General features: G+C 42.4%; 1 protein-coding gene across 1 annotated transcript; it reads right to left on the bottom strand.

Moving 5' to 3' along the window:
- Nucleotides 1–27,068: 27,068 nt before the first annotated feature.
- Nucleotides 27,069–62,377, bottom strand: LOC121500847. The gene is made up of 3 exons (XM_041772962.1): nt 62,210–62,377; nt 28,499–28,864; nt 27,069–27,155 (listed from the first exon to the last, which is right to left on the bottom strand). The coding sequence occupies exons 1-3, from the start codon at nt 62,375–62,377 to the stop codon at nt 27,069–27,071; spliced, it is 621 nt and encodes a 206-aa protein (XP_041628896.1).
- Nucleotides 62,378–72,089: the final 9,712 nt, after the last annotated feature.

The raw sequence follows: 72,089 nt of genomic DNA, 5'->3' as shown, positions 1-72,089 counted from the left end.
CTTAGCACCTAGAAGAGGTTAATATGTAATTCTCTCTCAAGAGCATGCTGATCTACACCAGCCCTCCCACCCCTGTGAAGATGCTAACTGGAGAATGTTCTAGACTCAAAGAGGGCAACCAGTGACTTTGCTTGAGAGCCTGTGAGGTGTCCTAGTGGCTCCCTGCCTACCCTGCCTCCCTGACAGATGATTCATTCAACATATTACATTGTATTCCAGTGAATAAAGATGGCATTTAATTGAATCCAAACTGTGTTTCCTTTGGCTAATAGTCTTTCAAGTTGGTAAAAATGACAGATTTCCTTAGTTTCAGTGTAGTTATAATTCCTATGATTCATTTTTATGTGTTTGGTAGTTTTTTTTTCTTTTCTTTTCTTAAAAGTTATAGATATAATTACCATTCCGAGAAGTCTTCCAAAAATATTTCAATAGAGTAAATGTTTTATGTATATTTTTTATAATTTTTAATGATTGAAAGCATTAATTAATAACCTGAACTGCCTCTAAATACAGAATGGAAGTGTAGCGCGCTATGAAGTTTCCCTAGGGCTAGGATTCAGAACATCTGGGTTCCAGCACTGGTTTGACACAAGCTGTGTGATTGAGAAATCACATCTGCTCCTTGGGCTTCTCTTTCAATTTTCTCATCTGTTAAATGAAGGTAGATATTTCAGACATCGTGAATCCTACCAAAATTATTCATATCTTCATTCAGCAAGGACTCATAGCCAGATAGGGAACTATGCACAAAAATAAAATATTAAAAGGGAAGAAAATTAAGGAGGAAAAGAAGGAGGTAGAGGAAGAGGAAGAACAGGAGGAAGAGGAGGAGGAAAAGAGTGCCCTCAGTATGTCCTGGGTCAATCAGGAGAGACGACATTAACCCATTCAATAACTGTTATACTACAACAATGCATAGTGTTTAAGAGAGGAGTGAGATCTTCACACCTCCTGGAAGTTAGAGAATAATTAGGATTTCTATTATAGAGGTGACTCTAACTTGAGTTCAAAGGCTGACCAGGAGTTTGTCACAGGGATGAGTGAACAGCCAGGAGGAAGGACCAGCATGAGCCAGTTGGCTGGAGACTGGGTAAGGAGAGGCTAGGAGGGGCAGTGGGTCTGGGGTACGGGTGAGGAGTCTCTGAGACCTGCTAAGGATGAAGGGCTGTGGGACACTGCTGGAGACCATCTGGAGCCCAGGAAAGGAATGTTAGAACTTATTTGGGAGGTGTACAGCAGACCTGGTGGCATGAGCCATGAGGGGAAGATTATTGGTTTGTAGAAGAGTAATGGGACTGGGTGGACTGTCCTGAGGATGAGGAGATGTGGGAAAAGGACGTGCACACTTGGATGGAGGGGCTGGAGAGGCAAAATCCGCAGGACAGAGCTAGATTTTCATAGGTGCAGGAACATTTGGTGAGAGTTTAAAACATCTCAGGAGACAAAAATCCAGAGGGTGCCAAAGAGAGGGTAGGGAATATGGAAATAGTGTTATATCAAGTGGAAAGAAGTTGGGATAGTTGCTTGGGGATGGCAGTACCAAGAGGACAGGTGGCCCACAGGGCTCCCAGCAGAAGGAGAGGATAATGGGGATGATAAGGAATGTAGGGTCAGTTGGCCTTAGCTATCACTGTCACAATAGGCTGGGCTGTTTTCCAACATGAAGACAGAGAGAAGCCAGTGACTGGCAAGAATTCCTGCTTAATAAGTCATCATAAGTATGATATTTACACTTAAAGGCACAATAGATATTTTAATTAGGTTGATGGCACGTCCAAGCAGTCATTCTAAATTAATGGCAGCCTGCTTGTGGCTGCCTTTCATCAGCCTGAGTGATCACCCTGTCCTCTTCCTGGTCATGTCATGGACACTCCTACTAGCTCCCCACTAGCAATTGGTGGCAATCACATCTACAAAGCTCTACCAATGAATAGCCCTTGAGTTAAAAATTGTCCACTGAAAATGGAGCAGACTCCTATAGATAACACAGTGGCCTTCAGAAGCCAATTGTCATGTAAGTATTTCTAATTATGCAAACAGGAACAATATTTCCAAGCAGTGTCAATTGAGTAGTTCCACTGTGTTTCACGTGGAGTCCTGCCCAGGCAGGGGGAGCATTAAAGTCGAGGCACAGACTCATTTAGGGAACACTCACAGCAAGACAGGCAGGAGGATGACATTCTATCATAGAGTAAGTACACACCGTGGATACTGTTGAAAATAAGCTATTATACTATGTACACAGTCTCCAATGAGCTGTCACACTCCATCTAGAAAGTAAACACATCTTACTTTCCCCTCCTATGGTTTTTCTACTCTGTTTTGTTACCATGCTTACTTCATGTTGGCTCCCCCAAGTATTCTGGAGGCATTTGGAACAAACTGCTTCCACTTAGGAGGAACTGCCTGATCAGTGCAAATCTCTTCCCTTCTTGGCAACTCCTAGGATGCCTCCCGCTCTGGGTTCCCAGGAGGGCAGGGGGTAGGAGGGTAGGTTGACGGCCAAGACTGCACTAGGATAAGTGAATTCCTGGCATCCCAGGTCGGAATGATAGTGGCTTTTCAAAACAATGTTTAGAAAGAGTGATTTGGTTTTCTGGAATAATTAGTAATGCAGTCCTGCTAATTAATGGGCTAAACATATTTTTTTCCCTCTCAAATAGCCTATCTTATTTACATAATGTCTGCTTATTACAGTGCTCGAATTTTTAAGTAGCTGACTTATAAGGGAGCTCTCAAGCCAGACTCTGGTGGAGACACCTAGGATAGGAAAGAAGCATGCAGTGAAGATGCCAAACACATCACACCAAAGACATTCCTTGTTTTGCCATTTTGCAATCAAACCAAACTCTACCCCTGTTGCTGGCAGTCACCAATCTATTCTCTACACCTATGGTTTTGCCTTTTCCGGAATGTCGTGTAAATGGAATTTTGTAGTATGTAACCTCATTAGTCAGGCTTTCTACATTTAGCATAATGTACTTGAGAGTCATTTTATTTTATTTAGTATATTATTTGTTTTTGTTTTTTTGTTTCTCTGCCATGTTTTGTTCTATTCTCTTTTTCCCGGTCTTTGGACTCTTGGAAAATTTTTTCAGCATTCTATTTTTGTTTAGCTCTTGCTTTTTTTGTCTATAGATCTTTGCATTTTTATTGTTTTTTTTTTCTGAGAAAGAGAGAGAGAGATAAAGAGAGAAAGAGGAAGGGGAGGGTCAGAGAGAGGGAGAGAGAACCCTAAGCAAACTTTGTCCAAACTCACCATGGATTCGGAGGTGGGGCTCGATCTCATGACCCTGAGATCATGACCCGAGCTAAAACCAAGAGTCGGGTGCTTAACCAACTGAGCCACCCAGGTGCCCCAATCTTTGCATTTTTAAAGTATTGTTCTAGATCCTTTGTTCTAGATCCATGTTCTAGAGCATGTACAATATACATGCTTTTTAAAAATGTAGTCAATTTATCAACTTTTACCATTAAAAATATAACATAGAAGCTATACAACTATGTAGTTCATATTATCCTGTATATATATTGGAAATGCCACCAGACATTGTACTGTTTTATTTTGTTTTCTTTTTTTTTTTTTTTTTTTTTTAATTTTTATTTATTTATGATAGTCATACAGAGAGAGAGAGAGAGAGAGAGAGGCAGAGACACAGGCAGAGGGAGAAGCAGGCTCCATGCACCGGGAGCCCGATGTGGGATTCGATCCCGGGTCTCCAGGATCGCGCCCTGGGCCAAAGGCAGGCGCCAAACCGCTGCGCCACCCAGGGATCCCTATTTTGTTTTCAATAGTCATAAATATTTTAAGAATGTAAGGGAAGAAAAGTTATTTATTTATTTAATTTATCTAGTTGGGTTATTTTGATTATTTATTTATTTATTTATTTATACTATTTTATAGTTTTTGTAATCTCTGCCCCCAATGTGGCCTCAAACTCACAACCCTAAGATCAAGAGTTGCATGTTCTATTGATTGAGCTAGCCAGGCACCCAGGAAGCTATTTTATCTTATTTTATTTTTTAAAAATTAGTTTAAGGGTAGAATTTATTGATTTATCAGTTGCATACAACACCCAATGCTCATTACATGACATGCCCTCCTTAATGCCCATCACCCAGTTCTCCCATTCCCCCCACCAACCTCCCCTCCAGCAACCCTTGGTTTGTTTCCTAGAGTTAAGAGCCTCTTATGGCTTGTCTCCCTCTCTGTTTTTACCTTATTGTATTTTCCCTTCCCTTCCCCTATGTTCATCGGTTTTGTATCTTAAATTCCACATATGAGTGAAATCACATGGTATCTTTCTCTGACTGACTTATTTTGCTTAGCATAATACCCTCTAGTTTCAAACATGTCATTGCAAATGGAAAGATATCATTCTTTTTGATGGCTGAGTAATATTCCATTATATATATAATATTCATAACTTTTTTTTTAAATTTTTATTTATTTATGATAGTCACAGAGAGAGAGAGAGAGAGAGAGGCAGAGACACAGGCAGAGGGAGAAGCAGGCTCCATGCACCGGGAGCCCGACGTGGGACTCGATCCCCGGTCTCCAGGACCGTGCCCTGGGCCAAAGGCAGCGCCAAACCGCTGCGCCACCCAGGGATCCCTACTTTTAGTTTTTAATCATTGAGAATATGTTTCATATTAATTCCTGAATATATTGCACTTGATATAGAATTCTGGATTGGTGAATATCTTCTTTTAGCACTCTAAAGATGTGCTCCAATGTCTTCTAGCCTCCATGGTTATTTGAGGAAAAATCCAGAGTAATTCAAATTGTTGTCCTTTTGTAATACTTTGTTTTCCTTTGGCTGCATTCAAGACATTTTCCTCATCTCTGGTTTTCAGAATTTGATTAGATGAGTCTGGGTATGGTTTCCTTCATATTACATTTTGCTGCACTTCTTAAATCTTTAAATTTATGTCTTCTACAAATTTGGAAAATTTGCTATTATTTCTTTAAAACATTTTTTTCTTCAATCTTTTTCTCTTCTCCCCTAGGACAGTGACACAAATGTTAGACATTTAATAATGTTCTCCAGATCCCTCATGCTTTGTTCATTTTTTTTCAATATTATTCTCTTCTCTTCAGACTGTATATTTTCTATTTATGTTCAGTGTCACTGACTTTTTCTTTGTCATCTGCATTTTGCCATTGAGCCCACCCATGATATATTAATTGGAGATGTTATATTTTTCAGTTTTAAAAATTCCATTTAGTTCTTATTTGGTCTCTATTTATTGGCTGAGATTTTCTATTTTCCTGTTTGTGTAGAGTGTTCCTTTCTACCTCATCAAGTACAGTTACAATAGCTGGCTTTAAATACTTTGGTAATTCCAACAGGGAATTGGACACACTTTTTCTCTATCTTTCTATGTCACTTAATTTTGGATGAATCCTGGACATTTGAATATTACATTATAAGGCTCTAGTTTCTGTTAAAATCTCCTGGATATATTCAAGAAGAAATATAAAATCTGAGGATATGCACAACAAATAAGACACTGAATCAGTAATTTAAAATTTCCCCCAAAGGAAAGCATAGGACCAGAAGGCTTCACAGGTGACTTCTACTAAGCATTTGAGGGAGAATTAATACTAATTTTTCTTAAACCCTTCCAAAAAATCGAAGAGAATACTTCCTAACTCATTCTATGAGGACAGCATAGCCCTGATATCAAAGCTATACAAAGACTTGACAACAAAAGTAAACTATAGACCAATATCCTTTGTGAATGTAGATGCAAAAAATTCTCAATAAGGTACTAGCAAACCAAATTCAACAGCTTATTAAGAGAGTTAATACATCATGACCAAATGGTATTTACCTAAGAAAGCAATGCTGGCTTAGCATGTGGAAATAGTTAATATAATATACCATATTAATAGAATAAATTTAAAAACTTATATGGAGGGGATCCCTGGGTGGCGCAGTGGTTTGGCACCTGCCTTTGGCCCAGGGCGCGATCCTGGAGACCCGGGATCGAATCCCACGTCGGGCTCTGGGTGCATGGAGCCTGCTTCTCCCTCTGCCTGTGTCTCTGCCTCTCTCTCTCTCTCTCTCTCTGTGACTATCATAAATAAATAAAAATTTAAAAAAATAAAAACTTATATGGATATCTTAGCTGATAGAGAAAAAGCATCTAGCAAAATCCAATACTCTTTCATGATAAAAACATTAAAAAAATCAAGAATAGGATGAAATCTCCTGACATAATACAAGACATTTATGAAAAACTCAACAGCTAACATCATACTCAATGAAAAAGAATAAATTGTATTTCCCAAGATCAAGGTAGGGATGTCTCCTTTCACCACTGCTATTCAACAGTGTATTATTGGAAGTTCTAGCTAGAAAAATTAGGTAAGGAAAATGAAGAAGGAAAGAAAGAAACAAACAAATAAAAAGCATATAAATCAGAAAGGAAGAAGCAAAATAATCTCTATTGGCTGATGCCATTATCTCATATATAGAAATTGCTAAAGAATGTATATACAACTACTTGAGCATATAAAGTCTGCAGAGTTAGTTGTAGGGCACAAGGTCAACACACAGAAATCACCAGCAATAAACAATGCAAAAAAAATTAAAAGCACAATTTCATTTATCATAGCATCTAAGATAATAAAATACTTAGGAATAAATATAACCAAGGAAGTGTAGAAATTGTACACTGAAAAGTATGCAACATTGCTGAAAGAAATTAAAGAAGACCTAAAAAAGTGAAAAAACATTCCATGTTCATGAAATGGAAGATTTAATATTTTCAAGATGGCAAAACTACCCCAAGCAATTTACAGATTCAGTCAGTCTCTACCAAAATTCCAACAGGCTTTTGCAGAAATAGAAAAGACCAACCCTCAAATTCATATGAAATTGCAAGGATCTCTAAATAGCCAAAACAATATTAAAAAAGAAAAACAGTTGGAAAACTTATGCTTCCCAACTTGAAAACTTACTACAAAGCTATAGTAACCAAAATAGTGTGGTATTGATGTAACAACAGATATATAGATCAATGGAATAGAAATATGTCCAGAGATTAACTTAAGTGTCTATAGTCGATTGATTTTGACCAGGGAACCAGGACCATTCAATAGGGGAATTAATAGTCTTTCTGATAAATGGTGCTAGGACAACTGGATATCCACATGAAAAAGAATGAAATTGGACTGCCTCATACCATTTATGAAAATTAATTTCAAGTGTATCAGGTATTAAAATATAAAAACTGAAACTATTAAACTCTTAAAAAGAAACAGAAATCTTTATGAGTTTGGATTTGGCAATGGTTTTCTAGATAAGACAACAAAAGCATAAGCAAAAAATAAAAAAATAGATAAGTTGGACTTTATCAAAATTAACAATGTTGTGCATTAAAGAACATTATCAAGAAGGGAAAAGAGAAAATATTTGCAATATTTTATCTAATAAAGGCCTAGTATCCAGAATATATCAAGAACTCTAACAACTTCATAACAAAATTTCAAAAGGCCCATTAAAAAATAGGTCAAAGACATGAATAACTATTTCTCCAAAGGAGATATACAGTTGGCCAAGAAGCACTTGCAAAAATACTCACCATCATTAGTTATTAGGGAAATGCAAATTCAAACCACAGTGAGATAATACCTCGCACCCCTAGGATGGTTACAATAAAAAAGACAATAACAAGCATTGTCAAGAATGTAGTGAAACCGGAATCTTCACACATTACTGGTGGGGATGTGAAATATTACAGCTACTTTGGAAAAGAGTTTGGTGATTCCTCAAAAAGTGAAATATAAAATTCACTCCTAGGTGTACCTAAAAGATTGAAAGCAGATATTCAAACATAAACTTCAGATGCCACTTTCTTCTGGTTGTAGCCTGACCTAGCTGTACTTCTCTTTCTGGACCTTTTTTTGTGTCTTCTAAACCTCCTTTGTTGAGAGTTTTTATCATGACTAGATGTGTTTTGTCAAATGCTTTTTCTGCATCTATTGAGATGATCATATGGTTTTTATCTTTTTTCTTCTTAATTTGATGTATCATATTGATTGGTTTGTAATATTGAGCCATCCTTGCCTCCCTGACATAAATTCTACTTGATCGTGGTGAATGGTTTTTTTAATGTCTGTTGAATTCAGTGTACTATATTTTGTTGAGGATATTTGCAACTATGTTCATCAGAGATGTTGGTCTATAGTTTTCTTTTTTTTTGTAGTGTCTTTACTGGTTTTGGTATCAGGGTGACACTGGTGACCCTGACATAGAATGAATTTGGAAGCTCTCTGTCCTTTTCCATTTTTTGGAATAGTTTGAAAAGACTAGATATTAACTCTTTTTTTAAATTAAAAATTTTAATTTAAGTCTTTAATTTTGATTCCAGTATATTTACAGTGCTATATTAATTTACAGTGTACAAAAGATTCAAGAATTCTAACATTATTCAGTGCTTATCATGATAAGTGTCTTCTTAATTCCCTTAATTACTTGTTTTATTCATCCACCCAGCCACTTCCTCTTTGGTAACCATCACTTTGTTCTCTACAGTTAACAGTTTCTTGAATTTGTTTCTCTGTCTCTCTCTTTTTTCTCCTTTGCTCATTGGTTTTGTTTCTTAAATTTCCCCTGTAATGAAATCATATGGTATTTGTCTTTCTCTGACTTATTTCTTAGCATAATATCCTCTAGTCCCATCCACATAGTTGCAAATGGCAAGACTTCATTTTTTTTATAGCTGAATAAAATTCCATTGTATAAATATACCACTTCTTCTTTATCTGTTCATCTCTTGATGGGTACAATGGCTGCTTCCACAATTTGGTTATAGTAAATAATGCTGCTATAAACATAGGGGTGTATGTACTCCCTTGAATTAGTGTTTTTGTATTCTTTGGGTAAATACCCAATAGTGTGATTGCTGGATTGTAGGGGTGTTCTGTTTTTGATTTTTTGAGAAACCTTCATATCGTTTTCTACAATGACTGCACCAGTTTGCATTCCCACCAACAGTGCACAAGGTTCCTTTTTCTCCACATCCTCGTCAACACCTATTATTTCTTGTGTTGTTGATTTTAGCCAATCTGTCAGGGGTGCAGTGATACCTCATTGTGGTTTTGATTCTCATGTCCCTGGTGATGAATGATGAATGGTAATGAGCATCTTTTCATGTGCCTGTTTGCCATCTGCATGTCTTCTTTGGAGAAATGTCTGTTCATGTCTTCTGCTCATTTTTTAAATTGGGTTAGTTGTTTTTTGGGTGTTGAGTTATATAAGTTTTTAAAATATATTTTGGATATTAACTCTATTGGATATGTCATTTGTAAATATCTTCTCTCATTCAGTAGGTTGCCTTTTAGTTTTGTTGATTTTTTCCTTCACTGTGCAGAGGCTTTTTATTTTGATGTAGTTCTAATAGTTTAATTTTGTTTTTATTTCCCTTGCCTCAGGAGACATATCTAAAGAATAGTTGCTACTGCTGATGTCAGAGAAATTACTGCTTGTATTCTCTTCCAGGATTTTTCTGGTTTTAGGTCTTACATTTAGATCTTTAATTTATTTTGAGTAATTGTGTGTAATGTAAGAAAGTGGTCCAGTTTCATTCTTTTGCATGTTACTGTCCAGCTTTCCCAACACCATTTATTGAAGAGACTGTCTTTTTTTCCCATTACATATTCTTTCCTCTTTTGTCTCAGATGAATTGACCATATAATCATGCTTATTTCTGGGTCTCTACTCTGTTCCATTGATCTGTGTGTCTATTTCTGTGCCAGCACCACACTTTTTTAATCACTACAGTTTTGTAGTGTAACTTAAAGTCTAGAATTGTGATACCTCCATCTTTGTCCTTTTTCAAGATTGCTTTGCCTCTTTGGGGTCTCTTGTGGTTTATACAAATTTTGGGATTGTTTGTTCTATTTCTGCGAAAAATGCTTTTGGTATTTTAATAGGGGTTGCATTGAATATGTAGATTGCTTTGAGCAGTATGGGCATTTTGACAAAATTTTTCTTCCTATCCATGAACATGGACTATCTTTCCATTTCTTTGTGTCATCTTCAATGTCTTTCATCAGTGTTTTAGAGTTTTCAGAGTACACATCTTTCACCTCTGGTTAAGTTTATTACTAGATGTTTTGTTATTTTTGGTGCAATTGTAAATGGCATTGTTTTTTAAATTTCTCTTTCTTCTGCTTCATTATTAGTGTATAGAAATGCAAATATTTCTGTATATCAATTTTGTATCCTGTGACTTTATCAATTTCATTTATCAGTTCTAGCATTTTTTTGGTGGAGTCCTTAGGGTTTTCTGTATATAGTATCATGTCATCTGCCAATAGTGAAAGATTTATTTCTTCGTTACCACTTTAGATGCCTTCATTTCTTTTGTTGTCTGATTACTGTGGCTGGGACTTCCAGTACTGTGTTGAATAAAAGTGGTGACAGTGGATATCCTTGTATTGTTCCTGATCTTAGGGGAAAAGTTCTTGGTTTTCCCCCATTGAGTATGGTATCAGCTTTGGGTTTTCATATGTGGTTTTTATTATGTTAATGTATATTCTCTCTAAGCTTACTTTGTTGAGGGTTTTTATCATGAATGAATGTTGTACTTTGTCAAATGCTTTTTCTGCATCTATTGAAAGGATCATATGGTTTTTATCCTTTCTCTTGTTGATGTGATGTATCATGTTGATTGATAGGTATTAATTCTTCTTTAAATGTTTGGTAGAATTCACCTGTGAAGCCATCTCTTCCCAGATGTATATCTGTTATGAGTTTTTTGAGTATTGATTTGATTTGATTGCTAGTAATTGGTTTGTTCAAATTTTCTATTTCTTCCTGATTCTGTTTTGGAAGATTATATGTTTCTAAGAATGTATCTATTTCTTCTAGGTTGTCCAATCTGTTGGCATATAATTTTTCATAATATTCTTTTATAATCCTTTGTATTTCTGTGGTGTTGATGTTATTTCTCCTGCATTTCTGATTTTATTTATTTGAGCCCCCTCTCTTTTCTCTTAATGAGTCTGACTAAAAATTTTTCAATTTTATTTATCTATTCCAAGAACCAACTCCAGGTTTCATTGATCTTCTATTATTTAGTCTCTATTTCTCTATTTGTATTTATTTCTGTTCTAATCTTTATTGTTTCCTTTCTTCTACTGGCCTTGGGCTTTGTTTATTCTTTTTCTAGTCCCTTTAGGTGTAAGATTAGTTGCTTATTTGAGAGTATTCTTGTTTTTGGTTTCTTTTTAAAAAGATTTATTTATTTGTTCATGAGACACACACACACACACACACACGCAGAGAGAGAGAGAGAGAGAGAGAGAGAGAGAGAGAGAGAGACATAGCTAGGCTCCCCACAGGAAGAGGAAGAAGCAGGTTCCCCAGAAAGCCTGATGCAGGACTTGATCCAGGATCCCAGGATCAAGCCCTGAGCCAAAAGGGTAGACACTCAACCACTAAGCCACCCAAGCATCCCAGTTTTCTTGTTTCTTAAGGAAGTCTTATACTATTATGGTCAGAAAAGATCCATGTTATGATTTCAGTTTTCACCACTATCTAATTTTAACAGGCCTTCATGAGGATGATTGAAAGGAAGGACATTTGCAAACTGTTGATTATTCAGAATGAATGATATACACTTACTTTTCCTTTTCCTTCTAGCTACTTCTTAGGGCTAAATCATCCACCAATCCATCTATCCATCCACCTATCCACTTGTCATTTACTGAGTACTTACTGTGAACCACTCTTGTTGGTAAACACTCACATATAAGTAAAGGAAGACGTTGTCTGTATTTCTGAGGACTTCAAGATCTATGAGCAGAAAATAATTCTGTCTGATACACAGGAATCAATGGGCAAGTGTGTGAGTGTGTAGGTGCTTCTACCTCTTTTTTCAGTCACTCAGGATCATGTTATGATTTAGTCCATACTAAATTCTTCTATTTATTTGGGTTAAGAAAAAGAGAAAGAAAAACTGAGCCTTTCTCTACCATATAAAAACTCTTAAATCTTAAAATCAGAGTGGAGGCCAGTGTGTTTTTTTTTCATTGCATTGAGAATGATCAGAAGGAAAGAAAACAGCGAGTCCGTAAAATCTTTTCTTGTTTTGTACCAAGTTTGGATTTTGTTTTTCCTTCACATTTTCTTTGTTCTTTCCCCAGTTTCTTTGTTGTTCTCAGGAAGGAGAAATCTCCTTCCATTTTCAGCCCAGCAGAGTGGAATTTATACCCAAACATCCTCATCAGATTGACAAAGCATCCTGCAGGGACATCATGGAGCTCATTTAATCTCTGGGAGAGGTGAGAGAGCAATGAGAGCTGGACAGGGGAAACCTGCAGTGATTTTTGTTGATGTATGGTTGCTTTGTTAAAAGAGAGAAACTTGCATTTCTGTTTCTTTTTCTTTTATGAGTTTAAAAGCTAATTCTAGACCCAAATTGGAAGAAGTTTTAGAAGCAGAATTCTATAGCAGTTTGAGAGCAAAATGATGACAAATGGCATTAAAAGTGTGCCTATCTTCTGACTGGAAAGGGAACTCTGGTTTATTGTTGCAGATTTTCTTTCTATATTCTGCATAACTCTAACAGTGACAGTGATTGGACCGGAAAAAAAAAAACAAAAAAACAAAACTAGCCTTCTGGGGCCCCAGAGGACCTGTGACAGTCTAAAGGGTATGAGCTGTACTCCAATTTTGCCTCCTAAGTATCAGCAGAGGAAGCAGAGTGAGGGGTTGGTGGGATAATAATTGCAATAGATTTTTTAAAGACTTATTTATTTATTTTTAAGGAGAGAGAGGGAGAGAGATGGGGGAGGGGGAAAGGGAGAAGGAGAGAACCTCAAGCAGACTCCCTGCTGAGCACAGCCCAATGGAAGACTTGATCTGACAACCTTGATTGAGATCATGACCTGAGTAGGAATCAAGAGTCAGATGTTTAACTGATTGGGCCATCCCAGTATCCCACAAATGATGTAGACCAGGCACTGTTATGAGAGATTTGTAAATGTGAACTTATTTATTCCTCACAATACTGTGTGAGATGAACATTATTATGCACATTTTGTATATAAGAAAACCAAGATTCAGAGAGGGTGAGAAACCTGCCCAATATCACACAGCTAGGAAGGCAATGTAGTTTGAGACATCCCAAATCACAAAATTATAAAGAAGAGGACAGGGATGTCTGGGTGGCTCAGTTGGTTAAGCATCTGCCTTTGGCTCAGATCATGATCCCAGGGTCCTGAGATTGAGCCCCACGTCAGGTTCCCTGATCAGCAGAGAATTTTGCTTCTTCTCCCTCTACCCCTCCCCAGCTCATGCACATTTACTCTCTCTCTCTCTCATATAAATAAATAAAATCTTTAAAAAAGGGGACATTTACAGGAAAAAAGGAAAGATGATAATTACTTACATGTTTGAAACTCTGCAATCATTAAGTTACTTCATATCTCATTTGGTACATTCATTCAACATATATTTATGGAGAAACTACAGATACTACAGTGCCAGATACTGTGTATTTTAAATATATAATGTATTAATAGAAAATCTGAGGTATAGTAAGGCCAACAGTTCAGGGGATGATTGCCTCTGAAGACCATGGTGGGACCATATGAGAAAGCATGAGGGTTAATCAGGAGGGGAGGGGTGGGGGAGCTGTGGGTAAGGGCCTTCATTATGTTTTCTGCAAGAAGGAGCTGGTGAGGCAAGGTAATTAGTTTTCAGATTGGCTGGTTTGAATAATTTCAGTGGGCTCTGGGACATAGGGACTGTGCCTACTTGTCTGGTACCTGACCCTGAGATGATTAGGGCAGGGAGAGAGTGGTGTAAAGCATGAAGAAGATGTTGGGATGTGGGCTTTGTATTGGCTGGTTTGTATTTGAAAAGTACACTCATGGGTGAATTGTTTACAATCTCTAGGAATGGAAATTGGCTGTTCCTGGGAAAGAGTCTCTTCAGGATCAGTAAGGCGCTAGATATCAAAGCATCAAAAGTACAGAAAATAAAAGATGTGGTCAATATACTGTGCTAAACGTTAGGGATGTAGCAGTGAACAAGGCAAGTAACAACAAATGTGTGTGTGTGCGCGTATACAAGTAGTAGACATTAAAGAAATAGACGATTTAATTATTAATTGCAATCCTGGTAGATTCTGTGGCAGAGAAGTTCAAGGTGCTAGAAAAACATTCAACAGGGAACTGGCCTACCTTGGGGGTTGCCAAGATGTTGACTCAGTCTTCTCACCGTGGACCTCCACACAGGCGATTGCTAAATCACCCTTGTGTGTCCTTACCTAGGTGGCTAGGCAAGTGATGAGAGAGAAAGAGAATATTGCGGGTGGCAGCTATTCTGTTCATTACCTACCTTTGGAAATCACATTGTACCACTTCTGCTCAATTCCTTTCCTTAGAGGCAGATCACTAAGTGCGGTGCACCTTCAGGAGAGGAGAATTAGACTGAAATAAGAAGTGTCAAATAATTTTTCAACATATTTTTAAAATACTAGTCTCCTACTGTCTAATTATTTTACTTCTACAGATGCCTTAAACCTCATAATAGTTTTTTTAAAAATTTAAGACATCAATTTTCCTTAAAGAAAATAAAGGAAGAAAAAGATCATCTTTTATATTTTCCTACACATTTAGCATTTCCAGTGCTCTCCATTTCTTCCTGTACACAGGAGTTTCCTTCTGATATTATTTCCCTGCAGCCTGAAAAGTTTCTTTAGAATTTTTTGTTATACAGGTCTGCTTGTGGTAAATTTTCTGAGCTTTTGCTTATGCTTATCCTGCAGTCTCAATTTTGAATGACATTTTCTTTGGGTGTAGAAATATTTATATACACACAGGTTTTTACCTTCAGCACTTTAAAGCTGTTTTCCCCCACTGTTTTCTGGCATGCATTGTTTTATGTGAGAAATTTTTTGTTTTCTGGCTGTTTTGAATATTTTATCTGTATCTGTGGTTTTCAGCAGTTTGGCTATGATGTGTCAAGTTGTTGTGCTTTTGTATTTTGTACTTTGTGTTCAATGGTTGCATTGAATGCTCCTTCTTATTATGCAGGCTGATGTTTGTAACCAAATTTGAGAAGTGTTTATTTAAAAAAATTTTTTCTATTGATGTAGGGTAATACATTGATTACCACCCTTGCATTCTGGGGCAAATTCCATTTAGTCACTGTGTATGATCTTTTAATATGCTGTTGAATTCAGCTTGCTAAATTTTGAAGGATTTTTGCATGTGTTTCTTCTTAATGGATATTGGTCTGTAGTTTACTTTTTTTTGTGATGTCTGTATGGCTTTGGCATTAGGGTGATGCTGGTCTCATAGAGTGAATTAGAAGGTTTTTCCTACTGGTCTATTTTTTTTTAAAGAGTTTGAAGATTGGTGCTTATTCTTTAAATGTTTGGTAAAACCCACTTGCATAGCCATCTGGTCCTGAGCTTTCCTTTGTGAAGATTTTGATTATTGATTCATTCTCTTGGCTTGTTATAGATCTGGTCTGATTTTCTATATTCTCTAAGCCACTTTTAGTAATTTGTGTTTTTCTAGGAAGTTGTCCATTTCATTTAGGTTATCTAATTTGTTGGAAAATTGCTCATAGTATTCTCTTATAAGACTTTTTATTTTCTGTAAAGTCAGTAGTAGCATCAATGAATTAAAAATTCAAATATTGTCATGTTCAATTCTAGAATTCTCACGCTGTTCTTTTTATAGTTTCCATTTTTAGGGTGAGATACCTCATCTGTTCACTCACTGTATTCATTTTTCCCTTTAAGTCCTAGGCTATATTTATAATTCCTTATAGGTAGATTTCAGCATCTAGACAATCAGAGTTTGTTTATATTGTTTTTTTTCTCTTGTTTATGGCTTACATTTCCTCCTTCTTTGTATATCTATTAGTTTTTTAATTATATGATGGACATTATAGATAATAAATTTTCAGAAGTTTGGATCATTTTCTCTTCCTTTCATGTATATTGGATTTTGTTTTTCTAGATAGGAAATAACTGATGGGTCTTTTTGATTCTGTAAGCTTGGCTCCATTCTTTATTATTGCTTCTTCATTTCAGTTTTTTCTTTCTCTTTAGCCCTGGAGCAAGGTTTTACTCAGTGAGTTATCTTTGTTATGAAAACATTGGCTTTTTGGGTTTCAACTGAGTGCTCAAGTCCTTGGTGAAAACTCTCTGACTTGGCCAGAATTTCACCATTTTTCAATTCTTTGCAATTTCTAATCTACTCTTTCATTACTAAGCCTCATATTGGTCTTTCTTTTCTAGGTCTATGTGGAAACAATCTGCATGCTCATCAGTGTATGAATAGATATACACATGTGGATATTATTCATCCATAAAAAGGAATAAAGTACTGATACATACTACAATGTAGATTAATCTCTAAACCATTATGTTAACTGAAAGAATCCAGGCACCAAAGCTCGCATATGATTCTGTTTATTTTTATTTTTTAATTTTTTAAAGATTTTATTTATTTATTCATGAGAGACACACAGAGAGAGGCAGAGACACAGGCAGAGGGAGAAGCAGGCTTCATGCAGGGAGCCCGACATGGGACTCGATCTCGGGTCTCCAGGATCATGACCTGAACTGAAGGCAGCGCTAAACTGCTGAGCCACCCAGATGCCCATGATTCTGTTTATATAAAAATCTAGAACAGGTAAATCCACAGAAACAGAAAGCAGATTGGTGATTGCCAATGGCTAGGGAGAAGGTGTAATGGGCAGTAACTCCTTAGTGAGTATGAGGTTTTATTTGTGGCTGATGATTCAATTAAAAAAAATAGCTCTATAATCCATGCCCTCATATTTCACTGATAATAATTCACTAGTGGCCCTGGTGTATGTGTGTATGCATAGATTATGTAGACCACTGGAAAAGAAATGTCATTTCCAACTAAAATTTTAGTTTATTTGAATATTTATTTGTATAGTGACATTTAAGCAAATGACTTCTCTATTAGTCTGGCAGCAACCTAATAGATGTGGAATGTGAGGTCCAATATTTAACTCAGGAACTCTGTATATTTGAGAGAAACCACCTGGAGTCTCAAATACATGAGACCTTGCTAGGGTTTATCGGAGTCATCGTGAGGAGACTTTGGGCTATGGGTTGAGGTTTAGGACATTTGACTCTTAAAGACAGAGGTGAGGGGCACCTGGGTGGTATAGTGGCTGAGTGCCTGCCTTTGGCTTGGGGTCCTGGGATTGAGTCCCACATCAGGCTTCTGCCTATGTCTGTGCCTCTCTCTGTGTGTCTCTCATGAATAAATAAAAATCTTTAACAACAACAAAAAAAAGATGGAGGTGAAAGCTGCTCCTGACCTATGTGGGGCATGTCAGGACAGCCATAACTCTCTTCTTGAGGAGGGAAATTCTCTCCCTATATGTCCTTTGTTCTGATGGGTGCATTGTAACAGCAGGACCCTCCAGGAAGTGGGACTATGACATTGAGTGACAGGCAGGGGCAGTAACGTGGCTGGACTGTCTTGGTGGAGAGAGGCTCCAGTCAACTGAGGGACCAGGAAATCATACCTGAGATGAAGATTGGAGGAAAGGAGAAAGGAAAGGGATTTTAGGAGGAAGAGAGAAGAACAAATAAGGGGTCAGGCCTGGAGAATTTGTCCTCATTTCCTAAAAGAGGGAATAATAATCTGAAGAAGCAAATGGCCCTTCTAGAAATCAGAAAAGGAAGCTTTTGACCCTGGTAGGAGGAGAGCTGTTGGTTAAAGAGTCAGTTACAATGGGGCAGGATAAACAAGTCAGGGTGTGTGCAGGGACTACACAGTGGCGCTGTGGATTATAACAGAGACCACAGTTCCAGACGCACATACCAGCTACATTTCCTGTGCCACTGAGAATTTCAGTCATTTAGACATGATTTTTGGTTACCATCCCAAACTGAGTAGCTAAATCTCATGATTTGGTGGATTGACCAGGAGGATTTTTTGCTTTATGTACTCAAGGCACTGGAATAATTGGAAAGTCCAAAATGGCTTCAGTCACGTGGTAGCAGTTGGTGCTGGCCACCAGCTGGGAGCTCAGCTGGGACCACCAGCTGGAGGGTGGGGCCCATATGGCTGCGTGGGCTTCCTCAGAGTACAGTGGCTGGTTTCCAAGAAGGAGTCTTTCAAAAGGCAGAAAGGGAAGCTATATATCTCTTAAATCCCAATCTTTGATGTTATATAGTATACTTCCATGCTTAGTCTAATTGGTTAAAACAGACAACTGGGCCAGTCCAGATTCAAGAGAAAGGAACATAAACTTCACCTTTTGGTAGAAGAGTGGTGAGGTCATAGAGCAAAAGAGCATTTGGAAGGGGTGTCATGCTTGTGGCCACCTTCTGGAATGTATTCTATGGCAGGGTCTTTCTGGGTGAGAGACAGGACCTGGGAGAATGGGGAGCTCTCCATGATCGTAGACAAAACTCTGCTTATCAAGAAACTAAACTATTTACTTCTCATAACACTTTACCAATATGCCACTGCTATTATGCCCATTCTTTTGGAGAACGGGGAGGAGTGAGTCATGAAGACATCATGTAATTTTTTTTAAGGTCACTTAGTAAGTGGAGTCAGGATTCCTACCCTGTCAGTATGGGTCTGGAATCTGCATCTCCACTGCAATTGGTACCATCTTGACCTTAGGTTCTTCTTCACGGGTGTTTGATGCGTGGAAGGGTAATGCCAGGACTTCAGCCACAGAAGTCTTGGCTTTCTGGCATAAGCAATAAGAGCTGACAAGATCTAAGCCTCCTTTGGCATTGCATTTCATAAGGTTCTTCAGCAAAAAAAGCAAAATTTAGCATTGATTCATTTGGCAAACATCTAGTGAACCTCTACTATGTGCAAATCTTTGGACGGTTAGAGACAAAATGAACATAGAGCCCCAAACAGAAAAATGACAAGAATTGTGTGAACTTTGACATTAGAACTATGAAAATCAACAACAAGAAGAAGCAGATGGATCTCTTCTTACACAGTTATTTCCCACCTTGTCCTTGTTCTCGGGTTACTAGCACAGACATTGTATCTGTTGTGTGCGTGGCACCTTAGTCTCCTCCAAGTACTATTGTGGAAATGAAGGGAGAGAAGCACAAGCCTCTACTGTCATTTCTTAAAGAACAAGAGAGTATTCACTTGCTTTTCTTTAGACTTCAAATTTTGTTTTATAAAACACAGACATGCATATGTATGCACTCACCACCTCTCCAACAGTAGCTAAGCCTATTACCCCACTCCATTTGGAAAAGAAAGAAAGAAAGAAAGAAAGAAAGAAAGAAAGAAAGAAAGAAAGAAACCAGGTTTACTGGAGAATGCAGATTACAGAGCAGGGCTGAAGTAGTTGCTTTCACCACTAAAGCAAAAATCAATGGCTCACCTGTACCGTTCCCACAATGGAAGCCTTTAGTTTTCCAGAAGCGTGTGAAGCCAAGCGCCTGTAAGCTTGAAATGCCCTCTGTGTCACCAGCAGCTGCTCCTTCAAGGCTGGAAAATATCTCTGAATACAATTACCTGTGCTCTGCTGAGCAGGGAAAGGTCACAGATGGAGGGATTGTGGAATTCATCATCAACATGCTTTTCGTGATAAGGAGAAAGCAGTCCACATCACAGGGAGCAGGGGAAGCCTGCAGATTTCAGCACGTTGGGAGTGAGAAACCACAAAGACATAGTAGTTAGAGCATAACAAGCCTAATGAGAGGAGATAGTCTTTAAAATTGGCACGTGTCACCTTCTCTGCCCTCATTAATACTAGATCTTATTGCTAACACCAGAACGGCACAGACCTCTGTGGCCGAAGTGCTGGCATCATCTGTCCACGCATCCAGCCTCAGCCAGCTGGACAGGCAAAGTGGAGGAAGGGACCGGGTGACCAGCGTGCACGGTACAGAGAAGCCCAAGTGGGGGCCCAGGGAGCAGCCGCAGTGTGTCCCCAGCGACTTCGTCTCTGCAAAGATCACACGCAGAGCTGCCCAACACGTGGCCGGGTAAGTGGCAATCCCATCCAGATTGCCAGAGGCAGAGAGGCTGGGGAGTATACACTGGAAAGCTCCAGAGAATTCCACTCGTGGCAGGGGCTCTCATGGAACCCACTCGTCCTTATTGGGCTACAGATGTGGTTGTTCCATTTCCCACTGCAGGTTAGAAGCTGCAGGTAAAGATGTGTGGGGAGGTGCCACCAACGCAGGCAGAGCAAGTGACATTGGGCCCTTCCGTGTCTTGGTGAAGGCTGCTGTTTGGTCAGGCCACGTGCTGCTGAACCAGCGTGGCCTTGACCGATGCTACCGGGAGAGGCACGGCGGGCACAGTAGAACCTAGTTTTCTTTGCTGCTTAGAGGGGTCCCTCTCACAGCAGTCAGGAGTAAGGCCTTGGACTGGATTACTTGAGAAGCCAGTTCATTCTTCCTTGGGCAGGTTTTTTTTTTTTTTTTTAATTAAAAACATTTTTAAAAATTATGTTTAGAGTTGGTAGTTTTAATGATTCAGGATCATGTTCATAATTTGTTCTCCATTTTATGTACTGTGGTCAACTTTTCCTTTAGTAAAAAAGCCAACTTTCCACACTTTTGCTATCATGGCCTTGTATCTGCTCTTGCATTTTCCACTAAGAGAGGTGGAGGGACAGATGCTTAGTTTTGCTTTTAAGCATGCATTTTTGAAATAGTTTTTGTGGTTTGGGATTATAACCACGGCCTAACTCTATGTGCCATGAGGACAGAGCAAGAAAAGGATGCTTTTAAATGTGTTTGCAAAAACAAACCCAAAGGATCCACTCTATGAGAAGGAAAAATTATCAGTATTTAAAGTCATTTCTTTCTTGGAAGAGAAATAAGTTGGCTTTTTCCCCCCTGATTAAAAAATATCGTGAAATCACTTTCCAAATTCAGAAAATATTTGGAAAGTATAAGAGAATACAAGTCACTGATTGTGTCATCCCTCAAGTAATTCATTAAATTTTAATGTATATGCTCCTCACAATACTTCAGATGTGTGCCAGACACTTGCTTAGCACTTTCAAATATGTGACCTCAATTTTGGGGACAGGAGTGTTCATCTGAGATCTGCATTTAGTTTTTTTTTTTAAATTTTATTTATTTATGATAGTCACACAGGGAAAGAGAGAGAGAGGCAGAGACACAGGCAGAAGGAGAAGCAGGCTCCATGCACCGGGAGCCCGACGTGGGATTTGATCCCAGGTCTCCAGGATCACGCCCTGGGCCAAAGGCAGGTGCCAAACCGCTGAGCCACCCAGGGATCCCTGTATTTAGTTTTTAAGACACTATTATAAAATTATACGGGGCATCATAGGGGCACCTGGGTGGCTTAGTCGGTTAAGTGTCCCACTCCTGATTTTTGTTCAGATCATGATCTCAGCGTCCTGAGATGGAGCCCCTTTTCAAGCACACACCAGGCTGCACACTCAGTAGGAAGTTTGCTTGAGCTTCTCTTTTCCTCTGCCCAACCCCACTGCCATGCTCACTTGCTCAGTCTCTCAGATTAATTAATTAATTAATAGATAAGTTTTTTCTAAAAATTAAAAAAATCATGTAGAGCATCATAAACAACTAGAAAGGTGTTTTTTTAAGGCTTCACACTTAAAAAGGAGAGATAAGGACTGAAAATCAAGCAACTTTTCCCGATCATTCACATCAAATCATAGTTTTTTCCCATAGATCTTATGTATATATATAGTTATATATAGTCAAATATATATATTCAGTTTTATTATAGTCAAAAAGATGTATATATGTACAGATATCTATCTATCTATCTATCTATCTATCTATCTATCTATCTATCTATCATCTATCATCTGTGCTTTGACTCGACCAAATCATAATGTTCCTCTTCATTTTACTACAACTAACTTTAGCAACTACCTCTTTGGGACAGTACAAAGGACCACAAGGTTTTGTGGAATGGAAACTTCTAGTTAAATCTCCCTTTTAACTTCTTACAACAGCAGAGCAAAAAAAAGAGTGTCACTGGGATGGAGACAGTCCATCCTTCCAGGACACACAGACACAGCACCACCCTGTGCTTTGTCCTGGGCCGGCTCACGTCCACCTGGCAGGCAGTATGGCAGGGCTGCCGATCAATGAGACTGATGTTGGCCTTGGAGGTGGGATGGGAACAGGGTCTGGGACACCCCAGAGGCTGCTCATCAGCTTGTTAGTCACGGCGTGGGTGGGCCTGAGCGAGGGAGGCCACTGAGAGCCTTGGCACCTCAGCTAGGGCCTGACTCAAGCTTTTGACAGCCTGCTTGGTTCTATCAGAGGATATCAGGCAAAGGTCACCCCCAACCAGAATGACCTCTGGGTTTTAAAAAAGAATAAGCGAGGGCTCATTTGAACAGATGTGCTAAGAAGCAAGCTCCTAGAAGGAGCACTTGTAGAGTTCTCATCCCGTAGGTTAGTCAGTCTCTCGGTCTCTCTTGCTCTCTTTCCTGAGTGCTAATTTCTCTCTGGTCTGTTGCTTATTTGACCCTTACCTCATGCTACCTGTGTTTTATCCCCCTAAGTGACAGCCTTCTTAACTAGACTGTACCCTTGAGCACGACAGTTACCTATTGCTGCAAAACAAACACCATAGTCCTAGTCACTGAGGGTCGGGAATCAGAGCAGCTTAGCTGGGTGCATTCTCCTGAGGTTGCATTCAAGCCATTAGCCAAGATTGCAGGCATCTGAAGGCTTGATTGGGGCCGGAGAGTCTGCTTCTAAGCTCCCTCCCCCGGCTGCGGCAGGTGACTCATACTTCCTCAGAACCTCCCTGTTCGTCCCTGTGTGGGATGCTCCACAGGACAACATGGCAGCCGGCTCCCATGACTGAGTGATCCAAGAGAGCAGGACGGAAGCCAGTGTCTTTAATAACCTAGATTCTGAGTGACCCCATCACTTCTGTCCTATACTATTAGTCACACACACTAGCCCCAGTGCAGTGTGGGAGGGATCCACACAAGGATGCGAAGGCCAGGAGACCACACTATTGAGGCTCATCTCAGAGGCTGGCTACCATGATCCTTCTCTGAAGAATGGCTGATTCTTAGACATCTTTTCATGGCTAATATGTAGTACAGTCTTGTTAGGTGGGAAGTGCCTAGTCAGGTGTGTTGACGATAAAGAGATGCTGGGCCCTCAGTGTAGGCTAGATTAAAAAAAATACTAGTAAAAAACTATGCACGCTCGCAACTATTTGCCAATAAACATAATAAATACTGCAGAATATTTTTCTGATTTTCAATTGTTTTTATTTACATTAATGAGGTAAGGCGTGGACACAATTAAATGTCTGGGGGAATATCTGAAATGGGCTCTAGTGGGTTATTTCTTCGCTAACTACCATGGTAGGTAGCAATTCTATTCAAAATCTTCAGAAGGACAGACATCATTAGAGAAAGGTAAACCCCATGCACAGCCACATTATTCCAGATGAATTCATAGTAGGTCCTTGCCTTTTTTATTCGCAGAAAACTGAAGCTGGACTCCCTGACAACAATGATGAATCTAAATTCAACAACCATTAACCAAGGATTTGTTGATTTATATGGACTTGAGGGAAGATATTATCTCTTCGACTAAGTTTGTTCTCGATAAGTTCTTAATCCTCAAGACCAGAAAAAAATAGAGTATTTTTAGACTGAGCTCGGTATAAGAAAATTCCCCATCATTTTTTCCCATTGCTTTCCAATTTACAGAAAAATAAAACCAAAATAAAAATAATGGCATTTATTCTACTCTGCCCTGTACTGTATTTTGAGGTGGATTCTTTGTTTTTTTTCTTCTATATTTCATGGTATAAATGGAGGTAAAGTAATTTGCCCAAGGTCCTAAATGTAGCATGTGATGTCCAGCTCTCTTAACTACTACCTTATCCATCAGAGTCTACAGAGATATAAATCTTCCTTCAAGACCAAATGGCACTGAATTCTAGAGTTTAATAAAACTTCATGTGAGAAATGACTGGAAGTTATATTTTTAAGGATCTCACCTCTTTTGGTAAGTTAGGGCTCAGTATTTAATGTTTTGGAGAAGGCAACCATACCCTGGCATTTTTTTCTACTGGATACCTGGAGGTAATCCACAGAACATCCTTCAAAAGTGAATGTGAGCAACATAAATTCTTATTTAATAGAAGCCTGCTCTTCTCTTGATAAGCTTGATGTCGGGTTGAAATATCACCATGAAACTCTAGAGCTGATACAGCCCATTGTCATCAGAATTTGGCTTACAAGTGAGATTTGGAGTCTCTCTCTATATATGGAAAGTAAATTTTGCGAAGAAAGAAAAGGGACAATGGAAAAGGAAGGTGCCTTCATCAGCCTTTTCTAAGCTCAGCAGTGCAATGGAGTGGGGGCATCTGAGCCTATCACTTCCACCATTTTGAATATTGCCACTTAATCAACTCTTGACCGATTGACTATTTATTCTTTCATTCGTCAACAAATGTTGATGGATCATGGTATTCTCAAATTATGTCATGCCTCCAGAGCCTCTCACTCCCAGCTGCCCACACCAACAACTCCCAGCAGAGAGTATGTATGTGGTAAGGGTTGACGTGCGGGTATGCTTTTTGGGAAATGGCAGTTTTTGTCTCTAAGTGGAAGGACCCAATAGAAATACTTAGAAAATGCTCTCGTGAAAGGCGTTCCTTTGTGTAGTTCCTTTATGAGTTCCTTCTGTAGTCTTTTCTGAGGCTGATGAGCACCTGGAGGTGTCCCTGCTGTCTCCGGTCCAGGCCCCCAGAGCCTCATAGTTTACAGCAACAGGATGTGGGAAAGAAATGGCCACACAGGCTAACAAAGGCGTGTCTGATCTCTTCAGTGGGAAAACATGTTCTTGGGACTCCCTGAAGCTGTTTGCATGGTCATTCTGATTTCCAGCATGTTGGCTCCTTGAGGTGAGCAGTGAAAAGTGAAACCCCTCTGGGTATTACTGATCTTCATTATATTGTGGCTATCCTTGGAAGTTTCTCGATTCTTTTTTTTTTTCTTTAAGATTTTATTTATTCATGAGAGACACACAGAGAGAGGCAGAGACACAGGCAGAGGGAGAAGCAGGCTCTGCACGGAGCTTGATGCAAGACTCGATCCCAGGACCCCAGAATCACGACCTGAGCCAAAGGCAGATGCTCAACCATTAAGCCACCCAGGTGCCCCAAGTTTCTATAAAATAAACATCAGCTTGTCTCAAGTGAGCACTCACTATGTGAGAGGCAGGCCAGGTGGCCACCGAGTATAAGGGCTCAGGAAGCCCACAACCAGAGTCACCACGAACTTAGTAGTTGTGCTGACTCATGCTACTGTGACCCGGGCCTCAGTTTCTTCATCTGTAACATGGGGGGAGAGAGAGGACCTGCCTCATCAACTTGTTATAAGAATTAAATGGGAAGATACATCACTAAGAAGAGTTCCTGGCTCATGGCAAGTGTTCGAGAGCTGTGGGCGTTATTTATCCATGTGGTTGAGTGCCTTTTGTGCAATCCCCACTTGGTGAGTGAGGTGTCGTTATGATTCCATTTCACAGATGACAAAATTGAATTTGAAAGGAATTCGGTTACTGGTCTGAGGTAACTATGAATGGCAGTATTTGGAAGAGGAGAGAGTTGAACCCAAGGGTGTCTGACCCCAGAAGCAACGTTCATCGCGGAGACAGCACCCTGCCCCACGTGCTGTACTGTAGCAGGGGGCAGATGTGTGGAACAAAGGATGCAGCACTTGCTCTGTCCCCCCTTCATTCATTCACTCACTCATTCATTCATTCATTCATTCATTCAACACATACTAAGCACATGCAACATGCCAGGTGTTGTACTGGACACGGACAGGGGAGTAATAATGAGCAATACAGACTTGTTCCTGCCCGCAGAGAGCCCACAGAGGGTCAGCAGAGCTAGACATCAATCGCACTCAAATCTGTGAGTGCATAGATCCACTGATGAGTGAGGTGGAAGGGCAGGGTGCTGTACCAGCGTGGGATACTTCCTGAGGAGTGGCTTTTGAGCTGAAATCGCAAGGAGGAGGGATGCCAGGCAAGAGACACTGGCAGAGAAGAGAGTCTTTGGGCCCAGGAGTCCTGTGGGTTGTCTGTGGCCCAGAGAGAAGGCCAGGGAGGCTGTAGCTCAGTGAGAGGAGGATGGGGATGAGGCTGGAGGGGAAGGCACGGGCCGGACAAGGTAGGGCCATAGGCCTTGTAAGGATTCTAGTCTTTAAATGTGTTAAGTAGAGGATGGACATAGGGATAACTTTGGGGTTTCTATGGGTCCATTCTGGCTGAAGCATGGAGTATGGTTTGGAGGAGTACCACAGGATAAGCTGAGAGGCCAGCTGAGGTCTTCGGCTTTCTGCTCATCAAAACCTTTGTCCCCCACAGCATCTCCCCCCAGGGAAACAATGCTTAACGTCTGGAACTCATCTTTCAGGCCCTAAGAATGCCTTGGGGGCTTCAGATCATACGCGTCTTCTCAGTGCTGGTCAGCATCTGGTCCCTTCTGTGTCCCCACCGTGGGCTGTTCCATCACTGCCGCTGCCCTCATACGTCCTCCCCCTCTGACCGTCGTCTTCTCCTCTCTCAGCCTCCCCGTCTCTACCCTCAGCTGCTGCTCTTTTCGTAATAAAACAGTTTTACAATGCCATCTTCCCGGCAATTCTTCTCCATTAAGATCAGAATTAAGGATCTCAATTTGATTTTTCAGGGGCTCATGTTTCATTCTAACATTTCCGGAATTAAAAGCATTTTAATAAAGGCTATTTAATATAGCAGCGAAGTCCAAAATAGAAAAATGATTTAGTTTCATAGCACGAGGCTTTTATTTTTTCATAAAGTGAAAAAAGAAAAGTGTTACCAGTGAGAATCTCCTCGCCTTGACCATGTTCTCACTGTAACCTGTAATTTCATTAAAATCGTCTCATGCATTACATGGCGACATACTTTGTAAGAGGGAAACGACAAAGACCTGGTGGTCACAAGCCAAATTCAAAGTTGCTGTTAGCACTTGGTTCGCACGTCTTCGTCCCCTGATCCTGAGTGGGGTTGGCGACCCCGTCAGGGTAGGGTCTTCATTCTCCACTCAGGGCCTGTGTCACCACTTCTTCCTTGTCCTGTCCTGAAGTGTGGACCATGAAGCAGGTTGGCCTTACTTGCTTCTAGAGAGTGATAGAAAAGGGGCTGTCCTCTTGCTTAAGATAAGCATCTATGAAAAATAGGATTTCTCTCTACATTATATTGAGAAATGAAAATGCTGTGTGTTTTATTATTTGATCTGAATATCACATCCCAAGGCAAATGTGGGTTTCATCACCCCCGCAGCTATGTCTGCTAAAAGCAACACTTCTGATTATCGTTCCAATTTGAGGAATTCTGACAAAGGAGCTCCAGAATGATTCTCCGAAACATTCCCCTCCTCCCTCCCAACCCCCCAAATGGCACTGCCCGTTCCCACCTCTATATTGACCCTGGTACAGGCAAGGACTTGATCCTTTCTACTGTAGGCAAATAATCAAGGAAGGATGTGGTCACACGTTTTTGCATTGAGACAACGTGGTGGGTGTCCTGCCTGCCATGGCCCGGGTCCCCCAAGGCTTTGGACATGCGTCCTCTGCCTGAGCCACAGGTTGTCCATTTCTGTGTGCAGCTGTACCCGTGACCTGTCTAGATGTCACTGCTCTTTGCTATCTTGGCCGATGGCTCTCACCTTGACCCCTCTCTGGTCTCCTGCATTTGCTGTTTGTCCACGAGCTCTCTGTGTTTGAACTTCCCCCGGGGACTTTGGCTTACCTTGGCTCAGTCCCTCCGACTGAGCATGGGCTGTTTTACATTAATTCTGCTAAAGGAAACATCTTGTTCTTGCTGGGACTAGAACTCTCTCCTCATTGACCCCCCACCACCCACCCGCAGCCCCAGCCCCCGTGTACATTGTGGGCCAGCTGGTCAGTGCTCTCTGCCAAAGGTGCAGGAGTCAGAGACATTTTTGAATGTTGGGATACTTCTGGGCTAATTCTCCCTCCCCCCGACAGCCTAGCGCCTAAGATGACCCAGAGCTTGGCATCATGCATCTGTGGTTCTCAAGCCGGAGGCTGCCTCAGAATCCCCTGGAGGGTTGTGAAGACAGACTCCCAGGCCCCAGCCTAGAGTTTCTGATTAGTAGGTCTGGGATGAGGCCAAGAATACGTGTTTCTAGCCAGTTCCAAGAGGTACTGAAGTTCCCATTCAGGTATTTGAGAGATGAGGAGGCAGCCAGTCGGTGGAGGGGAGAAGGCTGGCCACATCCTCTGTGACCTGCGGCGGGAGGGGTCACCCAGCACGAGGACAGGACGTGGCCCACCGAGTACCCCTTCGGCCAAGCCCCATGGGATGGTGGAGGGAGCAGCGTCTTGGGAGAGGACACTGCTCTGCGGGCCCTAAGGACAGGGCCTTGACTATAGCTAGAAGACCACAGAAAGAGCGAATGCTCTGGAGTCAACCCGTTGGTCAGCATCCTGCCTCATACCTGAAGGTTTGCGTAGCCTCTCTGGACACAGAGAGGGGGTGAAACAGCTGCCACATAAGGCTGTTGTGGGACATCGATGACGTAGCCCATGGTGGGCAAGGGCTCCTCAGGAGGTCGGTGGGGCAGCTCCCTCCGATGCCCACTCGGGAATGAGCGGTGACGGGGGCGTCCTGTGGAGGCCTCCTGGACGTGCTCTCCCTCAGCACTTCCCGCGCCCACGGTTTCCACTGGGAGACCCCTGACAGGCCCCGGGAAGAAGCAGCCAGATGACAGGAAGGTCCTCGCAGGGCGGGGACAAGAAGAGAAAGGAGGCGGGAAGGGCCCCGTGGGGGGCCGCGGGCCTCCTCTGTGTTCAGCGTTGTGCGACTTGAGGAAAGCAGAGTTCCCGGGTTGGCTCCAAGCCACCTCGTGTCCGAGGGGAGGCGACCAGAGAGGTCAAGGAGCTGGTCAGGGACACGCTGCGGGTTTGATGGCTGGTTTGGGAGAGGCTCAGCCACAGTCCAGCCTCTGAACACTGGGCTTGTCGCGCTGTATCCGAGCTTCCTCCACAAACTCCGCCTGAATAGTTAAACCGGGAGGGAAAGTTCTGGAGGCTTTTGAGCTCTAAATAGCATTTTTGGTTTGGTCGTTACTGTTGTTTCAGACCAACCGAAGCCCGCGTTGGTTTCCCCTTTCAGGAGACAAACCACTGCTCACCACGGAAGGAAGGCGGGGAGCGTCCCCACGACGGGCCCTGGCGAGGACCCCGTCACCCGCTGGTCGTGCTGCGTCGGAGGAAGGACTTAGGACTGACCAGGGACCCCTGCCCAAGGCGGCGGCCACTTTCAAGAAATTTGGATCTCAAAGTTTTGTGAGAGTTCATTTTTATAGACCAGGCAAGGCATGATACGTGGCAGCTCCGTCCCCGGGGCAGTTCCAGAGGCCGGTGGAGGAGTTTCCAGTCCTGGAGAGCTCGGAGCTAGGGAAGAGATTCCGGCTCTGGAAAATTGGGGTTGGCCCCCACTGAGCAGACTAGGCTCACAGTTACTACGAGGAGATCTGTCTTCTTGATTTCCCCTGTAGCCTAATCACCACCCCCCTACACACACACACACACACACACACACACACAATCATTTCCTCTCTCATTCTTTACAACCAAAGTGGCGTCCAAAGGTTATGCTTTCTGAATAAGTAACTTAGTGAAGTCGGATAATTGAAGTGTGGTCTCATGCTACTATTTGGGTATTTCCGTTTAAAAATCTAGCAGTAGGGACACCTGGGTGGCTCAGCGGTTGAGCATCTGCCTTTGGCTCAGGGCCCGATCTCGGAGTCTCAGGATCGAGTCCCACATCGGGCTCCCTGCATGGAGCCTACTTCTCCCTCGGCCTGTGTCTCTGCCTCTCTCTCTCTTTCTCTCTCTGTGTGTGTCTCACATGAACTAATAAAATCTTAAAAAAAAAAATCTAGCAGTAGAATGCATTAGCTCATTAAAACCCCATCACAATCTAATTTCACTGCTCTCTCCGAGAGCCATTGCACAAATATTCATTGCACATTTTCTCTGTGGCAGGCATAGGTGGAGGTGCCTGGGGTTACGTCAGGAAACAAGAGAGACTCCTGCCCACCTCATCTTAGCAATGACAAGACAGACAATGGGCAATGGACTTTATAAACAAGTACATTTGTAAGATGATAAATGCTAAAGAGAAAGAAAAAAGCAGAACGGGAAAGAGGGATGAGGAGGACAATGTCGACAGTTATGTGTGTGTTGGGGGGCACTTTTAAGTAAGGTGCTCAGGCTGGGCCTCACTAGGAGGAGATATCTGAGCATGAGCCTGAGGGAGGTGATAAGGGAGATCTGAAATGAAGAGCGGAACAGATTTTTCTCTCGATTTCTGGAACAACCATAGAAGCAGTGTTGGAACGAGGATTCTTGCTCATGAAAACATCGAGATGTTCTCCCGTTGCCTTGTTAGGCTTTGCTTAAATATGTCAGCCGCTCATATGGAATGGGATTTAGAAACACCCTTTCAGAGGTGACCTGTGCCCTCCTCCCTCAGGGCCTGACTCGGATGCACTGTCCTGACCTGACTTTGGATGGCACGGCTCTGCGCGAGGGCAGGGCAGGGTGCAGGAGAGGCTGCTGCCGGACTTGCTTCACTCCGGCTGGAGGCTGCTTTTATTGCCAGAACACACAACCTCTCCTAGTCAGGGACGAGACCAGGGGCCAGGGCAGCAAACAGAGGCACTTGTCCTGTGGATCTAGGGGGCGTGCGATGAGCACGGTGGAGGAACTGTATGAGGGGAGCATGAACAACAAGCAAACAAACACCCAATGGAAGATAGGCGTCTCCCACTCCTCTCATTTGGAGCCTTAGAGTCAGCGGTGGTTGGGCTTCATGTGATCTTACCCCGTCCTCCAGGGGGAGGACACACAACCCATGTTTGTTTTTTGTAAGGGGAGTCACTTTGTGCCCCTGATGTTGAAATACACAGAGGTCCCCAGGCCCTGCCTCCTACCAGCTCAGGTTGGCCACCAGGCCACACTGGACCCACGGGAAATCAGCTCCTGGGCAGAGCTGTTCTCCGTGGCACAGGGCTGACCCGGCTGCCCTGCCTCGGGTGCCGAAATTCAGGGCTTGGGCCCCAAGAGTTTGTCAGGAGCCCACTTGGCTGCCTGGCTGAACAGCAGCCCACCCTGCATCCTGCATTATTCACAACTTGCCCCAGCACCCACAGACCCCAGTGTGGCTGACAGAAGGGAGCCCGGAAGCTCTGCTGGTGTTGGCAGTGTCTGTGCCTCCCCTCAGGCCGTGGAAACAGGGAGCTGCTCCGTCAAGTTCCAATTACCATGGTCTCTAATGTCACCACAGATGGAAAAACGGATCCTCAGAGCTTGGCTTCCCGCTGTGCCTAACTTGAAAGATAAGCTTTAAAAAACTCCTGGGGTGACTGAAAAAAGCCAGTTGGTGCCTCACATTCCCTTAGAATAATCGTCCTGGGTGGAATTGTATAGGGAGTTCTTTAGAAACATCACAGTGATGCATGAAACAGGAAATGCAAGTTGTTCACATCAAAGATATTCAAAATGCAGGTTTGACAGTAATGGAAGTCCTTTCTCTTTTGATTTTCAATTCCAAGTTTAATTACTGCCCAGAGAGATAGTCCTGAAAAGTTGTGAGTATGTCGAGTTCTTATGCATGCATCGCTTTTACTGTCTTGACTTATAAAGTCAGTATTACCCTTTGATCCAGGCAAGCTGGTCCTGCCCGCGGCGTCTGGGAACGATGGTGCTGTCAGGCGGGCACCCTGAGCCGGGCCTGAGACCGTGTGGGCCCCAGTCCTCATTTCTTCCAAAGTCCAGGCCACTGTGTTCCATCTGTTACATGGGGTTGACCAGATGGCCCTGAGCTCTGGGACTTACATATGGGATCACCTGGGAGGGTTACCTGGCAAGGAGTTCCTGCTGGCTGGCCGATACCAAACTTCTTTCATGGGATCTTATGAAATTGGGCACCCAAATGATGCTAAAGAGCTGATATTGAGTGACTTCAAATGATCAATATACATAATGGCCCCACCCCCCAAAAATTGTTATCCTCGCCTCCCACCACCCCTTGGTAGATGTGCATAGAGTAAAATTTTCATTAATACTGAATTTCCAATTATTTAGCCAGATGATTCGACATTTTACTTTTTACCATTAAATGTAGAAGTGGTTGTTAAGGACACTGGGCATATAAACACAACATAAACACACTGGTTGAAATGTTTAAGAGAAAAAGAATTATTTCAAGCATCTTTAAAGGTCCTCTTTACAAATGATGGATCTGAATTTTAAAGTGTTCTTGTCAATTAATTAAAAGATGTTATAAGAACCTCTGTACTTGATTGTATGTATTCACAAGTATGAAATGCATCTCTTTAAAATAATCCCTCTGGACTTTTCAGAACTTTGTGTGTCCATTCCCAAACTGTTAGGTCAGTGAAATTGTTCTGTATTTTTAGCGATCTTCTCTCTTTGATTCTAAGTGATATTCAGATAGTTACTGATGTTTTAAAAATTATGCATTTGGGGGCAGCCCAGGTGGCTCAGCGGTTTAGCGCCGCCTTCAGCCCAGGGTGTGATCCTGGAGACCTGGGATCGAGTCCTACGTCGGGCTCCCTGCATGGGGCCTGCTTCTCCCTCTGCCTGTGTCTGTGCCTCTCTTTCTCTCTCTGTGTCTCTCATGAATGAATAAATAAAATCTTTAAAAAAATTATGCATTTGGTTAATGTTCTTCCCTTCCTGTTGCCTTTCAGAAAATCAGCATGGAATACTAGTGAACCCTGGATGGGGTTAGAATATTACATTCACCTTCTGACTTCTAAGCAAGACTCTATTTCTCTGTTCTTTGGTGTCCTCATCTGTATAATGAATGATGTTAGACCAGGTTCATGGTTTTTAAAAACATTTGTCATGTAATCTTTTCTTCAACCCAAACCTCACATGTGGAAGCCCAACACAGAAAACAGAGTAATGTGTTTTGTTTTTGCTTTGCTTGAGCTGCTCTCTTTGAAGTAGGGGTTGAAAATTCAGTACAGTGGCCACTGGGGCATCTCCCCAGAGCACACACACGGCTCCATGGAACTCAGTTTAAAAAAACCACTGGACTCTCTCTCTCAATCCCACATATGGACTTAAAGCTACTGATGGAGGGAATTCTGTGGTGAAGAATCCTTGCTGGTACAAGAAATTGCCTCATGGGGCATTATGATAAATTCAGCTTTTTATATTTTGAGTCTCTTTAAAATAAAGCACACTTCATGCAATTTTCATTATGACATCTTGGTCTGTGGTCTTTACTAGATCATGTTTACAGTGAATGAAATGGCATTAGTGTTTGTAATGAAACAGTCAGCCTAGTGGGATGAAATCAGTGTAGTGAAAAGTTCCTAAGTCCAGCCCTGGAGAGGGCTCAGAGCTGCTGGGCTCCACCCCGTAACCAGCCCTATCCAGGGACTGGCTGGTGGTGATGAAGCAGGGAAGAACCATCGTGTCCCATCTGCCCTAAAAGGACTGGGCTGGGAATGGTCTCAGATGGATTTAAACTGCATCTGGAAGTGTGAAAACAGTGAGGAGGTATCACCCAAAGCAAGTCAACAGATACAGATCTGACACGTGAACAAAAGCTTCTTGATAGATTCCTTTCTTATTTGGCCTTAGAGGCAAGGATGGGGTGGGAATGGTGGGGGTGGGGAAGAGACTCCAGAGCTCTTTGCATTACAAGTTGATGGCGTTGGAGAGGAAAAAGAGAAATAAAGTAGGCAATAAAAAGAAATGGGGCTCTTGAGCCTTACATGTGTCTTAGGATATCCATAACATGGATATATATTTCACAACAGCCTTGCAAAGTATGTATTTCCATTTTGTACTACAAGAATGGAAATAAGTCCAGCATCATGCTTGGTACACAGTTAGAAGTCAATATATACCTTCTGACTTCATTAGAAAGGAGCCATTTTTTTAGATCAGAGGAGGAGAGGTAGCCACAGCCGACCCCTCTCACAGGTAGCTCCCAGCTCCCAGCCCCATCATCTTGGTCTCTATCAGCCCACTCAACACCAGGTAGATTTGACCATCCAACCTACTGCTTGGCCAGATTCTGACTTCCCACTCCTCACTTCCTAAGGTCAGCCAGACCAGGCACATGGGTGGACCGAATCTTTAGAAGGACCGGTGAGCTTTGGAGCCAAGTCTCCCTCAGAGCATGAAGCTTCTCAGCCAAGAAGTCTGTGTTATCTCTAGGAGAGTTCTTGCTCTCCAACACACAAGTGCTCCCAGGAGCAACATTTAGTCTGCCTCCTGTCCCGATGCAGGATACCTGGGGAACTCAGGGCCATGGTTGAGCAGCAGTCCCAAGACGGTAGGTGTCTGAGCTGATGAGGAGGTGAACCAGGCAATTTGCTTTCTCTGGGGCTTGATTTAAGGGGAGCCTTGTTGCGAAGTCACCACTGTGGCAGCACATACAGGCTCTTCTAGGCAGAAACATTGTTTTCCCATGGGTTTTAACTGAGTCAAAATTCAAAGATCCGGTGGGCTCTGAGAGGTCCTAAATGTGTGCCTGGGTATTGAGAGTTGGACGGGGCCCATTGGAGATCACTCTCTGGGAAGTCCAGAGAGAAGATAGAAAGTCCCTCCATTACCAGATGTAACCAAGCTGTAACGAGGAGGTTTAGGAGAAAAGAAAGAGATATCAGGTCTCCCCTCAAACTCCACCCCGCCAAGGCCATGTAAGGACACAGTCAATAGACAGCCACCTGCAACTCAAGGGGAGGGGCTGAGGAGAAGCTAGCCCTGCTGACACCTTGATCTGAGACTTCCAGCCTCCAGAAAAATAATTCTGTTGTTTACACCACCAGCCTGTGTTACTTTGTTATGACAGCCTGCACAAACTGATAGAGGGGCCTTGCCTAGACCCTCCTTGTCCTACCTTTGCCTTCAAGCCTGACCACCGTGGTCTCCTATGAGATGGTATTATTATGGTTGGCCTTATGTTCCTTGTTTAGTCCCACACGCCCTCCCCCCAGCACCCAGGTCGTCACAGATGAGTGATAGGTTCAAGACCTAGCTGGTGGAATTTGATGACCTGAACTCCATAACCTCTCCATCTTCCTCATGAGAACCACGATTAATTGTCTAGATCATAGCAGGTGTTTTCCAGAGTGTGTTCACAGCCACATACTCCTGTGACGCCTATAAGGGCAAGTTAGAGATCACAGATTTCCTTCCTCATATGCGTCTTGCAATTTGGCCTTTAATGACTGTGCTATGAACTAAGGCTTTAAGGTTTTGTCTTCTCAACTGGACTGTAAGGTCCCTGGGGAGGTGCTGGTGCAGACGTCTTCAGTATTTTTGCCGGTTGGATTCAGTATGAATACGGCGGCATTAATGAGCCTCCCCGGTCTGGCCCCCCAAAAGAGTCAACCTCAATAAGGAGAAGGAAATTAACTTTTTCCAGATGAATGGCTGGTTTTAAATCTTCTCCTTCTTGAAATGCTATTTCTAAGTGATCTATTCCTATTTAATATTGTATGCAAAACATATTTAATCACGAGAAAACAAAAAGAAATTAGAAGGATTTGATGCGGGATAATGAGAGTTTGCAAATGTTTTTAAAATATAACAAATATCTCATTTTTAAAAGTCTCTCACTCCACAAGAACAGTATTTTTCATGCCCAATTTGCTTAAGCTGAAGTTGGTTGTAATTTTCTTGTGTTGGTTGCAGAGTGCTCCTGTGAGGATTTTCTTATATTTTCTAAGCAGTTTTTAAATTACAAAAGTAATATATGCTAGAAATCATAAGAGTGCTTGCCTAGAGGAAGGGAATTGAATTGAAGAGGCATGAAGAAACTAGACTGTAGAGCAGCTTTCTCACAAACAGGCAAAACAGACCAGAACCTTATTTAATATTTTCCAAGCTGATATTTCTTAGCTTACTGATGAGATAGATCACCTTTTTCATCAGTTTAATGGTTATTTAGTTTCTTCTCCCAATACATTTCTTTTTACAATCCTTAGACTCTTTATTATAATTTCCCAGGTTTCTCTTATTAATTTGCAAGAACCGTTTCAGAGTACAGAGACATATTTTTGTTACCTATGTATTGCTACTTTGTCATTTTTCTATGAATTTTGGGTAGTTCGGTCATACACTGCCAACCTCTTTCTCCATCTTCGGAGACTGCAAAGAGAGATCCTGCTTTTCCTTGTGTCTAGGATTGGCCTGGTGGCACACATATAAGCAGAAGTCAGCCTGAGAGAGTTCTGAGACTCTTTTTGCTTCTTATAAGACCAAACAAACAAAACAAAAATAACAACAAAACCCAGTTGTGGTTTTTGGGGCTCCTTCTGACTTGTTCTTGCCTTGAATGTAGATTTGAATGTTGAGCTTTGGCAGCCATTTTGCAACATGAGGTGATCACCAACAGCATGAAAAACCCACACGTAAAGGATGGTGATGGTGGAGACACGAATGGAAAGAGTACAGGTCACTGACGAAATCAGTGAATTACTGTGCCAAACCTGGGACCACTTTCCTCCAACTTTCTGTTAGATAATGAAATATCTTTATTGCTATAACCACTGATCCTCCAGTAATTGTTACTTGTACCCCAAAGTGAGTACACTTTTTGTTTTGTTTTGTTTTATGGTTATATTTGGGATGAAGGGGGGAAATTAGAATATATGACTTTGAGAATTTTATGTAGCTAATGTGTTAATCTTATCTCTGTGGCTTATGACAGAGAGAGTTGTTTTGAAGCTTCCTAATTTCATATTTATTAGTCCATCTGAGATTTATTTTAATATATGAGAAAGAATCTAAGTTTTTCCCCAATGGGTTAACCATTTGTTTCCATCCTACTGAGATGTTGTTAATTTCATGTATTATTCATTTATATTTAGGTCTGACGCTGGCACTGCTTCATTTCAAGACCAGGCTATTTTCATGATCATAACCACATTAATTCAAGACTGTATTCTCATTACCTTTTAAACAAATAAACAAAACTGAATTCTAAGCTGTTACAGTGCATTTAATTTTTAAGATGAACTTTACAAGTGATTTAGTTAATTTTCTCCAAATCACTCTTTTTCCCATCATAAAAAAACAAAACAAGAACAAAAAGTAAAGATAAAAAAACCCTTTCAGGACTTTGAAATTCTGATTGGAATTGTATTAAATTATAGATCAACTAGGAAGAATTGATGTATTTGCAGTCCTTCTTGCTAGAAATATTTATCCTTCTATTTAATCAAGTCTTTTTTTTTTTTTAAAAAGCTCTTAGTTAATTCCTTAGTTTTCTTCACATTTAATATTTTGGTTGATACTTTGAATGCACTTTCTCCTATTTGTTTTATGACTGGTTATTGCTGGTCCATCAGAGAAACATTGAAGTCCTTTATAAGTGGATTCCCTTAGGTTATTCAGCAGATACTCATGTCACCTGAACATGTGGCTGCATTTACCTTTTCTCCTCCAGCATTAGCTTCTCATTTGCTTTTCTTCCCTTTAGGACAATGCTTCATCATGGCATTGGTAGGAGGCACCTTCCTTAAGGTTGTGGGATCTCCTAAAGATAAAATTTATCAGGGATAATATACATAGAGTTGGGAAAAGATAATGAAATAAAGCCAAAAGTTTGGGGGTTATAACTGAATTAAATATATTTTTTCCTCTTAACATATATATTAGCAAATCACCATATGATTTGTCAGGGAAAAATTTGTCTCTCTTATCTTAGAGTCAGTTTTTTGCTTTGAAAACCGCAAGAACATCTAAAATTTATAGAAAAACTGTGAACCATATTTTTAGAAAAAAATTAAATGTAAACTAATTTAACTCTTGATTTTAAATCTTATCATTGATATCATTGTTTCTTGATTTCATAAGATAACAAAATGTGCTTTTATCTTGATGTATCATTTAAACTAAAATTTACCTTGCTCTTCTAAGAAACATCATCATATAGAGAAAAAATACTAAACAGAAAGCAAAAGAACATGTATTCTATTTTTTTCTGCCAATTAACAGCTGTGCAGTTTGGTTATTGTCTTTTCTCCCCATCTATAAAAAAGGTATTAAGATTGCTTAGCTGATCTATCCTATGTTTTGGTGAGAATTTAATAAATGTCTGAAAATTTTTATTAAACTGGAAAGTCCCATGCCCATTTAAAGGATTATAATTGTGCTATATTGCTTTAGTTGTACTTTGAAAGGCCTTTAGCACGCATCATTATTCAAAAAAGGGGTACTCGGTAGAAAGAATGTAGAATTTTGTTTTTTTTTTAATAATAAGTTTATTTTTTATTGGTGTTCAATTTGCCAACATACAGAATAACACCCAGTGCTCATCCCATCAAGTGCCCCCTCAGTGCCCATCACCCATTCACCCTCACCCCCCGCCCTCCTCCCCTTCCACCACCCCTAGTTCATTTGCCAGAGTTAGGAGTCTTCATGTTCTGTCTCCCTTTCTGATATTTCCCACACATTTCTTCTCCCTTCCCTTCTATTCCCTTTCACTATTATTTATATTCCCCAAATGAATGAGACCATATAATGTTTGTCCTTCTCCGATTGACTTATTTCACTCAGCATAATACCCTCCAGTTCCATTCATGTTGAAGCAAATGGTGGGTATTTGTCATTCTTAATGGCTGGGTAATATTCCATTGTATACATGAACTCGGCGCAGTAACTTCTTGCAAGATACATCCACGAAGGCAAAAGAAACAAAAGCAAAAATGAACTGGGACTTCATCAAGATAAGAAGCTTTTGCACAGCAAAGGATACAGTCCCAATTCAGCAAAAATGAATTGGGACTTCATCAAGATAAGAAGCTTTTGCACAGCAAAGGATACAGTCCACAAAACTAAAAGACAACCTACAGAATGGGAGAAGACATTTGCAAATGACGTATCAGATAAAGGGCTAGTTTCCAAGATCTATAAAGAACTTATTAAACTCAACACCAAAGCAACAAACAAACCAATCATGAAATGGGCAAAAGACATGAACAGAAATCTCACTGAGGAAGACCTAGACATGGCCAACAAGCCCATGAGAAAATGCTCTGCATCACTTGCCATCAGGGAAATACAAATCAAAACCACCATGAGATCCCACCTCCCACTAGTGAGAATGGGGAAAATTAACAAGGCAGGAAACCACAAACGTTGGAGAGGATGCGGAGAAAAGAGAATCCTCTTGCACTGTTGGTGGAAATGTGAACTGGTGCAGCCACTCTGGAAAACTGAGTGAAGAATTTGAATTCAATGCAAGAGTAGTGTAACATTCGTCACAATTTCATTCAAGATTTGCAATCCTTATCCTTGTTTTGGAGAAAAGGGGTGGCTGTAGAGAGATCCTTCATGTCATGAGCTTCTGGATAAAGGAAGAAAGATATGTATTGATTCAACTGTTTCAACTGTTATTTGAATAATCTCAGGAATTCTTCCTTTTGATTTAACTATTCACATATAGTTGTTTTTTAACTTCTCATTATGTTTACCAAAGAAGCACGATAGAGGCTAGCATAACAAATTCTCAGGAACTCTCTAGCTTTACTAATTATTACTTCATAAGAATATGGTTTCATTTTTAGCACACCTACACACCTCCTCCTATACTAATTGGAAGCAAATCCTAGAAGCCTCATCATTAATCTCTAAATGTTTTAATATGTGTTTTTGAAAGAGTAAGACTCTGGGGTGCCTGAGTGGCTCAGTCAGCTAAGCCTCCAACTCTGGGTTTCAGCTTAGGTCAGGATCTCACAGTCGTGGGATGGAGAGCCACACTGGGTTGGGCACTGCTCTCAGTGTGGGGTCTGCTTTGGATTCTTTTCACCTTCTTTCTCCCTCTCTGCCTCTCCCCACTCTCCCCATTCTCTCTCTAATATAAGTAAATAAAATCTTTAAAAAAAAAAGTAAGAGTAAAATGCTTTCCCCCTCACATAATTGTAATACCATTTTCATACCTTTAAACAACCAAAAATAGCTCCTCAAAAAATCAAATATTCAGTCACAATCAAATTTCCAATTGACTCATGAATGTCATTATTTTTTTCCCCTTTTATGGTTTATTCACTTTAATCAAGATGTAAATGAGACCCACACTTGTGATTCAATGTCATGTATCCTATCTCTGCCAGTCTAAAGGCTCCTCTTGCATTTTATGTGTGGTGGAAACTGGGTTGCTGTCCTGTGGTTTCCCCAGATTAGTTTGCCGATGGCATCCCCATGGTGTGGATTAATATGTTCCTCAGTCCTCTGTATCTCCACTCAATTGATCAGTCAAGTTCCGTATTTAGCAGAAAGTGGGGGGAGGGTGATTATTTCCTAGGTAGTGGTGAGTCGCTTCATCAAGAAGTACCTCATTGCTCCTTCTGTCCTACAGCAATGGTCACTGAAGCTCGATGCAGGCATCCATTAGTTTGTTACAAGTTGCAAAATAGTGCCACTCCATTACGCCTTCTTCATTTATTACTGGAATACCTCTGTAAGGAAAAACTTCCCCTCGTCTATTTGTTTACTGATAGTACAGTGTGTATAGAAAAATGAACAAATGGTTGATTCTTTTTTCTTTAGGTGTCCATTAAAAACAACAACAACAACAAAGTTGAGGGCTTTAAGCCTCCCCCAATCATGGATAGTTTTGAACAATTATGAACTCAGGATGTAATTAGACTGTGTGTATTTTGATACCCTTGACCTATTGATATTCCAACTGTCCCATCTTCTTGGGTCAATGAGAGGCTTTTTGGGTTGGTTCATGAGTCTTACTGGCCTTTAACAGTGTCCTAACTATCTGAGGGGACAAGATAGTCCAGGGTCATTGTCTCCATTCTCCACTGCAGACCTAGAGTCTCCAAGGAGATTCCATTTCTCCAAGGAGCCCTGTGAATTTTCATATTGTTTTGTGGAGAATAGTGCTTCAAGACCATCGTCTGGGAGCTGAGAGATACTCACTGCTACTAGGCTAGACATTATTTCTGGGACATTTTGGCAGCCAGAACTAAAAAGAATATACACATTCTAAAAAATTATTTTCAAATAATTTTTGAAATTATTTTAAATTCAAAATGATACATTTTGAAATAATTAATGATATAAAAATGATACATTTTCAAATAATCACAAAGCAAGTTAAGGCAAAGATTAGAAGCCATCCTCAATGATACAGTTATGTACTGAATCTCACCCGGGCTTGTTTGCGTCACTGAAACAGGCAAAGCAGTGACAACCTTCCTGGCCTGGAGCAGCAAATTTGTAGCATTGTCTTTAAAAAATTGTGACAGATATTATAGTGGGCCTGGATGCTGTCTCTATAGAAATGTTGCCAGTTTTAGTTTCAGAAGTCCCTATCCTATTTGTCTCTCAGAATAAAAAGGGAAATAGACTCACACTCTTTCTATCCATGTGTAAAAATTAAGTTACCGTGTTTGTTCAGAGAGAGAGCACAGCAAAGTACATAAAAGAAAATGAGCTTTTGCTGCTAAAAGGTTTTCCCATGCTAATGAACAAGGTGGAGAAATAAAAAAGGAATCATCTTGGCTTTATTGAAAATAACATTTCCCGGCACTTGGAAGTCATGCAGCCATGTGTATGCAAATATATTTTTACTAACTTGCTTTGCTCTGTTAAGTAGTCATTTTTGCCTTGCTATTAATGAAACGAAAGACTGGTGATGACTACTTGTAATCCTTTTTTATTGTGTTTGTGTGGTATGATAGCACAAACAAAATAAAAAAGAAATTCAGGCGCCAACTAGTCCTCACTTACACCATGTGTCGAGTACTGTACTTAACGTGTTTTTTTCAGAAAACATAGGCTCTGAATGACCACCTGGAAACAACCCTCGAAGAAAACCTGATCATTTTGATCATCTCTCTCTAGTCTAGAAGGACTATGCGTAAGTTTGATATTCCAGAAAAACCAGTCAATTTATTGTGGTTCTGAATTTTGGGTTTTCTCTGACACCAGAGTATTTTCTCATCTGTCAGAATGAATTTTCTAAATTCTTTCCTAAATTTTCTAAACTTTTGTTGACACCTAGGAGGTTGGTAAAGATTATAATAAAGCTTTATACCTCTTACAGAAAATTTACAATTTAAGAGACCCTGGATGGCTCAGTCCATTAAGTGTCCGACTTTTGATTTTGGCTCAGGTCATGATCTCAGGGCTGCGAGATGGAGCCCGGCATCGCGCTGTGCCCTAAGCGTGGAGCCTGCTTAAAATTCTCTCCGAGTCTCCACTGCTCATGCACGCCTACATGCGCTCCCTTTCTCTCTAAAAAATAAGTAAATAAAAGACTTTTAGGAAAATTTACGATTTATAATTATATTTAATATTTTGTTTTGTTTCCTCAATTTTATTTCTGTTAATAAAAAGTATAGCTCTTAAAGTTGACGGTGTAATATCTATGAATTTTTTTTCTCTGATTCATTTGTTCACTGGGATTAGAATAATAGAAAGCACAGATGTGGCTGTTAAAAAGCTTGAGTTACCTGAAAGCCCCTTTTCTCACATTATTAGTGATTTATTTTTACCTCTAACATCTGTGTGTCTCTGTGAAAATCACTGGCTTAAGATGAATTAATAGTCAGTTACAAAAATAATTTTCCCTTTACTTTTTTTTTTAAGATTTTATTTCTTTATTCATGAGAGACACAGAGAGGGAGAGAGAGAGAGAGAGAGGCAGAGACCCAGGCAGAGGGAGAAGCAGGCTCCATGCAGGGAGCCCGATGTGGGACTCGATCCCGGGACTCCAGGACTACACCTTGGGCTGAAGGCAGACACTTAACTGCTGAGCCACCCAGTGTCCCAATTTGTCTTTCACTTTGACTAAGAGATGAGGGGTGTGGCTTTCAGTTTTAAGGGGGGACCCTGGGACAGGTTGTTTCATCTCTCTCAAGGCCAAGAGTCCACAGCTGTGACGTGATGGGCTGGGCCAGTTATTCTGCGTCCTGCCCCTCCTAGGTGTTCCCCGAAACAGCATCCTTTGAATCCTCCCTTCTACAAATTCCCAGCACACATTTGCCTCCTAAGACTCTGAGAGACGCTGCACCTTCACTTTACTTAACCCAGTGTGCCCCAAACTTGTTAAAACACAGAGAGTCTTCTCCAGACGACATCCTTGGACACCCCGCAGAGCTAGCGAGCGGCAGCCCACTCTGGGGAGACGCCCCCCCAGTGCGGGGCACACAGCGAAACCGCTGAAAAGCAGAAAGTTGACTAAAAATCAAAGTGGCTGCACCAATGCTTCAGCGAGGCTCGATTTTAAAGTAATGATTTCCCTCTCTTCTGCCAACGTCTTAGCCTCTTGTTTCGGGCACCCGGACGTGACGAAGGAAGCTGCCAGCAAGTACACGACTCTCATCACAACCAGCTAGAGCCTGTGCTTCCACGTCAGGCCCTTCCTCCGGGCAGGCTCGCAGGGATTGAAGCCGGGGCCTACTGTAGCCTCCTTTGCCGGAAGGCAATGAAGCTACTGCTCTTCTTGATCCCAGACTCCGTCTTTGAGTTATATTTTGGTCCTGAGCCTGGAGGCCGGTCTCCGACAGCCACAGTAGATACCAGCACGCTTTGCTTTTGGTCTCCTGGCCAAGGTGGGTCGCTAGGGCTCTGGGCCTTCTGTCCACTGCACCTTCCAACCTACGTAGTTTCCAGTTAGGCCCCAAAGTCAAGCGGGGATGGAAGATGTTATTCTCAAATCGAGGCTGTGCGTGGGGTGAAGAAGGGGAAGCCACTGCGGGTTCGGCCCGCTGTCTCTGGCTCACCTGCGGGCTGACAGTGCAGGGAAGAGCGTCCACAGGCCACACGTAGCAGCAAGTGTACGTGTGTCGGGGAAGGTGATCAGGGGTGGTACGAGGCGGGCCAGGGGTCAGTGCCAGCTGCGGGGTCAGTCCCCCTCCCCAAACACGCATGCACGTGCACACACAACCCCTCAGGGACACCTGTAGGGTTTGCACACACAGGTTTCAGGCCAGAGAGAGAATCAGCACCACAGAGGAGGAAAGGCAAAGAGGTGATAACCCCTGGGGCATGTTTTCTAGAAATGGGTGTGAAGGTCTGGGACTGCCCTACCGGACGGGTTTAGAGAAGACAGAAAGAGAGCAGACCCAAGAGGTCCTGGGGGTCCGCTGCCTCATTCTCCAGGGGGAGGCTTGGAGGCTGAGCGCTTGCACGGCTTACCTGGCCAGTGAGTGTCGGATCTCCTGATGCCCAGGTCAGGGGCCCTCCTGCCGCCCAGCTCCATCCAACGCAGGGCTGAGGCAGCCCCGTGCACTTGGGGACTTGTTGGAGGGAAAGGAGGGGACCGACATCCACAGGCTGCTCCTTTTTGTTTCTTCAGCCTCTTTTTCTTCTTTCTATCCTGTAGTCCTAGAGGGCAATGCCTTCGTTTTCTTGACTCAAGCTTTATTGTCGGAATGTATTCTTCGGCAAACTGATACTTTTTTAGGGCCCGCAAGTGAAAACATTTTCTCAGTTTTATACTGTCCTCCCCCAGACCTAAATCTAAGATTATTAGTTTAATCCCTGGCAGGTGATGTTGAAAGAAATCCTTTCCCAGACATTCGTAGGAGAACCTCCACTCATTCAATGTTTGTGCCAGACACTGTTTAACCTCCGGGGTTCATCATGAATAAAACAGTCCCGAGCCCCAACCTCATGGAATTAACATTCTAGCACAGGGACTTAGGGCCATAAATAGTAAATATGATAAAGAAATAAATTATGTTGTCTTTTAGAATGGTGCTTCTCAAACTTTAATGTGTCCACAGATCTCCTGGGACCTTGTTAAATGCAGACTCTGATTCTGTGGCCTGGGTTGGGGCGTGAGGTTCTGCATCTCTAACAAGCTCCCAGGGGACGCCAGGAGCACACTCTTAATCACCAAGCGTTTGACGGTGTACGCAATATGTGCGGGGATTGCCAAGGGTAAGAGCAGCCTCGCTTCGCATGGTGTTGGTCAGTGGGGGCCTCCCTGAGAAGTGACATTTGAGCAGATTTGGAGAAGATGAGATGTGAGGTGTCTTGGGTGGGGATTGAGGTGGGGATGGGGGTTCCAGGCAGAAGGAACAGTCAGGGCAAAGACCCCGAGATGGAGACATGCCTGGGGTATGGGAGAGAAGGCAAAGAGGCCCGGGCAGCAATGTGGGGAGTGAGGAGAGGAGGAGGTAGGCGGGAGGGCACGGCAATGAGAAGTCCAGGACACCAGAACGTGTGACCCTTACAGTCCATTGTGGACGCTGTGACGTCACTCCGATGAGGACAGGGAGCCAGAGAAGACTCAACAGAGAATGACAAGACTTCCATTTTACCAGTATCCTTCTGATTGTTCAAGGTAGCTGACTTGGGCGCGGGTGGGATGAAGACCAGTTAGAAGTCATGGTGGACACTGGCTCTGGCCCTTTTGCTGGGGTGGAATGACTTGTCTGCTTTTTTTCTCTCTCTGAGCTCACTCATCTTATAGGGTTGGGCAGAATGGGGTGCCCCACCTTGTAGCCTCCCCCCAGCTCTCCCTGCTTGTGATACTGGAGATGGACGGAGGAGTAGTGATGTCACCAAACCAGCAAGCAGCTCGGACTCAAGCTGCTTCTGCCCTTCCTAGGAGGCAGCTCTGCGTGACCGTACACCTGGGCCATATACCTGGGCGTTTGCCTTCTTTGCGGGAGGACTCCACTCAGGCTTCCATTTACCGTAGTATGCCTGGCTCTGTTCCTGCTCCTTGAAAGAAGCATTTTGATCCGTGTTATGTTGCCTGAATGGACCTCCCAACAACCTTCACCTGCTTTAGGCTTCAGGGCCCAGCAGGCCGGCTCTGTGGCCCCACTAACTGGCTGTGTGTTTGTTCTGTTTCTGGATGGAAAAAGTGTTTTCTTGATTTGGGGGACTGCTGTGTCATTGTAACTTTCTTGGTTTTGCTTTTTCTGCTGCCCTCTGTCAGTTTGGAGCCTAGGAGGTGCGGGGCACACCCCAAAGAGGCAGCTTGCAATGCCTTTTAGACTGACACCTCCCTATTCCAGTCCACTTGTAAACAGCTTTAATCTTTCCAACACGGTGATTTGTAGAGCGCTGAAATCTGCAATTTCAGTGTGTGTCCACCTGTCCTAGTTGTGTGTCCTGGAACCACTTTAGCATCTTGAAACTTGAAAGAAAGGTGCTAATGTGAAACATTTGACGTAATTTTCACCGGACAGTTCATAGGCTCACAGAATGTTAGGGCTGGAAGGATTTGAAAGGCCAGCTGTTTATAACCTCATTTCATGGACAAGGCTTCGGAGAGCAGGAGCAGATTGTCCAAGGTCACACAAGTGGTTCGTGGCAGAACCAGGACGATAACCCAAGTCCATCGCTTTGCCCATCCCTCCAAACCAGACATCGTGAGGAGGCCTGGTGTGATGAGTCACAATCACCACAAACTAAAACCACACAAGTCGCGTACCTTGTCATACCACTGTCCCTGCTGCTCCACCATTTTAAAACTCTTTGTCACAAAGGTCACTTGTCCTGTAAACTGATGATTCATTTTGCTGGCGCTACCAGTGAAAGAAATATTGTTATTTAAAAGAAATTAGAGCTTTGCTTGGAAATAATCTTACAAAATAGTAATTGGGAAATTTCAAGTTAGCGAGCATATGTTAGGATATTTAATTCCTCCTTGAATTGGATGAAATAGCTTGGAACACATTTGCCAGAATAAAACTGCTAACATCTGCAAATTTCATGTTTCCGACTGATATGTAGATAATAACTCAACTCCTTGCTCTATGTAAGGAGGTATTCTTTATTATTGAACATAAGGATTATTAACACGTATATCCTGCATTTGTGTGGCACTTTAATCTTTTTAGACCAGTTTTAATTATATTTTTCCCCTCCTCTTTAGCCTTATAAAATTCCTGGGGATAGATAATGTTTGTTTTATTATCCCCTTTTAAAGATGAGAAAATTAAGGCGTGGAAGGAATATGGAACTCAATTAAGATTGTGTATCTACTTAGTGGCAGAGTCAGGACTTATCTTATCTCCTATCCGTGCAGTCTTTACAGAACACACAAGTTATACAAGATCAGGCCTTGTCTGACCCGTTTTGGTGTTCTGTGTCTGAAGCTGACATCAGGAAAAAAAAGAAATGTGTGTAAAAATATGAGCTCACTGCCTGGTGATTATGAGTTACAGCAAAATAGTTTGAGCTCCCTTATCACCATTCTGGGTTGCTCTTTTACGTCCTTACACGTTTATTGAGGACCTACTCTATGTGAGCAGTGTATTTTTGTATCAGATCATTTGAGGACCCCGTGAAATTCTTTCCTCTTGTGAAAAAATGGAATTTTCCGGTGGACTTGGAAAATCGTACTTCTATTAGCTTGAAGGGCAAAATACACATGATGGAATTAAGCCTGTTTTCCTCCCAAATGTATTCTGAAAAATTTTAAACCTAAACGGAAAGTTGAAAGAGGTGTACAACAAATACCTATATACTCGTTAACATTTTATGACATTTGCCTTTTCTTCCATATATGGGGGTTTTGTTGTTGGTAGCTTTCTTTTTCTTTTTCCATTGAACTGTTTTCAGTAGAACGCAGATATCATGACACTCTACCCCTAAGCAAATTAGCATGTGCTCCAAAGAAGATGGACATTAATCACATTGTCTCTGTATTCCAAATAAAAATGAGAAGTTTTCAGTCCTGAAAAGAAAATCTTTATTTGTGGAAAGGCAGCTAAGATGAGTAGACCAACTCCTTTTTAAATTTCTTCAACACACACACACACACACACACACACACACACACACGTGCACTCATATTAGCCCTTCTTCATCCTTATGGATTTCCCTCTTTTTAAATTTCATTACGTAATCCTATTTCAGTGATTTTTCAAAAACAATCATGGAAAGAGGAAGCAGAAGACAAGAGCTTGTATTTATAGACAAGAGATCTTAGAGTCATAGCAAATGATGGATGCATCTGTTCATAATTTCTGAGCTCCAGCTTGTCTGTCAATTCATTAGTGCAACCCTTGTCTAGGCTGGGGAGATTTGCAACATTTTTCACACCTGCAGAGTTAAGAGACCAATATTTCTGAGCATGTCCCCTGGCTTGCTAGGATCAGGGCAGCTGGTCCTCTGGGCTTTCTGAATCCTGTCGCTGAACTTGGCTGTGTGGTATGAACTCACACAGAGGCACTTAGATTCCAGGCCAGGTGGTCCTGTAACCAGCACCCTCTCCTGCATTTCTTCTGAGCATCAGATGGTCCAGGTAGCCTTAATGGTGATACGGGACAAAGTTCCTATGAAATATTGAATACTAAGCTTGTGTGAACAGCTTGCTCCACAGAGAATTTACATTTTATAAGCCCTATATATATTTTTTTCCACTGACCTCTGGCTCTGAATTTGGAAATACGTCCTTGTATCTTACAAGGGCACTGTTGATCAGTTGGCCCTAGTCCTCTGGGCATTTTAATATGCACTTGGATTTTTGCTCATGGGATTCTAACCCACGATTAATATTTTAAGGTGATGAGGTAAGAAGCCTCAAGCGTTAATCCAATGTAATATCCAAGGGGAAAGAGAATTAAAACAGTTCTAAGAAACTCAGGAAATCTTACAAGTATTTCATAAGTGCAAAAATCCGTAAGTCATAACGACAAAATTATAGGCCGAGTTAAGAGTAGTCTAGGGTTTTTTCCACATCCCTGGCAGTTTTCCTGAGGTTTGGTGCACATGCAACAAACTATACACACTTAATGTGTTCAGTTTGATGCTCTGACCCGTGAATGTACCCAATGAAACCAATCACTACAATTCAGATGATGACCATGTGACTGATCCCCAACTTACCTCATTGCTGGAGTTTTATATAAATGGTGTCACATAATACACACTTAGTTGTGTGTCCTGTTTTGTTCACTCAGCAAAATTACTTTGAGCTCATGCGCACTGCAGTATGTGTCAGTAGTTCATTTCTTTTTATTGCTGAGTGGTGTTCCGTCGCAGGCCATAATTTGTTTACCTGCTCAACTGTTGATGGGCTTGATCGAGGTTGTCTTCAGGCTGGGGCTTTTACGAATAAAGCTGCTAAGAACATTTGTGTTTGTATATATGTCTTTGTGGGGACATAAGCTTCCATTCTTCTGGGAAAAATGCCCAGGAGTAGATGGTGGGCCATAAGGTTAGCAGCCTTGTAAAGTAACTGACATACGGTTTTCCGAAGTGGCTGTGCCGTATTCCATTCCCACCTGCAGTGTACAAGGGTTGCAGTTCCTCGCTTCCTCTCCTACTTTGGGCATACTTGGTTTTCTAAAATTTGGCCACCTGATAGGAGTGTGGCACTATGTACACGATAGCTTTATTTTGCATATAGGGCTACCCTTAAAAATGTGATTTAGAACATCAATGGGAGGATTATCATCTGCCGTACAATGCCTATACATCCCCAGGTAAGTCATTTAATGCCTTACAATTCTGTTTTGTCATCTAAGACTTGGAGATATGGACACCCTACTTCTATGAAGAATCACCGTGAATATAGAGTAGTTTGTAGTCAATGATCAGGGTTCGCTGACTCTTCCTTCACCACTCCCCACCGCTACTCGATTGTAATTTCTATGGATGTATCTCACGCATGCTGTTGCGTCTTTTGCTGGGTGCTGCTGTGCCCTCCAAGCTGCTCTGCAAGGCTCAACAGACCCTCCCGGTGCTGTGCTGGACTTCAGTGGGGTGCGTCTCTCAGGGGCCACCAATGCATAGGAGTCGCTGGCATTTTACCAACCAGGCCCCTGCCCTGTTGTTGCTCTTCATCCTTCATGAGCCATCCTATTCCATACTGGAGGCTGCTGCTGATGCCCCGCCAGTGTGATGTCCTGAACCCTCAAAACTATAGGGAAGTCTTGGAGTGCTTGGGAGGAGAAGTGACCCTTTGGTCCCAAAACAGAGCTTCAGTGAGCCTCTATTTTAACCTAGAACCTTCTCTCCCTTGAAAATACACATTTTCTTGTAATAAAAACTGATTGTTTTCATTTATTTTTTATTTTTTTGTTTTTTGTTGTTTTTATTTATGACAAAATTTCAGATTGTCAAAGTGACTTGCCCAAGATTACCTCCTGAGAAGATAGTAGAGACAGGAAATACATCCCACATAAAACTCATTCCACTAAACAACGCTTCTGTTCCATGTTTGTATATGTATATAAATATATCTATGTATTTATTTAAAACTTGCAGAAAAGTTAAGGCATATTACCCATAGCAGTTGGTATTCTTGTAACATGCTATAGCATGAGGCAGCTAAGATGAATTTTAATGCCCTTTGATTCAAAACAAACTAATAGGTGTTTCAAAACAAAGTAATAATCAGTTTAATCATGCTAATTAGCAATAATTGAATAACTGAAAAAAAATTGCTGAGGGTAAATCATGGGAAATAAAATGAATGCTTAATTAGCAATAGTGTCAAATGTTTAAAAACACAATTAATATTAAATGCACATGTTAAGGAACATTGCTTTTATTTTTCTCTCCCCTCAATGTTCTCATGAGCAGGCCTTTTTAACTTTTTTTTCTTTCTGAGAAAATAAAGTGCCTTTTAAAAGTACTTCATATTAGCTGTACTTACTACAAATGATGAAAATGAAAAGCTTTATTTTTATTGTCAGAAATCTAGTGGCACAATGACACTTCTGAGAACTCATATAGTAATTTTCGATTTTCAAAACATTTTGGAAACAAAAATTCCCCGGAACCTTAAATAAAATAATTGTATATCTCACAGAGCTCTGAAACTTCTGAGTTGAACAAAGGTGGTAATTGAAAAGAACAGTTAATTTTCCTGGGCTATGAAGGACTGTTTTATTGGAAGATGGGCTTTACAAGCTCAGGTGTATCATCATATCATATTATTATTTAAAGACAAGGTGTAGCCGAGTGGTGAAAGAATAGAAGCCAGAAACGCGAGGCTTTGTCTCTCATGTGGAACCTTTGTAGGGTTCTTGGAACAGGGTTTCTTGGCATGTGGTCTGTGAATCATCCGAATCAGAACCTCCATGACAGCTTGAGAATTCAGATTCCTGGTGTTAGTGCCCCTGAACCAGTGTCTGGTGGAGCCCAGGATTATGTAATTAAAAACTCTCTGAATGGTCCGAGTCCCATACTACCTCTTGGGAAACTTCTGAGACAAACAGGAAAGTATACTGAAGGTCTTTATAGTATTTCAACCCAACCTACTAAAGAGCCCAGAAGCTAATACACCCCCTGAAGATTAGTTCAGTCCAAGGTTACAAGAAAACAACACAAAGAAACAATCCAACATGAGCAACAGTTGGTGGAGCAAACAGCAGAAGTCTCTCAACCCTGTTGCATAATAGAAATATTATTGGAGAGAAACTATTTAAATATTATATGGTAAAATAGATTGTATTGTAACTATAGTATTAATCTAATAGAAAATAATATGTTGTGAGATATTTCATAGTTTAATATTAAAAAACTATCAATATAATGTTTCTCAGGTGGCCCAAATCATAAAATAATTTACATAAAGCAGGGAGTGAGCAAGATACTATGACCAAAAAACAGATAATTTGGTGGAAAAAAATCAAATATATATTGAGAAAATTTCAAAAAGATACATTCTTTAAAATTATAGGTATTGATCAGATGATTATTTAACTGGTATTGTATATTTGAATATATTACCCAGAAGGAGAAACATAGAAATAGATTCTGAAAAACCTAAGATAAATGGACTGAGAAGTTCTGGAGCTGGAAACAGAAAAGCGCCTCCTCAAAAGATAATGTCAGAATTTTGCAGAGTTGATGAGAGACATGAATCCCTGACTTAGGAAACATTGGGGGCCAGAGAAGTTAAAAAGAAAATGACACCTAGGAATTCAAGTAAATGAAACAGCAGAATATGAAATAGAAGGAGATCTGAAAAGTGAGAAAAAAAAGGCACTGTTCACAGAAGGACAGCAATTAGATTGGCAACACTTAAAAAAAAAAGCGCCAGAATATGGTAATATGTTCAAGATGTATGGTAATATGTTCAATATGTTCAAGGCAGGAGCTGCTTTATGATAAAGAGAAAATCCTTTTTTTTTTTCAGATTAGAACAAAGAATTTTCCACTAACAAACCTTGCTGAAAGAAATTTTAAAAAGGATATTCCAGAAGAAGTACAAAATGAACTCAGAGGTAGGATGTGAGGTGCAAGACAAAATGATAGCATTGGCATACAGTAGACCAGTGAGACCCCTAAAGTAGAGAATCAAGAAACAGATTGCACTTACACAGCACACCCGTAGGACAAAGGTGACGTTGCCAAGCGAGAGAGAAGGTACGGACTCCCTTGGATATTCACATGGAAAAATTATGCCTGACATCTGCCTCACACCATACACAAAATTCAATTTCAGAGCTGTCAAATATGTAAGACCTAAACGATAAAGTTTTTGAAAGAAAACAGCAGACTGTCTTCATGACCTTGGAGTTGGCAAAGGTTCACTAAACAGAACAGTAAGAGTAATAAACTGGATTCTATTAAAGTTAAAAATTCTTAATGAACAAGAGGTATCAGTAAGAGTTAAAAGATGAGCTACACAGCAAAGGAAGCTATTTGTAACACCTACATCTGGGTGAGCACTTATATTCAAAGTAGATCAAGGACTTCTTTAAATCAATCACAAAAAGACAGAAAGCCTCATAGGAATACGGGGAAAGAGCACTTCCAAAAAGGATCTCCAAATGGTCAAAAAGGCGTATGCAAAGTGCTTGCAAGCAAAAGTAAAACCGCCGTGAGATACCACCACATGCATACTACAGTGTTTACAAGGAAGAAGACAGGCCAAGTGCTGGAGATCATGTGAAGCAACTAGAAAGAACTCTTACACTGTTAATGGGAAAACAAATTAGTAAGACCACTTTGGAAAACTGTCAGGCACAGTCATAGGTTCATGGGTGTACCTTAGGTGCTGGTGATTTTGCATAAGCTTCTGTTTGCTTACTGCTAAAATGAAGACAAGATCTATTTCACAAAGTTATTGTAAGTGTGAAGTTAAAAATGTTTATATTTTAAACATTGAAGAATCCTTAGTATTAGTTTGCTTTATTATTCATCATGGGGTAATGACAGTATTTTGTAGACTCTGGATGCTCAAAAGTTGATTGAATCAAATACTTTATAAATTAAAGAAAATTTCTTATTTTGTTAATTAGGGAGAAAACAAAGTTTTGCTCAGAAAGGAAAAAAGAGAAAGAGAGAGAGAGAAAGAAAGAGAAAGAACATTTCCATACCCTCCTAATGTGTTTTTTATCCACATTGGAGTGTAAGAACCCCCATCTCAGGAGTCATTCTTGCTCAAAGTGTCCAAGCAACCAAGAGTGAGATGGAGCAATGACCAGAGGAGAAGGGGTGGTGGCTGCAGGCAGGCATTGCAAAACACCTCTCTTATATTCTGAAGTCACCTGATGCTGAGTCCCAGGTATGGATACAGGTCAGCAGTCTGCAATAACATATCATCACTTTTAAACAGTTCAGTAGAGTGCAATTTCTCCACCTGGGAACCAGAGCCTCAAACACATAGGTAACGCAATTCAGGCCCTGAGCGCCTCAGATCAAACCTATTGTGCAATCACCAGAAAGTATACTATCGTCATACCCACTGGACTTTGACAAAACCCTCAGCAGACTCCCTCAGCGGGTAGCCAAGCCAGTGGTTTTGAGTGGATAGGCCCTGCAGAAGGTCAGAAAGCTGTGGCAGTGAGAAAATTCTGTCCATCTCCTTTATTTTTTTCTCTTACACTAGCTGAGAAATTATTTAGTTGAATTCAACTTGATGTCCACTAAGAACTTAGCATTTCATTTAAAATTTGTATTTATTTGATCTAGGAGCCCAAAATCAGTCATAATAATGAGTTAACCGTTGCTTGCGCACTAGACACTGGGCTATCTTATTTATGTTGTCTTTAACGGGCTTCTCAACCCCATAGGGAAGGTATTGTAATTAACTTCATTTTACAGATGGGGAAACAAAGTCTTGAGGAACCAAGAATCAAGGTCATAGATCTTATAAGTCATAGACTCAAGCCTTGAAGCCATGCCTGTGGCTCCAATGCTTGCATTCGGAATCACTACACTGTACCGCCCCTAAAACAAATGGAGGCTATAGCTCATCAGGTTTTTCTGCAAGGATTCCAGGTGTAGAAGTATTTTCCCATTCAACACACAGTTACCGAGAATCTACTCTGCGCAAGCCTGTGGACAGAGCTCAGCAAATGGTTATTAAACCGAATGAGACCGAATTGTAGCTCAAGAAAGCAGAAGTCAGTAGAATAAGGAGTCCAGTCCTCCAAGCACAACCCCTGCTCCCAGGCGAAGATGGGAGGAGAAAATACAGATGCATGCAAGTGGTTCCAGTTTCAGGCTAGAACACGTCACGAAAGTGACAAGAAAATATGCTCTGAGAGTCTGGTAAGGTGAGAAATTAATTCTGACTTGCAGACAGCTCTATTTGAGACTATAGCAAACCCAAGGATGTTCTATTGAAAACAGTGCAGAGAGCCACCTCAACTCTAATAATAGGGAGCAATTAGATGTATGGTTATGTACCCACACAATGTAATATTAAACAGCTATTTGAAATCACACAGTGACAGAAAAAGGCCTATTGGTGTGGAAAGATGTGCACCGTATAAAAGTGAAAGTCAAAATAAACTGAAAATATCAGGATATAGTAGACTAGCTTATTTATCCTCTATTTTTAAAAAACAAGAGCTACACACAATAAGGTGATATGCATATCTTTAGTTGAGCATAAAAGACACACGTGAGGCTCACATGTTTGTATGCATATTAGAGACATGTCATGTACATATATAGTTTGCATGCCTGTGAAAGTCACGTATGATATGCACGTGTGTTTGTGCACAAGAAATATATATATGATATGTGTGTGTACATGCATGTGAAAGAACCGTCTGGTGAACATGGATATTTGCATACATATGGCAGAAACACATGGTATATATCTATATGTTTATATACGAGATACCCATGAAATACATATATGTTTGCATGGGCAGGGAGGTCCATGTGATAAACACACACGTTTGTGTGCATATGAAAGATGCTTGTGTTGAGTACATTGGTATGTATAGAAAGATACATCTGATGCACACGTATGAAGATACAGGATGTGTAGGTACGTTTCTATATAGGATGCAGATGGTGTGTGCATAGGTTTGCATGCACATAGGAGACACATATAGCGTACTCATGTTTGTGTGCATCTTAATGACACATATAGGAAACACATATGAGGGATCCTTGGGTGGCGCAGCGGTTTAACGCCTGCCTTTGGCCCAGGGCGCGATCCTGGAGACCCGGGATCGAATCCCACGTCGGGCTCCCGGTGCATGGAGCCTGCTTCTTCCTCTGCCTGTGTCTCTGCCTCTCTCTCTCTCTCTGACTATCATAAATAAATAAAAATTAAAAAAAAAAGGAAACACATATGATGTGCATATCTGTTTATATGCATATGGATGCCCTTGGAATGAATAAATAAAGAGGTTCTACCAGTGCCTGTTTCTAGATGATGGGGATCGTAGCTGTTTGATATGCTTCATTTGCTCATCTACACTTGCTGACGTTTCTGTAATGGGCATGTAATTTCCTTTGTCATAAGAAGTAACAATATACACAAAACTCCATTTCAGAAGCCCTTCACATTTCATGGGTTCATATCTTTCTGTGGGTTTAATGTCTTTCCATGGGTTCAACATCTTTCCATGGGTTTAGTATCTTCCACATCTAGGGATATGTATTTGTTTTAAGATTTTATTTTTTTGTTCATGAGAGACACACAGAGAAAGGCAGAGACACAGGCACAGGGAGAAGCAAGCTCCCTGCGGGGAGCCCAATGCGGCACTCGATCCCAGGACCATGTGTGATCCCAGGATCACACCCTGAGCCAAAGGCAGATGCTCAACGACTGAGCCACCCAGACGTCCTGCATTTGGTTCTAAGAGAACCAGGCACACTGTTAGTGACACAAAACCTTGAAGAGCTGGGCCATAGGGATTTTTAAAATTAAGTCCCCTTTTAAAGATAATTTGCTTCACTGTGAATAAATAAAAGCATTTATTCAAAGGATATTGGATTTAAACTTAAGGGGAACTTTTAACTATGACCTCAGAAAGTCTTGGCTACGTGACCACCGTCCTCGTTCCTCAGACACCTTCTTCGAGGGTCTGATATAACAATAAAGCTCCAGTCCTGGTGGGGGGTGAGGGGAGGGGCACTTGTAGAAGAGATATTATTATCAGTTAAAATCAGGTCTCTGATTTAACTCCACTGCTCAGGATTTCACATGTCTGTCTGTTTAGTTTGTTTCTGACAGTTATCTCCTTGTTGGTGTATCTTTCAAACAAAAAAAGTCGCCTCACGTTAATAAAACTTGGTTTATTGTCAAACGGTACCCGTGTGCATCTTAAATTTAACTGAAGTGGGTCTTAAAACAATAGGTTGGCTGATGTAAGTGTGCAGAGGTATACACCCTCTATCATTTTGAACAGAATTCGGTGCATCGCATCCCTGCAAAGGCTATACAGATGAATGATTTCACTGAGACACGCAGTCTACGGGAAGGCTGACTCCCAGCAATCAGGAAGAAAAGAGGGGCAGGGAAATGCGTCCTAGAGAGCCCTGGTGGGTGTTCCCTATCCCTTCTCATTTCCTGTGCCCTTCTGGTGGGCTGTCTTGGCAGGCACATTCCTCCTATGGTGCCAATAAGCCAGCGTCCCATGACATTGCTGAGGATGGATGATGCTGCAGTGGCTTCAGGCTCTGGGGCGGCCTGAGTGCGATCCTGCCAAGTACAGCATCTGTGATGTGGAGTTCATGCATCTTAGAGACAGAAATCGCTCTACAGCATAACCGAACCTCTGGATCAGCAAGGTGTTTCAAAGCAGGACTGTACTGGAAGTTTTTATTTCTGTTTTCTGGCTGTCAGACAAATGGGAGAATCCTGAGGTCCGGTCACCCCAACATCACCCACACCCTTGAAGCTGAGCATCCGAAAGATTTGCTTTTCTGATAACAAGGAATGTGTCCCCTGATGTAATGATGGCTTCTTGTTGCAATCACTCTTCCAGAAATTGTCCTTACCTCCCCGGACCAGGAATGGAGTTTCCAGAATTACCACCCAGGAAACAGAGCATCTGTCAATCAACCACTAATCCACATCAGCTTCCAGGCAGCAGCTTTTTTTCTGAAGCGGTTTTAGGGTTTGAGTTTCCTATGGAGCTGGGCATTTCCCCCAGAAAGATAAGGTAAAAAGCATGGGATGAAGCCACGTCAAGTGTCCAGGACCCAAGTAAGGGAAGCTTCCGTTCCTCACAAAGACTTAAGGGAACAAGACAGACAATGGCATAGGTCATTGTGAATCATGAACCTCAAAAGGCCAATGGGATAGTGGTGGTTTCCATGAAGATCAAAGGGAGTGCATTTTAAACCTCTAGATAATTTTACAAAAAAGCTATTATTTATTGAGTGCTTACCTCTGCATGTGGCGCCGCATTAAACCACATTAAATACATCCCCCTGTGGGGCGGCAGTGATTATCATATGTATGAACTGAGGCTCCGAGAAGCCACCTAATCTGCTGGAGACCAGGCCACTCATAAATGAGAAAGCCGGGATTCAAACTTGGTCCATCTGCCTTAAAAGCCCGTTTGTAAACATGATGTTGTAAGAAGACTTTGGCCTTTTTGAAGTCCAGTGAAATGAGTTTAATTGAAAAAAATATCTGTAAGTACAGACACACCCTAGGCCCCATGAGAACTTTGTCTCCCACACTGAGCTCTTAAAACTTTATCACATGTGTACAGCTTGGCTTTAATTCTTCTGTTTCTTTTGCAAAGAAGCCATGATAATTGTTTGTATGTATCACTTCGGCTCGGCCATGGTGCCCAGTTGTTTGGTCAAACATCAGTTTACATGTTGCTGCAAAGGTATATTTTTAGATGTGCTCAACACTTAAATCAGTTGACTGAGAAAAGTAGATTACCCTCCACGACGTGGGTGGGCCTCATTTAATCAGTTGAGGGTCTTAAGAGGAAACACTGAGGTCCTGCAAGGAAGAGGGAATCCTGCTTCCAGCCCACAACATAGAAATTGTGACTGAGATTCCAGTTTCCCCTGAAGATTTTGCATGCAAGGCTGCAACATCGAACCTTACCTGAATTTCCAGCCTGCGGGCCTGCGCCATGGGTTTCAGCCTTGAAAGTGTGTGAGCCACTTTTAAACAATATTTTCTCCACCCTTTCTCTCTTTCTCTCTCCCTCTGTTATTGTAATAATAGTTATTGTATATTATTGTAATTATATTCCATAGCACACTGTATTGCATATCATTATAATAATGAGTATGTTGTGGGTTCTGTTGCTCTAGAACTCTTACTAAGACAGTAGCAAAAAAAGACTCATGGGACTCTCTTTAAATGATCTTTCTTTAGAGATGAGGAAGTGCACAGAAGGAAAAGGCTGGATATTTTCACACCATTTGCTCTTTCCCTCGATGTGTAGAACCCAATATATCACCACAGCTACCTCTGACCCAGGAGTTCACATCATTTTCTCCGCCTTGACAGGCTTAAAATAGATTCTCACCTTCCAGCAGCACATTTCACTGCTGCAGAAATACTATGTATGGCAGGCTCTTGTCTGTAATGAGTATGTGTCTTGTTTACTGTATTTACCCCCTCTTTCTCCTGCCAAGCTGGAAGCCAGGTCTTTAATAGCTCCTGCCTGTTGTCAGGTCTTTTGCAGAAGTTTTAGTCACTGGAAGGGTGAGCCCTGAACAAGGGAGTTTGGTGGAGTAAAAGGGACAAGATGGGGTTGCTGCTATCCAGTGCAAAGGGGATGAGGTGTGCTGGTCCCGTGAGTGGTGGACTGGCACCCTGCCTCCTGCCCCATCCTTCACGATCCCTGCAGGGAGGAGGGATGCTGCTCCCTAATTTATATGCTTCTGCAAGGAGTGGAACCCACAGTGGCAGGGAGAAAGCAGAGGCCCTGGTGTCATCAGGAGCCATGCAGAGAGATCTCAGGCAGGCCGGAAGTGGCCAGACAGGATGATGATGGAGGGGAGGAGTCCCATGATTTTTGTTACTGTAGAAGCCCCTGGGGCCTCTCATGATCGTGATAATAAGAGTGAATGTATTTCAGGGCACATGAGTGCAAGTGGGTTCAGAGCATTACTGGTGTCAATTTAAGGAATATGTGTGCATGTGTGTAATATATACTCACACTATATGTATTTATATGTATATACAAACACACAAACATATACACATATGTATCACACACCCATCTAATCTATATATAAAATTTTAAGTTATTCAGCACTTTAAAAGTGTTATTCTTTTATTTCCTGGCCTCCACTGTTTTTATGAAGGGTAAATCAGTGTCCACATCACTATTCACTGTATACACAGTGTCTCCTCCACAACCCTTTCTGGCTGCTTTTTTTTTATTTTTTTTTTTTTATTTTTATTTTTTTTTTTTCTGGCTGCTTTTATTTTTCGTTTTATCTTTGGTGTTCAGTGGTTCGACCACCAATATGCCTGAGTCTGCTTTAGGTTTTTGTCTTTGTATTTATACTGACTTGTGATTCACTAAGTTTGGGCCTGTTGGTGGATGTTCCATAAATTTGGGGGAAATTCTCATCTATTATCTGCCCAAATGATTTCCCTTCTCCTTCTGTGACTGCAGTGACCTGCATCTGCAATCATTTCCTATTGTCCTGTGGCTCTTCTATTCTTTGCTTCTCTTTTCTGCTTTTTTTAAAATTTGGATGATTTCTGTCAATTTGTCTTGCTACATCCAGTCCGATGTAAAGCCCATAGATTGTATTCTTCATCTGTGTGACTGTGTTTTTTTTAAATCTAGCATTTCCATTTGGCCCTTTTTTTGTAGTTTTCATTTCTGTGCTGAAATTCTCCCTCTGTTCACACATATCACCCACCTTTTCCACTAGATCTTTAGCATAGTTACCACAGTTATCTTAAAGTTTAACATCCAGAATAAGTCTCGATGTAATAATATTTACTGTTTTTTCTCTTGACCAAAGGTCATGTTTTCTTCTCTTGTTGCATGTACCGTAATTTTCATTGTGTGACAGACATTGTTTGTAAAAGCATATGTGGAGACCGAAGTCAATACTCTTTACCCCCCTTTCCTCTGTCAGAATCATTCTGGTCTGTTGCTGAGCTGGGTCTGGGCTTTGTTGAGATATGCATTTGTTTTTTTTTTGTTTTTTTTAGGATTTTATTTATTCATGAGACACAGACAGAGGGGCAAAGACATAGGCAGAGGGAGAAGCAGGCTTCCCATGGGGAGCCAGATGTGGGACTTGATTCCAGGACCCCGGGATCATGACCTGAGCTGAAGGCAGATGCTCAACCACTGAGCCACCCAGGTGCCCTGCATTTGGTTTTAAGAGAGAACCAGGCATGCTCTTAATTACATTCATTCACCACTGGTTTAGAGGTGAGGAAGGGATCATGACATTCCCTCAACACAACTTAGTACTTGAGTACCAGCAAGACTCTGGGATTGCACAGACTGCTCAGGCCTATGGGCATGAGCTATAGTGTGGGCATCAAGCAATTTGTCCATGGCCTGGCCAGGTATGCATGTACATGCTTTGGGACCGTCCAGGGCACTGCAAGATGGCAGGTCAGAACTTAGGCCCAGATTGGCAATGGCAATGGTGGGAACAGAGCAACAGCAGCTGTTGCTGTGGCTGGGGAAGAGAAAAGGGCCTCTGGGTGGGACAACATGGGGCCCTGAGGTGGGAGACTGGTTTGTCTGTCCACCCCCAGATCCTATCTTGGTGGCATCTGTGCAGTTATTCAATCTCTGGCCTGAATGCTAGTACAAGAAGGGCCAATGCTCAGGCAGGAAACAGTAAGTTATTATTGAAAGCACAGACACATGGACATTGCAACTTAAAAGTTACTTTAGCAGCTTCCACTTAGGAATATGTTGGGTTGGGCAACCTGGTCATAAATCAAACACTAATTTAGAACATGAGCATGTATGTGGCTTCAGTACACAGCCTGCTAGTCCCTTGGCATGATGTTTTCTTGTTCTTATGAAAGAACAAGAAGGGAGAAGAAAGAATTTGCTGGAAATTTAAAGGAAGTTGTAAAAGGTAAAGAAAAGATTTACACGGACAAAAAAAAAAGTTTTCAAAAAATAAGAATAAAGCAAAATATTTTCTGTAAGTGGAGATTTTTGGAATTAGTTTGATATAAGATTAAGACAAGAGTGAAAAGGTGTTAGCGGAAGACATACTGAAACAGGAGATTAAAGAAAGTAATCAGAGGTGGAAACTTTCGAATGGCTTGATGGCCTCTCACCCCAACCAGCAGCACGGCCTGGCCCAGCCTGGCACCCAGACCGCAGGCTGCTCTTCTGGGATGCAGCCGGTAATGGGACCACAGACAGCTCCCATAGGGTCTCTTGCCCCAAACCTGGCATCAGTGCAGCTGAGCACCTGTGGGAGGCAAGCATGGAAGGGGAGCCATTCCTGGCTTCCTGCTGAGCCTTTCCTCACGTGGGCAGCTCCGATTGCTTGTGTCCTGGCAAAGAGCTGTATAGTGCTTCTCCCTGAGGTGGAGAGAGGTCGCGTTCATCCATCTGCAGTCAACTAATTTTCCAACTACTGACCAGGATAGTCTAATCGTGTTCAGGCTTTGAAATATTGCTTGGTCTCTGTGGATTTACCACATGTAGACAACCCTGTTGCAAAGTTCCCTTGGAGGCACCTCCAGACCCATCAAAAGGGAGGGTGAGTCCTAGGGTCATGATGGTTAGGTGACTTCAAGACTCCTTGAACTGGTAAGATGGTGATTCCCATTACATGTGGTGAGTCCTTTGACGGAGAAGATTGTTTTATCTGTTTCTCCAGCACCCATCATGGCACCTCAAACAGCAGGCACTCGGTAATGAGGATAGAATGAAAAGGAAGCAAAAGATTGGAAGGGGATTTAGGACCAGGGAGAAAGGAAAGCATTGTTCAGGGCACCATGCTCACAAGGGATTGTGGTATTCTTGCTTCTAATGGGCAGCTCTTCCTTCAGAGTATGCTCAGTAGGTAGAAACAATGTCTGTGTTCCCTACTTCCACCCGGTACAGCTCCTGCAGTGTGACAACCAGGGTAGACAGTCTCCTCTCCCCATGGCACCTCCCCAGGAAGAGGAAGGTGTAGAGCTCCACGGGGGCATTAAGTACAGGTTCTAACATCATTTCATCCCGCCAGCCTTTGGCTGAGACAAGCTTGCAGCTCATCTTCGCCCTTGTACCTGAGGGCAGCAAGGCAAGTCATAAATAATCATAGTAATAATGTCACGTAAACACTTTAGCTGAGGAAGATGGAGGCGCCAGTTTTGAATCTCCAGGATGCAGAAGATTATATATAAGTGATGATTCATTCTGTGTCAGCCCAAAGAAGGAATGATTTTGCCTGCCCCCCTCTGCAGAGCCCTTGTTGACTGTGTGTGTGTGTGTGTGTGTGTGTGGTGGGGTGGGTGGGGTGGGGGCTGGCTTTCCAAATGCTATCTTGCAGAGAGTGTCCATTTGTTTCCTGAAATTGAACAATTTGCTTGGAGACTTTCTGATTCAGTTTTGGCCCTTTGTCTTGGTCATAGGCTACCTTAAAAATTCTTATAATTAGACAATTTATTCTGTGAGGATAGGGAGCATGCCAGTCTTGTTCTAAATTAAATCCCCAAATGCCAGCTGTGTAGTGGGGGCCAGGATAAGAGAGATCTTGAATGTTGTAGAAAAGTTACACATCTGATTAAACAAACCAAGAAAGGGCATGGGTGTAGAAAGCGATTCAATGGAAGGGGCTGAGTCTAAAAGTCACAGGACTAAGGACAGAGTCTTCTCCTCTCTGAGACTGGTGGTGTGCCCTAGAACTTCAGATCCTCTCCACACCAGCTCGTCCCCTCTCTACACCAGCTCATCCCACATTTTCTATTTGCAGCACTCTTTTCCTCATGCCTGGGATATGCTAGTGCAGGCATTAGAGGCAATTAAAATCAAGACTAGGAAAGTGTTCTCTTCACCATGAAAGACCAGCTGATGAGGCAACGAAGAGAATTTATGAAATACACTCAAGTAACGATCCTCGTGCTTCCATAGTACCTTGCATCTGAGGATCTCAATGTGTTTCTTTAATTTTAATCACATTTTCATCATGAGGCTTCATATCACAGGTGGAACACTGGACCTTTGCCCCAGGATGTTCCATATGCTGCTGACAAATTTACTATCTTTCTCAAACCTCTTCCTTTCCTTGGATTTCCCTTCGTGGCAAATGGCGCTTCTCTCCAAGTTGTTCTGAAGCCTGACACCTGGATATCATTCCAGACTTTCAGTTCTCCCTCGCTTCCTTCCTCTACTGACTCTATCCCACAGATGTCTTCCAACCCCTCCTTTGCCTGCCTATAGCCGCCCCCCTCCTCACTCTGGTCCTTGGATGTCTTCCTAGAAAGCAAATCTGATTATGGCAATCCCTCTGCTTAAAATCCTCCAGAAGTTCTCCATTCTCTTGTGGAAAATTCAAACTCCTAATCATGCCACACACGGTGTGTCTTTGCCTACCTCATTTTCATTGGTTACCACATGTTTCCTCAGCTGTTCTCTAACAACACACACCTGCGAGCATGAACACACACACACACACACACACACACACACACACACACACGCACGCATGTCCCTATGTCACGAGTTGCAAACACATAATCCCCTATACTTGCCATTTTGTTTCAAACCCCCATGCCTTTGTACTCATTATCTACCCTCCTCTCTCCCATGGAGAACTGCTACCCATCTTGTGGGACAAGCTTAAGTGAAACCTCTTCCATGCAGTCTCCTATGCCACCAGGAAAAATGGGTCATTTCTTTTGGGTCATCCATATAACTTGAGCTTCTTTCATTACTACTGCTTACCATATGGGGTGGTAATGTTTGGGTTCAAGCTATAGTTTTTACTAGACTGAAGCATCCCTTGAGGGCAAGGCTCGAGTCTTAGTCATCTTCATATCCCAAGCATCTTTGCAATTCCTGGCACACAGCAGAGGATCCTTAGATGTCTAATGGCTTCAATGGCTCGACAAATGATGGAGTGGATTCTTTCCAAAACTAGGGCAAAAGGAGATTAAATACCTCGCTCCAAAGACAGAGACAAAAGAGATGGACTACAGCCAGGAGCAATAAACTACACTGAGGCTAGCTCATTCGGGCAATTATTGAAGGATGAAAATCTTGTTTTGATGTCACCACTTCAAACCAACATCTGTAGGAATGATGACTGGGAAGACTTATACCAAACCTGATAATTTCTAGAAATGAGAGTGGGGAAAGGAGAAGGGGTCAGATAATCCCATGAGTCACTAGGGCTCTAAAGTATCCTTTGACAAAGAAAGATGCCAAAATACTTATCCACCTATAAATTATGCTGTAGTCTCACAAAAACAAAACAGGAAAGCATAGTGGCTGGATTGAATTCGTTACCCGTGGGCTGGAGTGATGGATTGTAATGGCAGATTCTGTGAAGGGGCAGTCTGGAGAGAGAGTGGCCTACTGGTTAGTAATGGGATTGGAAATTGGGAATTAAGGATATCATTCTTGAATTGGCTGACCAGCAGACCCTTTGTTGACTCCAGAATTTTAGAGCTAGAAGAAATAATAAAGATCACATGCTTCATCAGTTCTCACCTGGAGCGTTAAAATACACTGAATTCTTGGGCAGTTCTGGGAAATAGGAACTTGAACCACAAACTAGAAATAACCACTCAAACTGAAAGTTGAATTGCCAATGCCATCAAGTTGGGTAATGTCAGTGGAGTTGTCTCCAATGTCAAGGTGGATCATGCAGAAGACACAGACTCAGTTCAATTACTTCATTCTAAGAAGGAAGAAACCAAGGGCCAAAATAAAAGTGACCTACTCACTGTCACACTCTTCCAGGGTCACAGAGCTCTATCAAGGACATAGGTCCCCAGACTTGTAACCCAATGCTCCTGTGGCTCCTCTGGGCTCATCTTTGATAACATTTACCTCCGTCCCACAGCTATCCTATGAAGTGCCCTGAATTTTAATAATGTTCCAGAGGTTTGGGGGATGGGAGGGTTGGGTATAGAATGCTGACATTTTTTAGTAACCCATCTACTTTCTGTGCTAATTTTATAATATTAATGATGTTAATTGAACTTCCTTCTGTGTACAATTATTGTTAGAATAAAATTCTTTTTTTCCAATATTTGATTTAAATTCAAGTTAGTGGGACGACTGGGTGGCTCGGTGGTTGAGTGTCTGCCTTTGGCTCAGGTCCTGATCCCAGGGTCCTGGAATTGAGTCCTGTGTTAGGCTTCTTGCAGGGAGCCTTCTTCTCCCTCTGCCTGTGTTTCTGCCTCTCTCTGTGTGTCTCTCATGAATAAATAAATGCAATCCTTAAAAATATAAATAAATTCAAGTTAGTTCATATATAGCGTAGTATTAGTTTCAGGGGTAGAATTTAGTGATTCATCAGTTGCATAGAACATCCAGTGCTCATTACATCACGTGCCCTCCTTCATGCCCATCACCAGTTCCCCCATTCCCCCCACCCACCTCCCCTCCAGCGACCCTCAGTTTGTTTCCTAGAGTTAAGAGCTTCTTATGTTTTATCTCCCTTCTGTCTTTATCTTATTTTCCTTTCCCTTCCCTTATGTTCATTTGTTTTGTTTCTTAAATTCCACATATGAGTGAGATCAGATGGTATCTGTTTTTTGTCTGATTAATTGATTTCACTCAGTATAATACACTTTAATTCCTTCCATGTTGTTGCATATGGCAAGATCTCATTCTTTCTTGAGGGCCGAATAATATTCTATCGTGTATATATGCCACATCTTCTTTATCCATTCACCTGCCAATGAACATCTGGACTCTTTCTATAGTTTGGCTATTGTGGACATTGCTGTTATAAATATTGGGGTGCAGGTGCCCCTTCAAATCACTATGTTTGCATCCTTTGGATAAATACATAGTAGTGCAATTGCTGGGTCGTAGGGTGTTAGGATAAACATTTTAATCTATAGTAATCTAAACAGTAATTCTCCACTGAATGCAATTTTGCAAGCCCCACCCCCACCCCAGGAATGTCTGTTAATGTTTGGGGACATTCTTGGTTGTCACGACTTAGAAGATAAGTGCTCTCAGCACCTGGTGGGCACAGGCCAGGGATGCTGCCTAACATCCAACCTTGCACTGGACAGGCCCCACAACAAAAGATGACCAAGCTCAAAATGTCAGTACGGCCCAGATTGAAAAATATTCATCTAAAACAAACACCTCAAATTAAAACAGGGATCTCCCAGCTGGTTAAATAGGCTCAAATAAAAGCTCCTTATCTAAGTAGATCCAATCTTTCGAGTAATGTTGGCCAGAGAGGGGCATTCTGGGGAAGTTTCCCTCCATATACATTCTCCCCAACTGGAGGCTCATCATAAGGTGTATAGATAAGGATGAAGCTAACAGTGGTGCAAGTCATGAGCAAGACCTCAAATCACCCACATTAACGCAACCAGGAGAAGCAACTTTTGTACAGCAAAAGATGAGACTCTAAGGGGCTGAAGGAGAGAAAGCAGCTCTTCCAGCCTCAGGGAACCTCCGGGAGAAGTCCTGGCCCACTCTGGTCATGGATTTGGAAGGGAAGAAAGTGAGCGGGGAAGTGGCTAGATTTGGGATGATACTTGGATGCAGGCTTTTGATCCAGTGAGACCTATCTCCTTGACACTATCTCCTTGCTACTGGCCCTCTCTGCTGGAGGGAGGTGGGACTCTGAGATTACAATGTTAATACAGAAGCTATTGATATACTGTGGGTGATGCTGGATACAACGAGATTGCACCCCTAAAGACACACCGTGTAATTTGCTCCAGCCACCATATTTTCCTTAGGGTTCGCAATCCCAAACATGACAATTAGTTCACCTGATGGAGCCTGAGCCAGAGTCCTGCTGATACACATATTAATTGTGTGATAACGATGATGAGGAGTAGAAATACTCCTTACTGAAGTGTTTCTCTCCCACATAAACAGTTCTCTTGCACCGTAAGTTCATTATATAGAAAGTTCCCTGTTAGTCCCTACTTGTTAAGGGAGAAGAGAAGAGAAAACTTGCTTGTTGCTCCTAGTCTTTTTAACAGGAAGACAGAGTTCCAGGCTTCCTGCTCTTAAACAACCAAAAATTACATGAGATTCTTCAAATGTCAGAATGGCATTTAGCCTGACAGCGGCTCATTATCATGCACAGAGAACTTCTCTAACCAAACCTGTCAAAAATTTCTAACAGGCAGAGGCCTTGTAAACTGGGAGTCAACATCTCAGGCTTGTGTCACGGTTTTGAAGCTTTCCATGAGTTAAGGAGAGACACTGACTTGGGTAGTCCATCCACACGGGGGAACCACAGGCTATTCCTGCCCATCACGTTCTGGAAGGGGAAGGAGGAAGGCTAACGTGGGAGGGGGCCTGGAGGGACACGTTCAAGGGACCGCTTTGTGGAAGACCCTAGATGTTCCTTCTGTAGTCAGTTCAGAGACAGAACAAGGGGCAGTCCAGTGGGAGAGCTGCGGAGGACACGAGTCCGTAAGGAATTCTGAGACCTCACTGGGATAAGGTGGAGTCCCGCTGTCAGTTAACGGAGTTTTCTTATTTATTTTTTTAATTTTATTTATTTATGATAGGCACACAGTGAGAGAGAGCGAGGCAGAGACACAGGCAGAGGGAGAAGCAGGCTCCATGCACCGGGAGCCTGACGTGGGATTCGATCCCGGGTCTCCAGGATCGCGCCCTGGGCCAAAGGCAGGCGCCAAACCGCTGCGCCACCCAGGGATCCCTTAACGGAGTTTTCTATGTCGCCCCCCTACATGATCTGTGGTATGGGCATCAGGGACACTTCTGCTGAAGAAGATGGTGCTCCAGTTGATGGAGATACGCCAGGCAAAGCCTACATGGTCCTTTAGTGTGAGGAGGTACACACCTTTTCTACTCCCTGACAACGATGGAAGGTGGGAGAAACAAGTGCTCACGTGGCCCGAGACCACATCTCCCTGGGCCTCTGGCTTTCATGGCGGCACCCATGTTGCTTTGGAACCAAAAACACAGGGAAGAATTGATGTGCTTGGTCAAGAAGCTCTCTTTTGCCATGGTTATAGGGCTTCCGGACCATCTTGGCTCTTTGAGAGATCCAGGCTCTGTGCCTGCCTGCCCTCCAGGTGCAGCTGTTCTGACTGTCCCCTGAGACTGAGTGACTCAGGCCCCCTCCTGCCCTCCTGCCTGGTGGCACAGGTGCCACACTCCATGGGACCGTGGTGGTGGGACCCCTCTCCTGATTATCTGGGATGAACAACAAATCCAGCCTCCACCTGTTAGATGGCAGACATGGGCAGCTGGGAGTCGCCTAAAGCCAATAGCCAGAGTCAGCTAAAATTGCTTTTTTTTTTTTTTTTTAAAGAAATGTGTGATTTATTTAAAGCAGTTTAACTTGTTTATGACTGCCAATAAATTATGTGGTTTAGAAAGTGACATCTAATGAATGCATGTAAATAATCCCTTATTTTGGACATCAATAAAAAAGGTATAATATTAATTTGTATAAATTGCCACTTCTGTTAAATAAATGTTGGGTTACTATTTACAGAATATTGTCTTTGGGCACCTGGGTGGCTCAGTCACTTAAGTGTCTGTCTTCAGCTCAGGTCCTGATCCCAGGGTCTGGGATGAGCCTTGCATCTGGCTCCCTGCTCAGCATGGAGTCTGCTTGTCCCTCTGCCTCTGCTCTCCTCCCCCACACCTGCCCCTGCCTCGTGCTCTCTCTCTCTCTCTCTCTCTCTCTCAAATAAACAAATAAATAAAATCCTAAAGAAAACCAAAAACACATTGTCTTGAAATGGTCCAAATTATTCTCAGGGTGCCCACATGTCTTGGTCCTGCCGTGGGGGCAGGAATAGGTAGGGATTCCTCATCATTTGGGGAAAGATTGTTTGCGTCTCCGCACTCCTTTGGAGATGGTGATGGTCATTTCCTTTTCTGCTCCTGGAGGTAGTGGAGGAGGTCAGGGAGACAGGCCGACCCCTAACCCACGGAAGGACTTTGTTATGCAAAAGTGGAGTCTTTCCCTATCCTCCGGGGGAGTCCAGTGCCACAAAAGAGTACAGAGGAGAAGGGTGTGTTGTGTGGGAGAGGTCACACACCCCCCCCATGATTGAGAAACTGTGACTTGGCGCGTGACATACCTGCGTCAAGGCTGGCAATAAATTTAAGATATGTCAGCTCATAACCATCACTTTCAATGTCTATCTCTGGAGGAGCTACGACATCTGTGGAGAATTTTCCATTCGGAAGCACACACGCTCACTTCCAGGTCAAATTCCATGCAGCTTGCCCAGTCTCACATGTTCACCCGCCTCAGGCCGCGAGCAGAAAATGTGCAGCCCCCCCCCCCCGCCACCCAGGGAATGTCTAAGACAAATGTCATCTCGGCCACACCGTCCAGAGATCCTCTGCTACGCTGTGGGGAAACTGAGGCTGCTTTCGTAAACTCAGCTGCTTGTGCCACGGCGGCAAGGGGCAAGTGCATGCCATGGCCACCCGGCTGGCGGAGTGCTCGGCCCCCTCGGGGCTCTGTCACAGGGTGGAAGGGGGGTTTACCTGCTGTGCTCATTCCTACCAACCGCTGGTGACTCCCTGGGGGTGCTGCACTGAGGCTGTAACCCCAAGGCTGGACAGGGCCGGGACAAAGGTGGCGCTTGCGTGGTGTCTCCAGCGTTCTGGGATTTCTGTAGTGATATCCTCAGTACGAAGACAGGAGCTCTTCTTTCAACTCCCTGTCCTGGTAATTCAAGGCTGAGGAACATTTGGGTCCATTTCATGGAGAGCCAGGCCCAGTAAAAGGAGAATAAGCACAAGCGCATACAGCTGGGAAAGCTGGCTCACAGGTGGGGAGCCCTGACCTGCTCGGCAGGTTCAGCCGGGCCTGCTTCAGCCCCAGTCCTGGCTGGTGTCATTGTAGGAATCTGGACGCCAGAGGCCCTGGGCTTCCTCCCAGCCGGAATGTTCCTCCCAAAGTCTGGAACCAGATTTCTGTGGATTATTCACGTTGGAAATATCTGACACCTTTTGAGAAAAGCAGATGTACAGAGGGGGTGTGGAGAATAATGCTGCCAATACAACACCAGTGGGGGTGGGAGTGGCAGATGGAGAAGGGGAGCTGGGTTTGGCTGACTTGCCATCGATGAGCGGCTGGGGATCCCAGTCCTCGTACTTTGAGCCTCTAGCTCATGGCCAAACCGATGAGAATATAGGGTAAGAGGAAACTGGGACAATGAAAAGAAAGAAAGAGAAGTAGACTTCTAGTCTTTCTTTTTTGATGGGCCCAGTGCTAGATTATTTCCCAGGGATTATTTTAATTCTCCCTATAAGTGTATGAGGTAGCATGTTAGTCTGTTAGTACTGCCATAACCAGTATCCCAGCCGGGGTGGCCTACACCACAGAAATGTATTTCCTCACAGTTCTGGAGTCTGGAGGTGCAAGATCAAGGGGTGAGCAGAGTCGATTCCTTCTGAGGCTCCTAGATGCCACAGTCTTCCCCGTGGGTTCATCTGTGTCCTGATCTCTTCTTCTCGTAAGGACACCCGTCAGACTGCATTAAGGCTCACCGCATGACTTCATTCAACCAAAAGCACATTAAAGACCCTGTCTCCAAATTCAGTCACATCTGAGGTCCTGGGGGTTAGGACCTCAACATATGAATTCTGGGGAGGGGGCATAGGTTAGCTCTCGAACAGGTAGGTCGAGTGTTGAACTGGATGGCACTGACTGGTAAAGGACAGTGCTGCATCCACACGTGGAGTGTGTGTTCTCTCTATCACGGGACGCTCCCATGTGCCCACTTTCCTAATTTAAAAATCAGAGGTTATATCTATAAAGGCTACCCCCGCCTCCATCACAGTTTTGGTGTCAGAACATAACCAGAAAGTCAATACAAGAGAGCGCTAGACAGATAAAGTGCTCATCAGGCTAAAGTACAGCATTGATTTGATTGTCTGACTGGGCGGAGGAGGGAGGAGGAGGAGGGAGTGGGGGCAATGAAGTGAAGGTTACCCACTCAGTACACGTTGGGGAAAATAGGAGAGAAACAATATGGAGACACGTTTTAACTCATCATCTCTGTGCTACTCAAAACCCATCCCTTCCATGCCCCCTTTTTATGTCCCAGCCTGTACACCGCCCGCCGGCGCTCGCTGGGCATCAGAGCTCAGCTGACCATGTCCTCTTTGAACAGCATCTGCTGAAAGCCTGGCTCACATTTTAGTGAGCATGTATTATTTTGTGTCTCCGCATCCTCTTGCTCCCTCTGTGGTCTGAGAACTCTTCCCCTTGGAGTCCAACAATGTGTGTCTCAGGAGAGTCCTGCCACTTTGTCACATGACCTACATGACTTTCTTACATGATGGTTAGTTTGTACCAAGAGGAGTGTCCGGTCCAGGTTGGCCCAACCCAGGATCTTCGGTTGGCACTGGCTGCTGCTGGCAGCTGTGACAGGAGGTATGTGTGCCACCAGGGGCAGAGCTCCTTGCCGTATGGAAGAACCAGTCTACCAGGGGAATGAACCTGATTCTCAGAGATGGGCCATGAGGGCCCAGGGATGGCAAGAGACCTTTAGTGGATGGTCAAAGATCCCGGTTATTCCGAAGACCAGGGTTCTCGGCAGAAGTAGGGTACAGGGAGGTTCAGCTGCTATAACTAAAGGTCAATGACAAGATTTCCCTCAGCTCAATGCTTTCAGGAGGAAGCCTCCTAACAGCTTCCGCTAGCCCCCTCTTGCTGACACACTGCCGGACCGGCCTCAGGAAGAACATGACCTACAAAAACATGGTGTCCGTGTTTCCTGGGGCAGCAGGTCAAACTCACGTACTCGTGTCACCAATCGGTGTAGATGTTACC

The sequence above is a fragment of the Vulpes lagopus genome, chromosome 10, assembly GCF_018345385.1.
Source record: "Vulpes lagopus strain Blue_001 chromosome 10, ASM1834538v1, whole genome shotgun sequence".
Lineage (NCBI taxonomy): Eukaryota > Metazoa > Chordata > Mammalia > Carnivora > Canidae > Vulpes > Vulpes lagopus.
This window is presented reverse-complemented; position numbering and strand designations above follow the sequence as displayed.

What these genes read in the sequence shown, in the direction of transcription:
- LOC121500847 (XM_041772962.1), bottom strand. Translation starts at nt 62,377, where the DNA reads ATGAGCTGCAAGCTTGTCTCAGCCAAAGGCTGGCGGGATGAAATGATG. An exon ending in AGGAGCTGTACCGGGTGGAA is followed by an intron (nt 28,865 to 62,209) that starts GTAGGGAACACA and finishes GCTTTCCTCAAG; the next exon opens with TCGCACAACGCTGAACACAG. An exon ending in GAGGCTACGCAAACCTTCAG is followed by an intron (nt 27,156 to 28,498) that starts GTATGAGGCAGG and finishes ATCACTCTCTAG; the next exon opens with AAGCAAGTAAGGCCAACCTG.